Source organism: Labrus mixtus, chromosome 23 (genome assembly GCF_963584025.1).
Source record: "Labrus mixtus chromosome 23, fLabMix1.1, whole genome shotgun sequence".
In the NCBI taxonomy this organism is placed as follows: domain Eukaryota; kingdom Metazoa; phylum Chordata; class Actinopteri; order Labriformes; family Labridae; genus Labrus; species Labrus mixtus.
The window spans coordinates 2,114,073-2,186,161 of record NC_083634.1 but is presented as its reverse complement, the minus strand read 5'-3'; the positions used below and the strand labels follow the sequence as shown (position 1 = coordinate 2,186,161).

Here is a 72,089-nt window from a genome sequence, read left to right as displayed (position 1 = left end):
TTGCATCTTTAGATACTTTAATATAAGTAGAGAAAGTAGACATAAGTAATGGCAATAGAAAGGGTAATACAATGCTCTTAACTTCAATTTGTGCACACAAATCTTATCCTACCTATAAAGTCATAGCTCCAGTGTGACACCCCCATCAAAAAAGATTGTCTCTGCACCGATCTCAACACAGGATGAACGGGCTATGTGTAATCTCAAACCAGCAAGAAAAAAAAAAATGAAGAAAACTTATCCTTGCAGCTTGAGAGATTGAAAAAGCTTATTGAAGATGCTTTTGTCTAAGTGTACTGTGTGTGATTCTGTTTTAATGAAGCCTGGTTTTAAACTCTCTACAATATTCATATTTTTATTCAGGGATGCTAACAGCATGTCCCAACAGCCCGCGATGCGAGCGAGTGTCAGCAACAAAATCAGCTTGAATCTATTGCTATCGGAGTGTCCTAACTGCCCATGAGCAACGTGGCACGATTTTACCGCGACGCCCCGTTTCTATTTTCCTTTCTGTCGCTCGTCTAGACGAACGAATAACGAGGAAGGAGGGGGCTCTGCAAGGTACTGACACTCGCTTTTCTCACTCAACAGAGCTTGTTAGCTCGTTGAACAAAGGGCAGATAAGGGTACATGAATAGTATCCACACCTGTAATTGAAATGTTGTGCTTTGTCTTGTGTCAACAACACCGGAAACAGAAATTCACAGAGCATTTAACGGATGCAGCGTGGACAGAGTGCGATGATGCGCAACGTGACCCTATAGGCTATATATAATGTTGTTAGGACACAGTGTTCGATTGGGAAAAGGTACTGATAATGAAATTAATCTTTAACTAATTTAAATGCAGTCTTTAAAGTTTTAAGTTTTTTTTAAGTGTTTTGAAAAAAGCTGCAATTAGGACTGACTCATACATGAGTTACAGAATCAATTTGTACCAGGGAAAGACTGATTCTAGTGGTATTGTTGGTGCCATTATAGATGAAGCTAATGACAACAACTTGAACAATAACATGTTTAGTTTTGAAACATTCTCTGATGGAACGTTCCCATTATGATGTCACAGTAGTGTCTCAAAGTTCTAGATTCTGTACTCTATAATAAGGGAGAAGCTGAAGCTCTTCATCAGTCGGTCTCTGATTGCTGAGCTATACACACCTTCTTAACAGACACTCTTCACTTCGTTCAACAAACTTGTTAACTGTTTTTTTTCCATTGTTCTAAAGTCGACTTGTTTCTTAAAAATGGACACCCATTTCATTTTTGAGCAAGTCAAAAAAATGAAACCGTCTTCCCTCTCTGAAGAAGAGCGACAACGCTACCAAGAAGAAGTAAGTTACTGTAAAAGAAAAAATGCTTTTAGTCACGCTGTATTGTTTAATATTTAGTTTGAGTGAGCTGCTTCAAACTGTGTTGTGCTGAATCTGTGTTGCAGAAAATGTTGCTGAGACAGTTCATGCTTCTGAAGCAACAGGATCAGGTCCCTGATAGTTTGACTGTCAGACACATGAAGACCTGGTTGCTGACACAAAGACGCTTCCTGGATGAGTGAGTGATACCGATCATTAATGTCAATCTAACACTGACAGTGTTGCCAGACGGAAAATACAGCAATATCGTACTGCAGCTTTAAAATGATCGTATTTTACTTAAAACTATCGTACATATTTAAAAGACGAGACGGGTCCTAAATACCGCACTTAATGGCAAAACTATGCCCTGCACACCACATGAATTTAAATAAACAAACAAAGTACAAACTTTTAAGTGTAGGCTAAATTGTTTGCAAACTGCTCCGTCTCCAGATGCTGTGTAGCTGAGTTAGTGGCATCTTAAGTTGTTGTAACGTGCGATTTTCTTCAGTATGACAAAACGAACCACAGGCGTTAGCAGGGCATCAGGTGATGATCTGATTGGCAGTTACTGCCTGGCAGCAGAGTGGCAGATGTGCTGGTTAGGTGCTGAATGGTGCATATGTGGTGGCTGTCTCAGTCATGCTGATGTGATTGGTTGCTCTCAAATCACAAACAAAGTTTGGTTATGGAGAAATTGAAATTGCCAAATTATCGTACATTTGGCCTTTTCTGCAATTATTGATCGTACAGAGGGCAAAATGATGGTACAAATACGATAGTTATAGTACATCTGGCAACACTGAACACTGATGGAAAACTGACTTGGGATTTCTTTTACAAGTATTTCAACGCTATTGTGATGTATTTTACAGGTTTCAGGAAGTTATTAAGAAGACAGGGATAGATCACTTGTTCATGGCCGAACTGGTAAGTAAAATCTAACACCTATGTTGAAATGATGTCTCTAATGGATAGTTTAATGTCAAACCAGTCATCTATAGGCTTCTTCCTGTTGACTAACTAAAGAGTGTTGTTAACAGGCTTGGACCACAGCGAGGCACTTCTGTCTTAATCAGATGGAAGAAGAGGTCCTGGAAGAGCTGGACAAAGAGGAGCAGCTTTCTGAGCTCTTCAACAGGAAGGTCACACTGGAGGGCCTTCACCTGCTTGTCTCGTCTCTTCGTCCGGGAGCAGAGGAAGATGTGCAATCCTTCCTTCCATCCCTGCACAAGAGGCTGCTCCAAACATTTCTCAGTGTCAGCATGCCGTGTCCCCTCTCTGCAGGGGACGCCAAACTAGTGACGCTGGTGGAGCTTGAACAGATCACTGCGCCCCTGGTTCCGGGGGTGGTAGGCATCGCTCTGGAGTTCTTGCTGGAAGAACCAGAGCAGGGATCCAAGAGAAAAGCTGCCAGTGCCGAGATCGGACAGCTTCTGACAAAGTCGGTGGCTCCTTGGCTGGCATGCTATGAAGATGTTTCTCACACTCTTCTGCTTGGCGTGTGCTCAATAGTTGCAGCTTTAATGGTCAGAGCCATTTTTAGGAGGTTTGAAGAGCAGTCCCAGTCCTTCAAAGGGATGGACTATGATCACAGCTCCGTTTTCATCAGAGCAATCGTCATCTCTGCTTTTAAGACCATGGACCAATCAGAGCAGACTGATCCATCCAGACAGGATCGCCTTCAGCTCTGCCCCTCGGCTCAGGAAGACAGTTCTCTGGAGGCTGTTTCTGAGGAGGTGGAGGAGGAACTTGTGGAGGAGAGGGAGGCTTTTCCACAAGTCTCTCTGCCAGACGTGAGTGAGGACACAGCAAAAGTTGACCTAAACACCATCATGGATTTGTCCTTCTTGGATGATGACCTTGAGGAGCCAAGACAGGAGGACTCTAAAGAAGATGAGCCCCTGGTTCAGGACTCTAGCATTCAGGATAATCACAAAGAGGTACAGATTGCATCCGGCCCGGCTCTTCCTCAGGACCACACTTCAGATGAACTGGAAAACAGTTTTCTGGAGAAGAGGGGCATAGTTTTCTCTGAGGATTTGGATGAGGAGATGGTCCCTATGCCGAACAATGTGACTGTACATACAGATACCATTCAGGCTGTGGCATTTCATGATGAGGTGGTGGAAATGCAGCAGGAGAAAATAAATGACCATGAGAAGGATGAATCCCTGGGTCAGGACTCTGCTGTCCAGGGAATGGACCATGAAGTGCAGCATACTTTATCAACCCAAAATCGACTCCTGGAGAAGAGGGAGGCTTCTCCACAAGTCACTGCCACAGAGGATCTGGATAATTACCATCCTGAGGAGAGGAGGGAGGCTTCGGCACTCCTGTCTGTTGATGAGGCTACAGCAAATATAAAAAGTGACCCGTCGATGGAAACATCGCTGGTCGGACTACAGAGTAATGTTGCCCGGTACATTGATGATGAGCTGAAGGTGCTGCAGCAACAGGAAGTGGACGCAGCTGAAGCACAGGATGCCCTGTTTCAGGACTGTGATGGCCAGAAACAAAAGAAGAAGAAGAAGAAGGAGAAGTTGATAAAGAAGAGAGTGAAATCCTTTTTCTGTGCTTCCTGGAAGAAGATGACATGCTGCCTTCATTCTTCCACTGAAGACTGAATTTTGGCAATGTCACTTGATGACTAATTTTAAATGCATAAAATAAAAAAATGTCCATTTAAAAGCTATGTTTGCTGTATTTACTTTACAATTGTATTCTTTTTTATACAAGTGTCAGTTTAAGTGATAAAAAAATAAATCTCACGAGACCACTAGAACACTTCAGGCAGGTTAAGAGTTAAAAAAATGGTCAAAGGTTTTAAGCTTGTAGGCCTTTCCAGTCTTCTGACTACTCAAAGCACTTTTACATCGCAGTTCACACCTACACATTCACACACTGATGGTAGAGCCTTCTATTTTCAGTATTTGCCAATCACATTCATACACATTCACACACCACCTTCGAAGCAGTGGGAGCAACTTGGAGTGAAGTGTCTTGCCAAGGGACACATCGGACATGTTGCTGCAGGAGCTGGAAATCGAACCCCCAACCTCTCTGATAGGAGACCGAATGGTCACTGGTGTCCACAGAGGTAACCACCTCTCAGTGAATTAAAAAATATCCCATAAAACACAATCCTGTAAATAAAATTCCAAAGGAATCCCTGGTTCAGGATTTTGCCATCCGGGAAGAGCAGGCTGCATCCTCAGCATCCAGGAGTAAAATCCTGCCGAACATCATTTATAGGGACAACTTATTAATTTACATACAATCATGGTATATATATATAAATATATATAGGGTTCACTCAGCTGTGGGTGTGAAGTCAGTCAGAGTTCACGCCGTGCCTGAGTGTGAGTCTGTGTGTCTGCTTTTGAGCAGATAGCAGAGGTTTCTATATAAATGACCATCAGAAGTAACTTATCCCATTAATACACATTCACACACCGCCAACTAAGCAGCGGGAGCAACTTGGGGATAAGTGTCTCACCCAAGGACAAATCAGACATGCAGCTGCAGGAGCTGGGGATCAAACCCTCAATCTTATGGTTGAGAGACGACCGACTCTAAGCTACAGTTTTATACATTGTCTATAGTATAGAGAGCAGATTACATTCTACCTGTTAAAAGTACTACTTCAAGGTAGCAAACAGTTATATATTGATGCTTTAAAGGCTCATAGGTTTCTTTTTGAGAAGCTGTGAGAAGATATGGAGAATCAACAGCAATGTAGAAAGATTCACAAGTAGAAATCATTAATTTTATCTTAAAGAAAAGACACGCTGAATGCCACTGAGAGGTCATGCGTCTCTTAGCGCAGCAGTGTCATGAATAAGTAATACAAGCAACTGAGGAAATAATTAGAGCTTTTATGTATTTTCATGTTTTATGTATACGGTATTGCCTGAAACCCAAAGCTTTCTGCTCGCTGTTCCTGGTAGAACATGAGCGCCAGTTTGTCTAACCAATAGAAGGACAGGGAGGCCCTACCACACAGAGAGATCAACTTTATTAGTTACTGTTTTGTCTCATGTTTAGCAGCTTTACAAAGCTGCATAAGGTCATCTAACCGAGGTTATGTCTCAGGCATGCATGCCAATAGATGTATAAATCTATCTCACACCAAAGTGTTGTTAGTTGTTAGTTAGCTCTGTAAGTTCTTGTAGCCCACAGATATCATGGCAACAGAAAACACCCTAGTTTTTGCGATGTGTCTGGCTTCATCGCTACTCGCCCCTGTCGGCCTTTCTTTGGCCGATTCGACATGTTGAATCAACGTCAGCGGTCAGTGAGAGGGATCTCTCTGATTGGCTGTTGGGAGGTTTCATTTCTCTCCAGCTCTCCTCTCAGGTTCAGTAAAGCCCCTTGAGCATGCAGCTGTAGTATCCATACTTTCTCCCATTAGTGCGGTTTCTCCTTATTTGTCTCCTCCACCTCTTCTTTTCTTTTTCTACTAAAAGACCAAGAGCTGACAACGCCAGCGCCATTTTCTACTTTTTATCAGACATTATTCTCCATTAATAGACTACCTATAATACGAGTGGTGACCGACAGCGGTGTGAAAAATGCACTACCGCCCACTGCTGGCACTAATTTCCTCTCACGCATCCAAAGAACATATGCGGTGGTTGGCCATCGTAAGGCGACACCTCGGTGGCCTTTGTCGCCACTAGTTCTTTGCCGTCTACTTGATGTGTCAGGGCCTTAACAGAGTCATAATAGCGAAAAATGATTGTACCTTGTCAGTCAACATAGTTCTTTTGATTCTCACAAAGTCCTTCTTCTTGTCAACAAATGCACCTCGATGACTGGGGAGGCGTTAACAGCCCTCCATGTTTTTACAACAATGCAGTATCACTCAGTGACCTTCAGGGTGCGCCAAAGAATTCCAACATATCCTTTCTTTAAATAAATGTGACCTTTGCCGTCTTCCTTAGTTGATGTTGCCATCATCTGCCCAGGGACAACAGATGGAAATTAGCCAGTTAGCTAATTCTGGTACAAAGCATCTCTTCTCTTCTGAGACTAATGTTTTTTTTTTTTGTACACTGTCTCTCATTCAAATAAACCATTAAACTGAAAAAGATTAAAAAATAAACCCATTGCTTATTTAAAATAAGATTACACCTTAAGTTAGTGGCAATCCCCCGTTTAAAGGAGTGCATCCTGTTTGTCCTTGAGCGTGTATTATGCTGCTACAGGGCGGGTCGGGTTAGAGAAGAGAGGTTAGTATGACTGATGAGGACATCAAAACCACCTTGATCTCTACATCAAATGGCTTGACATTTTTCTCCGACCAACAGAAGCCCAAACCGGCCCTTTTATTGTGAAACTTCTCTAAAATGAGCATTAAGGCCACAGTCTGCAGCTGGAACATCAATAATATCGAGTTTACCCTTTTTTAAAAAGTGGGAGTGTGTTTCACATGACAAAAAAGAGCGCACCATGTTTACCCATGAAAGAAGTGGCCACAGCTGTCCTTACAGCACATTGCAAACCCTGGAGTGTTAGAGCAGAGGTGTGTGTTCGCGTGTCCAAGGTCTGACGTGATTGATGGTCCTTCAGAGGCCTCTGGGCTTTGGGGACCGGAGATCTGACCTCTGCAGAGGTGAGTGGATCAGCAGATCTGCCATGACTGACTGCCTACCTGGAGGAACACTCTAGACGCCTGCTCTGACCTTCTTCTGCATGGAAAACACATGGGACACTTTATACATGGAGGTGAACAGTGTCTGTGTGTGTGTGTGTGTGTGTGTGTGTGTGTGTGTGTGTGTGTGTGTGTTGTGCTTTTACAGACATACATATTGGTGTACTGTTGGGTACACACACACACACGCCCAAACATCTAGTGGACATTCCTTATCTTCCTAAACAGGTAATGGAATGATAACAAAAATGCACCCATCCTTCCTCCTTACAGAAGCCTCCTAAACTAACCAATCACAGCAGAGTATTCCCCCCCTGTGATGTAATTCCAACCTAATCATTGTGATACATCTCGGGCTCTACCCTTGAGACACACACACACACACACTAACACAGACGCTCATTAGTGCATGAAGAGACGTGCAAAGAATGAGGCAAATAAACTTAAATAAATTTAATCACATATTTAAACAGTCTCCTAGTCTCATTTAATATGCACGTTGACCCCCATCACATACACACACACACACACACACACACACACACACACTGAAAGGCAGCCTGCACACATGACAGCATTCCCAAGGTCAGCTGCTGTGTGTGTGTGATGTTAGATAACTTTATAAGTTGTGAGTGTGACATCTGCCTCAGTAAGAAGGACACACACACACACACACACACACACACACACACACACACACACACACACACACACACACACACACACACACAAACACACACACACACACACACACACACACACACACACACACACACACACACACACACACAAACACACACACACACACACACACACACACACACACACACACACACACACACACACACACACACGGACACACTTTGGGGTTGAGGTCCTAAATCTTCATCAGCAGTGCCACCTCGCCCGCGGATCAGAGCAGAAAAACTCACTGATGAATGGCTTTATATTAGAGAGTGTGCCGAAAAGAGGCAGAGGTGTGTGTGTGTGTGTGTGTGTGTGTGTGTGTGTGTGTGTGTGTGCACCCATCTGTATGAGGATGTATGTTTGTACTAATGTCCCTGCAGGGATTAGCTTCAGACCAATCAGGGAAGCATGGTGTGATTAAGTAAAGCAGGGACATACACACCTCATACAAAAGTAAACACATCCTCCTCAGGTACCACACACACACATAAACCTTTGGTCACACTTTGATTTCTTTCTTTTTTAGCTTATTGATGTCATAGAAATCTTCTCTTTTTATGAGTATCTATTACATGTTGTAAGGGTTGATGTGGTCAATGGAGCAAATGGAGACCAGAAACTGTATGATGTTGCCCAAGGACACGTTTCCCAGCTGGGGATTAAACCCTCGTCCTTCTGGTTGAGAGGCGACTACTCTACCAACTGAGCTACAGCCGCCCGTTTATATACACCTCTCATTGAAGTACATTGCTTGTCACTTGCTCCAAATTAGCTTTAACTGGCTAACAGAATTAGCAACGAATCTATTTGACTTAACATATTTCATAAACAACATCATATGCATGCATACTTTCTGGTATACATGACCAATATTTTGTGAAGACAAAGTTTAAAAAAACAAACAGCTGACTTTAATTACAGTCTATGCTCTAATCCAGTGATACTGCATGACTCACTGTTTATGGACTTGAGCTCGAACAGTGATTTTCTAGTCTTCTGACTACTCAAAGCACGTTTACACCACAGGTCAAACCTACACATTCAACCCCTTCACACACTGATGGTAGAGGCTGCTGTGTAAAGTGACCATCAGAAGTAACTGATCCCATTCATACACATCCACACTTCACCGATGAAGCAGGGAACAAAGCGATGAAGAAGTGCCTTGCCAAAGGACACATCGTACTAGTGGCTGCAGGAGCTGGGGATCGAACCACAGACCTGCCGGTTGAGAGACAACTGACTCACAACAACCTCGCTACCAACTGATCCACAGCCGCCCCGCTGTTGAATGTGTGTGCATGTTAGATTGTGAGAGGGTTTGTATTTGAGCCATGCAAATGAGACAACTGAAATACAGAAAGATCCCATTTCAACTTCCATCTATGGATGTTTTCTGAAGAAACTTTACTGACAATTGTCAATACTCCATCCCCATTCAACAGGTGAGTGCTCAAGTCGCACCAAATAATTGGAGCTTTGGTTGTGTGTCGTAAAAGACCCAGTCATACAACGTGATCAGACATCATGCCATGACTTTTCCAAAACCATACAGTGTACACCGGGCTTACAATACAAGACAATCAGTTTCCTGTTCAGGCTCATTACCCTGAAGTAAGCCAGTGTAACTCTTAGAAATTCCCCTGTTAAAAAACGGTGAACAACTGGCAGTAGTAGTAAAAGACTTTTGGTAGTTACATTTAAAACAGAGAAGTGATTCTCTTATAGATATAGAAATTCTGTTATAGTTTCATAACTGAATAAACAACCTGTCCACTGTCCTTTCAACCACGTGGTCTCAACTTCTTTTTCCCAAAATGCATTGCAAAAACTACGGTAAATTATTGTTTTGTTTCCTTCAAGCAATAATACAGTAAAATATTGTTAGAAACCGTTATAATACAGTAATGTCCTGTATTTAAACATAACAGGATCATACTGTTGAAATGTCCTTGTAAATTTACAGCAATTTCTTAGAGTCTATGTCTAAATTACTATTAAGACTTTTGCACTTTTCCAATGGTTGAAATAACATGGTCACTTCACAAGTTTCTAATTGGACTTTAAACAGAAAAAAGTTGGATTGGAAGTGTATTTGGCTAACCACTGGCTACACTGAAATTACCTCAAAATAGACATAATTTTCACATTTACGCCAAAACACTATTAACTAATAACTAAGGACCTGATTTCTCCTGGGATTGAATCGAAGGTTGAATCAAGTATAAACTGGCCAACACCTCCAGTTTGTCCAACCAACATTTTCAACATGTGGATGTCTGAGTTGGCACGTTAAGTCTGGATAGAAGAAAAACCCTGAGTGGGCAGATTGTAAAAGAACAGTTATCTCCAAATCTTTTGTCCTGTGGGTCTAACTTCAAAGGAGTCCAATCCATAGATCTCAGTCCAGTCTTTGTCCCAACCACTGGCTCAGCAATAGATTCCATCTCAACGTATCGATCCTCTTTTCCATTGTTTGTGGTTTTGACTTTTCCTTCATCTTGAACAGATGCTACGATCGGCATTTTGATATTGACAACTCTGCTTTAATGCTTTTGTGTGTTTGAAAGCACCACACACAAGTATGGCTTTAACTTTCCCTTTTTCTCTCGCTCTCCCTCACTCATGTTGTTCTCCAGCAGAATCCCCCTTGGCACTGTTTGAGAGGTGGTGATCTGTGACCAATGACTTTACAAGTGATTGGTTAAAATAATTGATGGATAGGTTGATTGATCCAGTCATTGGCCCCTAATTAAAACTGCAGCCCAGCCCGGGGCTAAACACCTTTAAGGAGTGATATACGCAAGCAGATTACTAATCAATTGAAGCCCTAAACGTACAAGTCATACAGCCTCATGAATACTGCAGGACAGTCCTTTTCAATTGGACATCTTTGACTACATGGCAGCTTTTAAAAACCTATGTTCTCTCTCATCAGTGTACTTTTGGGACACAATACCAGAAATGATGGAGGTTTTGGAGAATAGTGCTAAGCCATGATGTGCACAAAACCCAAGTAAGGTGTTGTTCCTTTTCTAACCATGAGAGTTATATTAAAATGCATTGGGATAAGATCAGAGTACAAACAATCTTAGGCCAAGAAACAACATCTGGTGTTGAAAAATGAAGCCAAAAAACTGCAGTTCCTCGAGTGTCACTAGACAAAATATATTGAAAAAGATACTTGACTAATAGCTTTTCATCAATGACACCATCAGTAAAACATTTAGGGGATGAAAATGACTTTTCAGTGAAAGGGGCGTGGCTTCATTGACTGACAGGTGGATGTGTTGTAGCTGTTTGAGACATGACTTCAGAAATCAGTGGGCTACATATCTGAGATTAGATCCATATTTTATACAGTCTACTCTAAGCCTTAGGCCAGCACCACAATAATGAGAGGGAGGAATTGTAAGGGTCTTTGCTAGGAGTTAATTTACCAATCATTACAGAAGTAGTCTTTGAGCTTGGTCAACTGCCCTTATAGTTACCAGTATGTATACCAGCAGTGAATTAACCCTTTTTTTTTCTTGGACTCGTTAAGGAAAAGCTTCCAAAAAATACACCAAGCCAAGACTTGTGTAAATCAGTGTACTTCTTGTGATGAAAGATACAACAGAAAAATCAAAGTACTTGGTCCAATCCAAAACAAAAAACGCCAACCAGAATTTAAATTTTTAGACACTTCAAATCTATTATTACCCCTTTACCTTTTCTGAAGATTATTTCCTTTTTAATATAGATGGAAATGGAAGACCAGCACAAGACAAAACCCAAAATTAAAGATGTGATTTTAAAGCATGTATAAGGTATATACATTTAAGAGGGGGTCAAGCAACCTCAGATACTGCTAAAGAGATCTGACCTGATCGGGGCGCTGATGGCCAAGTGGTTAGGGTAAATGAAGGAAAAGGTTTATATTTGGAGTTTCAACCAAGGTAATGATGTTTCATCTTTACTGACATTTTCTGTCACATTCCTTCGAGCTGGATAGTGACGTCACATCAATTCACCCAATTTACTCCATACGCTCTGTTCCCTCCCTCGCCTGTGACTGGCTCTCGTCCCTCCTCCCACTTTCATTGACAGAATCTGAGGTAGACATCGTGTGCTGGTTGATTTTTTTTCCCCCACCTTCTCTCTCTCACACTCAACAGCCAGCCACTCTCTGCAGGTGTCCCTCCCCACTCTGTTTCATTCACAGCGCAGTGCCGAGCGAGATGACTCATCCTACGGTGTGAAAGACGTGAACTGCTCTCTGTGTTCATTCCACCACTTGGTTCCATTCCAGTCTCCTGTCCTCTTTCCCCCCACCATCCCCCCCGACTGCTCCCCACTCTTCCCTCTCTCTCTTCCGTCTATGAAGCACCGATCTACAGCCTGACTCTGTTATATAGCAGACGTTTGATGGACAGGGAGAATAAGTGGCTGTGACAAAGGAGCACATGTTCTATATGCAGATAGAAGTGTCTGACAGTCACCTCATGTCACCTCGTCGCACACATCCCTGAAAGCCTCAGGACCAGAGCATGGACACGCGAGAATAAATCACACTTGTGTCAATATGAGGATGGAGCCATAATATGGATTTCCTAATGATGATGAGGAGTGTATTGTCTGTGTTACACTTTTTAAAGGCTTTATAAGCGATTTTTTGATCCAGCAGATGTCGCCCTTGAGCACCAGCATGAAACCAAAACAACCCGCGCTGCATTGTTGTGTTAGCATGCTAATGCTAGCGATCTTTATTATGCTCGTATCTTCACACTGCATGTAAATTTACCTGAAATGAGCGTGATCTAGAAACACAGTTAAGCAGTGAGTACAGTATGTTATTCTTCTTTTCTCTAGTCCCTCAATTAAACAACTTTTATACACGAGGGGAGGAGTCAGCCGGCCGTCCTGGCGATGTAAACAAAGTGAAGATAGGACTCTGAAAACTCTGAAAACATCACAGACAGTGGGACTCGGGTGTTACACCCATTGTAGACAGTCATGACTCACAGAGTTATTTTCAGAGGATATACTTGATTTATATTACATTAAAGTGTGAAACATCACATATAAAGCCTTCAAGGATTTATAAAATTGCTTCTAAGAAAGTACACATAAATCACTCTGTATTAGTGAAATTTCTCATCTTTTCAACGGTTTTTCAGCCAATAATTTACAGGTTTTTCAAAAGACGCACAACAGTTTGAACTCTCTAGTAAGATTTTAAATCCACAAAGGTTGTATTGTATTTCCAGGCTGCTTTTCAATGATGATTTCACCAGGAAATCAGATCCTCAGTAAATCTCTGAAGATCATTTTCAGTTCACACAGAAAGGAGTGCACGAGTGAGTCACTCGGAGTGAGTCAAGGTTACAACAAAAAAATGTTTAAAATAGGCCTACTTTTGACCTCTTTCCCCTCATCTTGCATAAAGTCTGTTAAATGTCTTCTCAAAGCAAAGTGATATCAGCAAACCTGTAATATAAGATCCATGCAGTAGTACTTTTTTAAACTGTTACATGTACAGTTTGTAAGTAGCCTATATCCAATGCACACTATAAAGGTTTACAACTCAGTGGCACACTGATCTTTGTTTTTTTGATTCTGCCTCAAAATACTTATTTGTGGAAGTCTGGTGGCCTGTTAGTTTGTGCTGAACAGAGGCTGTTGGCCTGGGTTTCAATCCCACCTGTGGCTCCTTTCCTACATATCATTCCCCGCTCGCTCTCTCCCTGATTTTCCGACTCTATCCACTGTCCTGTCTTTGTGGCGGCTGTGGTTCAATTGGTTTAGGCCAGGCATGGGCAAACTACGGCCCGCGGGCCATATACGGCCCGTTGGGCTTTTTAATCCGGCCCGCCGAACTTGTCCAAATTATATTATTATTAAATTAAATTTTATTATAATTAAACCTCGTTCATTTTCCCCTGTAATGCCCGCGTTTCCCCAATAGATGGCGCACTTCAGAGTGTGGTGTATTATTCCCTTTGCCCTATGGACCCGTATGAGCCCTTCTGTAAAAATGAGCAGATCAAAGAAAAGAAAAGTGGACAGTGAATGCCGAGTGTTTAATACGGAGTGGACAACTAAATATTTTTTCACTGAAGTCCGATCAAAGGCCTGATATGCCAAGAAACTGTTGCAGTTTTCAAAGAGTACAGTATCAGCCGTCACTCTGCTACGAAGCATGCTAACTACGCTAGCAAGCAGTCCACGCAAGAACGGGCGGCTGCAGCTCAGAGGTTGAAGGATAATTTACAGACTCAGCAACATTTTTTTCACCAACAAACTGCGATTCAAGAGTCAACTACCAAGGCAAGTTTTTTGCTGGCATTCAAATTAGCAAAGGCTAGCAAGCCTTTCTCCGAAGGCGAGTTTTTAAAAGACTGCATGGTAGAGACAGCAGGTCTCTTGTGTCCGGAGAGCCAAGGCCAGTTTGAAAAAATCAGTTTATCACACAGGACTGTGACTCGCCGTGTGGAACTGATTGACGAAGATATAGCCAGCGAATTAAACAAGGCTGAGTCCTTTAAGTTATATTCACTAGCGCTGGATGAAAGTAATGACGTGAAAGACACTGCTCAGCTCCTCATTTTTATCCGAGGGATTAATGACAGTTTTGAGATAACGGAGGAGTTTTTGACCATGGAGTCCCTGAAAGGAAAAACGCGAGGAGAGGACTTGTATAACCAGGTGTCTGCTGTCATCGAGAGAATGAAGCTACCTTGGAGTAAACTTGCCAATGTCACAACGGATGGATCGCCAAATTTAACTGGAAAACATGTTGGGCTGCTGAAAAGAATCCAGGATAAAGTGAAACCAGGATGTTATTTTCCTTCACTGCATCATCCATCAGGAATCTCTGTGTAAGTCTGTATTGCAGCTTAATCATGTCGTGAATCCAGTTGTAAAACTTGTTAACTTTATACGAGCAAGGGGACTTCAGCATCGTCAGTTTATTATGTTCCTGGAGGAAACTGATGCGGATCATCAGGACTTACTGTACCACTCTCGTGTCCACTGGTTAAGTTTGGGCAAAGTGTTTCAACGAGTGTGGGAGCTGAAAGAGGAGATCAGCGCATTTTTGGAGTTAATGGGGAAATCCGACAAATTTCCTGAGCTAAGCGACAAGAACTGGCTTTGTGACTTTGCATTTGCTGTGGACATATTTTCACACATGAATGAGCTGAATGTGAAACTACAGGGGAAAGATCAGTTTGTGCACGACATGTACAAAAATGTTAGAGCCTTCAAATCCAAGCTAACTTTATTCTCCAGACAAATTGCAAACAAATCTTTCGCTCATTTCCCCACACTTGCCATGCAGAAATAGGCATTGCGAAATGCAAAGAAATACAGCAAATCCCTTGACGACCTGCACGGAGAATTCTGCCGTCGGTTTTCTGATTTTGAAAACATTGAAAAGTCACTTCAGCTGGTGTCCTGTCCCCTGTCAGAAGACCCTGAAACAGCACCACAGGAGCTGCAATTGGAACTGATCGATCTTCAGTCTGACTCCGTCTTAAAGGAGAAGTTCAACTCTCTTAAACTGAATGACTTTTATGCTTCACTTAACGAAGCCACGTTTCCAAACCTCCGGAGGACGGCACAGAAGATGCTGACTTTGTTTGACTTGACCTACGTATGTGAGCAGACATTCAGCGTCATGAACATCAACAAAGCCCCTCACAGATCCAAGTTAACTGACCAACACCTCGGATCTATCCTGAGAATTACCACTACAAAACTAACTCCAGACTTTAATGCACTGGCACAAAAGGGAGATCAACAACACTGTTCCCACTGAAACTGACCGTGAGTTTCTCTACTGTGTTTATTAAAATTTAATGTAATTAAATGAATGCATTTGGAAATCAATTTGTACAATGAGCCTTGCATATTCATGCTTTTCTAGCTGTTAAAGGCCAAATCCTTTCATGTAATGGCTTTTACATGTCATTTATATTAGTTCACACAAACACTCCATCCATCTGTTCCTGGCCCGGCCCCTCTGTCAAATTTTAGAACCCATTGTGGCCCGCGAGTCAAAAAGTTTTCCCACCCCTGGTTTAGGCGGACGTCTCTCAACTTGAAGATCGGGGGTTCGATCCCCAGCTCCTGCAACCACGTGTGACACTTAACCCCAAGTTGCTCCCTCTGCTTTGTCGGCGGCGTATGAATGTGTTTGCATTGAATAAGTTGATGCAGATGGTCACCCCTGCCATCACTGTGTGAATGGGTGTTAATGGGTAAGTGTGACCTGTGGTGTAAAAGTACTCCAGTCCATTTACCATTTACCTGTTTCTACATAGAAGCACCCCAAAAAGATCTAAAAAATATCTATATATATTTCCATGCTGCTTTCTGAGGATTTAGATTCATTCTTTGTTTCTGCACATTCATGTTTGGTTATCTGAGCTACATGAAGCCTCACGTTTGAGACCTTGAGAATAATTTCAAAATTCAAAAAGCACACAACCTCGAGACAAAGTTGAATTATGAAAAAAAACTGCTCTTTTTTCAAAGAGGTTTTTTTTGGGGGTGGGGGGGGCATTTTACTTTTGTTTGCTAGGACAGTGCTAAAGAGACAGGAGATAGAGAAGGGAAGACATGCACCAAATAGCGTCAAGACCAGGAGTCGATCCTGTGACCATAGCGACCATGACTGTAGCCTCTGAACAGTACATGTGGTGCCTGCTCAACATGCAGCGCTAAACCAGCACTCTGCTTCAAAGACTTTATCCTATATCTTTTTTATTTACTTTGTAAAGAAGACATCATTTTTAGTATTCAAATTTTCAGAAGTTTTACATACTGGAAAAAATTAACATTTCAATCACAGATATAGATATTATTGTATCCTGCACCGCCATCCCAACTTTGCAACACAAGCTACCAAACTCTGTTGAGTGAGGAGAGCAGAGGAAAATCCAGGACATTTTCCTGGAGGACACTCACAGCGCCTCAACGAGCTCCCTCATTCCTCGCCCGATCAACAGAGAGGAAAATAGAGACGAGGCATCGGAGTAAAATCGACACGTCTCATCGTGCATTGCTTCATAATGCATCGCTCGCTGTTAGCACACTCCACTAGGAAACATCAGAATCAGGCTGATCACTGATGCTCACACTGTTAGGGTATGCTGTTATTCATTTATTTATTTATGACCCAAGATTTGATAATGTTTATCAGACATCATGAGGTTTCAACCCTCTCCACAATCCCTGATTCTACTGGAAGCAACTCGAGGGTGTCCACCTCTGTCTGTACACTCACATACTGTATAGATGCTAAAGTGCAAGACCGTCACATGTACTTGTCTTCTAAGAACATACAGTACAATGTGCAGAGTGTGAACAGCACTCTGCACTTAGGATGTGCGGGCTCTGTTTAAATAGTGTGTCAGTGTGTGTGTGTGTCAGTGTGTGTGTGTTACAGGGGAGTTCATAATAGCGGTGGTGTTGTGGAAGTGGACTGTCATTTCTGTGTATGTTAGTGATGTGGAATTGTGTAGTGATGATGGATTGCCCACAAACAAATAACACACATGAAATAAAGCATGCACACTCATGCACACACACACACACACACACACACACACACACACACACACACACACACACACACACACACCCTCTGTTGTGCTGTTTCGATGATATAAGTTCACACCAGTGCCCTAACATAAAAAGTAATATTGGATTCAGAGTATTACTCCCATTTCATACCTCTGCATTCTTCTTCTATTCCGCTCCCTTCATCTGTTTCCATTATCTCTCCCTGGAGTCTTCTACTTTTACACCAATATGCCGCGTTCACCTCTTTTCCCGTCTACAAAACACCCCCCCCCCAAACTCCTACCCCTACCCATGCAGCCCCAAAAACTTGTGTGCAAAAATGTATTACCTGGCTTTTTAAATTATTTCCCTGAAACATGTTTTTCTTTTTCAGCCCAAATAAAAGATCTCTGCAGGAGAAGCTTAGAATAGAAGAGTTTTTGTGTGTGTGTGTGTGTGCAAGAGTGTGTGTTTAGTGTCTGCAAATATATGCACACGCACTGAGACATTTTTAGGCATAAATGCAAACACTTTTGCAAGAGCACACACACACACACACAGACTTCCTGTTCTATTCACTTCTGCCTCCTTTTGTCCCTACTTTAGCTCAATGTCAATAAGAGCTGGAACACACACACACACACACTTCTACTCGCACACTCTAACTGAGTTCTGCATCACTCGATCATTCTCTCTTTTGCACACACACACACACACATACACACAAGCATGCACACAGTCCCCGGAAGTGGAGGGGCTGTGCATCACATTAGAAATCCATTTAACTTCCTCACGTGTCTCATTTCATTCACATTCTGTGTGTGTGTGTGTGTGTGTGTGTGTGTGTATGTGTGTGTGTGTGTGTGTGTGTGTGTGTGTGTGTGTGTGTGTGTGTGTGTGTGTGTGTGTGTGTGTGTGTGTGTGTGTGTGTGCACAATAACTCGGTGTGTTCAGCTTGGAGTCCCACATGTCTGAGCAATTGTGTAATTGATTTGTGTGTGTGTGCGTGTGTGTTTGTGTGTGTGTGTGTGTGTGTGTGTGTGTGTGTGTATTTCCATCTACATTCTTTTCACATGTACAAGGATGCTTTTTGTTGTTTTTTTGTGGGTTTTTTAGGAGGGTTGTGTGTGTGTGTGTGTGTGTAGATCTCACAATAATTTCCCAGCACATGCACATGCACACACACACACACACACACACACACACACACACAGGTATGATTCACCGGTTCCTATTAAACTAAGTGCAATAATAAATACAGCCATGTTGCAGAATAATGCATCCGTCCTCTCCTGGCTGAGGAGAGAGGAGGCAGAAGGAGGAGGCAGAAGGAGGAGGGGAGGATGATCACAGGATGAGGAAGGGATGATGGAGCAGGTTAGCCTGGAGGTAAAGATGTTGACTGACAGCTCAAAGGTTATTAGCTCAGTATGAGGATGTGATGCCTCTGTGGCTTCGTCTATGTGATGAAACAAGAAATGTCAACACCTAGATTTGGCTTCAACCTGATTTTCTCATACTCTCAATTTTCAGGCGACGATTCTTTAATGAGACGATGTGTCGACCTCAAAGAGCTTTTAACCGTTATGGGACACAAACTATCTTTTAAACACAACATACATGACACTTAGCACCTAGCACCCGACGTTTGTGGGGACCTGAAACACACAGAAAATGGTAAATATTGTGTTAATATTTTACAATGCCCTCATCCCAGTCAGTCAGAGCAGATGGCTGTTTAATATTATTCTGGTTCTGACTAAGATTTCTGCCTGCAAGGAAGCCTTTACTTTCCACTGTTGCCAAATGTTGACACGTGCTTTCTCATGTTGGAATCCTTTTGGGTCTCTGTTCATTATGTAACAAAGAGTACATGTACAAGTGTCTCTAAGTACCTAACTTTTCTTTGATTTGGTGCTATACAAATAAAAAATAAAAAATTGATTGACATTTGCCTAGCACTCCTTCAGTAATGTTGGAGAATTTAAAGCTGTGCAGTCGGAGCAACTTGGGGTTAAAGTGTCTTGCCCAAGGACACATTGGACATGTGGCTGAAGGAGCTGGGGATCAATTGATGCCTTCTGATATTGATATTGTTGCTCTGATTGCTGCTAGTGTGGTGTCGTCATGGCAACTAAAGTTGTTATTGCTGGAACTGCTCTTAAAAATGTTTTGTGTTTCCTCCATCGTCCCTGCAAAGCACTTTGGATCACCAGTGCTGTGTATGAAGCGCTACACAAATTAAGTTTGAGTTCTAGGGAAGATACAAGAAAAAGTGAACAATGGCCGACTAAATGTTACTTTATGGTCCAAATCACTGTGTGTTGTGTAATGATTTCACTCGACCCCTCACACACACCAATGCACAACAACCCAATGATGGCTTCTCTAACCAAGCCCTGTAGCAGCAAGTAGATAATTACAAGCTGTTTTCATGAATTAACTATAAAAGAAATGTTATGGGGAAACATTCACTCACTCATGATATTGTGCCACTGGTACATTTGCTAACTCAGCATTTATCTCTGAAGGGGGAACACCATCAACTCTTACCCTCTCTGTAGTCTCCATGTCTACCCTGCCATGTCCTAACAGGTGGGTTCAGTTGTCAGATACTGCGGCCAACAGGTGTAGCTCTGTTCAATCTGGTGTTTTTGATAAGACCCCCCCCCCTCCCACCACCTCTCTCTGTTACAGTAGAACATCTTCATATTCTGGCAGTAAACTTTGCTCAAGTAATTTCACTTCAAAGATACCGAGGTCGTGACCAATTTTTCTTACTCGCCTCAGATTCCCTCCTCGACGATAGTAATTACACACAGATTTAATTAATGTGGAAACAGGAAGGGAGGAGCAGGGGGGGGTCTTTGAACTGTATGTTGGGAGTAAAGGGAGAGAGGGGGGGGGAGGGGGAGAGGGAGAGGGAGAGAGGAGAGAGGAGAGAGAGAGGGAGAGAGAGAGAGAGAGAGAGAGGGAGAGGGAGAGAGAGAGAGAGGAGAGAGAGAGAGAGAGAGAGAGAGAGAGAGAGGGAGAGAGAGAGAGAGATTAGTGAGAGAATTGGCAGAATGAGTTATTTTAGATCGTGAATGTGTGCCGGAGCTTAGGCCAAAACTCACTGGTGGATGCGTAATATGTCACTCTTTCTTCTGCTGCTCTTTTATTCATCTGTCCCGTCTGTCTAATCTTTTTCTTGTTGGAAGTTTAATGTGTCCCGATCGCCACTCAGTCACGTGTCAGCCTGGATTTGCTCTTTCTGCGAGGTCCCTCTGGGATGGTAGTTTCTCCGGCTCTCTCCCTCCTGCTGCTCCTTCCTCCCTTGTTTCCTCTCCTCCTGGGCTGCAGCAGGAGGAGGAGGAGGAGGAGGGTGAAGGGAGGGGGGTGGCAGACGGCACAAGACAACTCCAGAGCGCTGCATCAGCACTGGACACCTCTGGAGAATAATAAAACGGCGGGATAATTCAGCGCTGACGGAAAGCTAATGAGGGATGGAGTGGAAGAAGGGGGGGGGGGGGGGTAAGGTGGAGGCTGGGTGCAGGTGGTCTGCCTTTCAGGTGACACCATAAAAATGTATAATTGAGAAGAACAAAGTCCATAGTTTGCATAAAGGCAATGTAGACATTTTAAAGAAAGTTAAATTTTTCCAATTTTTAAACCAATGGGATGCATGAATCAGCTGTACGTGCATATATGGTGTTAACTTCACATGTAGTTTTAATAACAGATGTTACAAACTGGACAGCCAGGGACTCAAATCTTACAGAAGCATATTCAGGGTGTGGCATCGGCCCCCCCCCCCCCCTCAAAATCTGATTGGCTAGCTCTGCTACACGGTTATTCCTGTACTGTGATTGGCTATTTGCCCCGTAAGAGGAAAGACTTTACAGCTGTGAAAAACAAATGATGAGACTCTTGCTGCTTGTAGCTTTCTCTGCATTTTAGAGTAGAACATTTCCTATTGTCAGAACTTTAAAATGATACTTTGGACATCTTCTTTATAAGCCATTAAAGAGTTTAACAACTGTGCTATACTTAAATGTTATATATTTCAGAATCAGCTTTATTGGCCTGCTATTCTAACACATAGCAGGAGTTTGACTTTGATAAACTGCACTCTCTGTGTACAATATTTAACAATACAGAATAGTGCAGTGGTAAAGGGTGCAAAAGATCCTTAAATACAGGGTCTGCAGGGTTATACATGTTTGTGTTTGTTTGTGTTTTTAATGTTAATGTTATCATTGTGTTGTTACTTTGTTGTTTTTTATCTCTGCTCTGTAAGGTGACCTTGAGAGTTTTGAAAGGCGCCTTTAAATAAAATGTATTATTATTATTATTATTTATTGTATTGTTGTATCTGTATCACAGTGCAATGTACAGGCCCATACTTGCAGATGAGTGGGGGGGGGGGGGGGGTGGAATATAAAAACAAAGGAAAACGTTGATCCTTAAATTCAGAGAAATAGACAAAGACAGGAATGATGAATTATTGGTTTGTTTAATTAAAGTACATTTGATTTCTGGAGACATAAGGGCAATTAACAATGCCATGAATACCTGTGTATGCAGAAATACTTTATTGCCACCCTCTGCGTAAGTCAGCGCCCCCTGTTGGGCTAACCCATTCAAAAAATCTGAACAAGCAACTGTTCTCAAAGAGAGCAGCAATTAAACTCGTTTCAAACCACTTTTCTTCATGCTACATTTCAGCACCATGGACAGAGTCTTTAGCTCAATCTTCTATGCTCAAATAAGAAAACAAATAATTTCTGCCAGGTGAGGGAGGGGTGTGGAAGGCACAGTTTGCACTCATAGGTAGAATTAAAAAAAAGGCACATTGTAGTTCTTACAGGCTGATTTTAGCCTTCAAAAATATCCATATATCCATTTATTACCTGTAAAAACATCATGTGTACCATTTGAACAGGTTGAAGGGCACTAAATGTATCCTGCAACCTTGCTAGTGTCCATATTTGATAACAAAAGGGTAAATCTCAATGTTTTGGTCGATGTAATTCAATTTAAAGAGGACATATTATCCCCCTTCTCCACCTTTTCAAACAGTCCCCTGTGGTCTAAATGAAACATCTGTGCTGTGCTTTGGTCAAAATATAACATGAATCAAGCACCAGAGGAGGTTTGTGACCCTGTATAAACCAGCTCTCTCAGAACGCTCCGTTTTGGTGTGTGTGTCTCTTTAAATGCAATGAGCCCCCCCCCCCCCCTGAGTTTTCCCTGTAGACATCACTCCTCTGTAGTGAGAATAAACATGGCAGATCTGTGAAAAAGTTTAGTTCTAGGATGGGGGTGGAGTCCATGGGTGGAGATACCAGGGGAGGGGAGGGGATTTCTTTTTACCAGAATCCCACTGTGACATCACAAGTTCAGCAAATTTAAAACAGAGCATTTTTCTCTGTGTTGTAAGACTTATGCAGACCACAAACAAAGGACTGGATGGGTTTATTTCACATTTTGTGGGTCAGTAGACACTCAGGTTACCCAGATATATGTTCAGAAACACTGTACAAGTGGATTATTATAATATGTCCCCTTTAATGTAGAGGGACTCTAAGCCGACACAGTTTGATTTTGAAGTTTGACAATAATGTAATTTCTTACTGATACTTGTGCTTTTAAAATAACAATTAATCACTTATTCCAACATTTAGTGCCATTTTTTCCCCTTTTTTTCAATACCTAATTAAGGCATAAGAGTCCTACTTAACACTCTTCGGGAATAAGACTTTTCTTTTTATTCACAGCTTTTTCTCCGCTGCACAAATCCTCTCTTAAGAGACTGAGACAACTTCCACTTCTGTTTTTATGTATTTGGCAAATTAGTATGAGCCATCTGTTGGCAGCAAATTTGTTGGTAGTATGAGCATATAAGTAAAGAGAGAGAGAAGTCACACTTTATCTTTATTCATACGCCTCTTTAAACACTGAAGGTTACTTACTACACAAGAAGAAATTAATGCAAACAAAGGAAAAATATGAATGGATTAAAAATGATTCAGGATGCAGCCTGCAGCATTTTTCAACAGGTGACTTTTAGTCCTTATCTCCTCTCTCTGTCTCTCTGTCTCTCTCTCTCTCTCTCTCTCTCTCCCATATGCACACAAATACACCTAAAACAGTCACGCACACACACCACACATCTGATGCCAACAGCATCGTCTGCAAAGTTGAAAGGAGGAGAGGAGGTGGAGATGTTGATCAATAAAAGTAATTGTGTCCAATGACAGACATGACTGCCAGCATAACAATCAACATTGACGTCATCAAGCTTTTTTCTATAGACACACACACACACACAAACACAAACACACACACACACACACACAGAGGGGGAGAGACAACAGAGGAGAGAATGAGGCCTGTGAAATAGAACGAAGGAACAAAGATGGGACAAAGATTCATTTTGCAAACACTAATTGGGAGAATAAATGCACAAACACACATAAACTTGTACACACACACACACACACACAGATGCAGCAGATACAGCAAACTAATGACAACCCCGACAGAAAAAAAGTGCTTGTGTCAAGAGCAGCGGGGGAAACACTCAGCGTGAGGAGGACGTTCTCAGCCAAACACTCTCTCTCTCTCTCTCTCTCTCTCTGTCTCTCTCTCTCTGTCTCTCTCTCTCTGTCTCTCTCTCTCTCTCTCTCTGTCTCTCTCGCTCTCTCTCTCTCTCTCTCTCTCTGTCTCTCTCTGCCTCTCTCTCTCTGTCTCTCTCTCTCTCTCTCTGTCTCTCTCTCTCTGTCTCTCTCTCTCTGTCTCTCTCTCTCTCTCTCTCTCTCTTTCTCTGTTGTTTCTTCTCTCCTGAGTCTCAAGATGAGAAAACTCCAGGCTCCATGCTTTTTTTTTTTTTTTTTCTGGCCAAGCCACAAAGTCAACAGTATCGACTCCAGTGTCAAAAATCAATGAGCGCAAAAAAAATCATTTTGGCATCTCCGCTTCATTATAGAGCCAAACACACAGGGCCTTGTTTGATAACTCATTCATACCTTAAACAATGAAGGTGATACTTTTCAGTTTCTCACACACACACACACACACACACACACACACACACACAGGTGATCATTTGACCCCGCTGATATTTCACAGTGTTAAATCAGAGCTGCTGCTCAGATGTGTCACAACATTGGCTGTGGCTCCGGGCGTTACCGACAATTTAAAGCAGATCTGACCTTTGATAGAAGGTCTACCCGTGGCTTCCTGTCCAAATGTTGTCGATCATCTTTTATCAGCTGCTCCCTTTTGTCCTCTCTGGAAGTGACATGAACAGGCTTTAACAGTCATCGCAGTTACTCCAGGATGAATCATTTCTAAAGATTCTAGTACGTTAATGTCATATTTACTGCTGAACATGTAGGTCTATCTATTAGAAATCTCCAGTAAAAAGTCTCATATATTATCCTGTAAAACTGCACATTTCAGGTACTGTTACATCAAAATAACTGTAATTTATCTTCTTGTAAAGCAGAGTACACACTACAAGATGATCAGGACGATTTTGGGCCTGAACCCCCCTTTCCAACCTAAGTTGACAAAAGCCCGATTATCTGATGTTCCAAAGATGATCTAGCCAGATTCTCCTGTGGTATGAGGTGTGTTATGAGTGATTTTAACCTCCCCGATCTGCTCGGAGCACGATCAAGGCCGCCCCGATTCGAAATAGTAAATATTAAATGTGTTCAATATTTACGATTAGAAATCCTGTGGCAGTGTTTACCCTAGGTTGACAGCTTTTTTTTTTTTTTTTTGGGGGGGGGGGGGGGATGTTCATGCGTTACTTTTAATGATAGCTGTCCTTTTCTATCAGAAAGGTATCCTTAAATGACTTCTTTCCCTGATTTCCGACTCTATCCACTATCCTATCACTACAATAAAGGAACAAAAAGCCCCAAAAATAAATCTATATAAAAAAATAAAAAAAAATTTACTTGACCTTCAAGGGGGGCGTTGGGGGGTGGAAACACTGTGTGTGGGGAGAACACAGAGGACGGCCGAGCTCGGACTCTGTGAATTGTCTTTGGAACAGAACAAGAGCCAATAGGGAAGCAAGCTGACTGAAGCAGGAAACACAACAAACGTTGCCATGGCGACAACAGCAAACATGAAGCATGAAGTTAGATGGATGTCATGAATTCAGGACCAACTTGTTGATTTGTGGCAACAACTTGAGTGTTCATATAACATCTCCTGTAAAACCCAACTGATGAGGACAGGAGTTAAAGGTTTTGGATGTACAAGCTAACAGCTAGCCACATTTAGCTTGACCATCATTTGTTAACTCTTAAGTCGCATTTGACCCATAAGATTACATGTTTTGATAGTAGAGATTCATTTTTTTAAAATATTTTAGTGTACGCCAGGACTAAAATGTTTAAAATTTCTAATGACACCCTTAGGGGGCATTTAATCATTATTGACCAATTAAAAAGCTTCCAATCAAATTCATCCCAACGTTATGGCCCACCTTCTATCTTGTGATTGGCTCTATCCAGTTTCAGTCAGAAATATGTCAAAACATGGCAGTGGACTCTCTCCAAGTTATGTTCATGGGGACTTTAAATGTTGCCATTCTGTTATGTTAAAGCAATAAGGGAAGATAAAAAGGGTGAATAATGCAATAAATCACAAAACACAAACTTAATGCCCACCCTGATTAAGCATGGCATGGGTCACCTACATTTTCTTTTTGTCTTTTTTGTATAATGTGCATACAGCTAAATAGATGTGCATCGCAAGAAAAGTAAACAAAAAGAATATAATGTTTGAAGATTTTTTTTTTTTTAAACCAAAAGTCAAATGTCATATTTGACGTGAGAAAAGTCTTTAACTCTTTGACGTTGAGATGCTCAGATTTTAACAAAAAAGTTATGTGGCCAGACTACTGTTAATTAGAAAAGGAAAGCAATCCAAAGCAGGCGAACAAATCCACAGGGCAAGAAGAAAATCAAAAGTTCATAAAGACGAGCAGAAGTCTAACAAACACCAGAGGAGGATTGAAGGCTTGGCACTTAGAATAAAGAAGGAGGGTGCGTTGGAATTGTCCCTCCTATCTCCTTTCACTATCCACTTTACCTTAACCCCAGAAGCATTTAAGTGGCGGCCATGATAAGAGCCGTTCAAATTCTCTAAAAGTTAAGGAAAGGTGGGTCAATGCTTCCTTTCTAACCTCCTTTAGCATAGGATACACTGGACCATCCTTTACGAAAGGAGATGAGATATGACGCCCCACAATGCCTTGCGGCCGCAACATTTAAAGCGAGTCGCACATCCGACCGTTCACGAACATTAACGATGATCGTAAAGTGACACAGATCATGTAAGAGATAAAAGATACGAGACATTTTTATCAGATGATGTTTTATTCAACATATTTAATTCACTTAAGAATGTTTTGTGCAGTTGTACATTTGTATGTTTAAAATATTATGTGTAGGTTATATCTTATATCTTTCATCATTAATGTAACAATTAATTTCATACTTATTTTGATGTTGATTTCTGAGTGGACAGGAAGGTGATGGTTTCACTTTTCTTACTTGTAGCCTGGTAGCCTATATTGCTTTTATTTCAATCCCAACCTTGTGGTGATTAGGATTATTTCACCGGTAAGAAGGCACAGGGGAAAGTTTTTTAGATGCGTTTTTTGTAGTCCATTTTCGGAACATTGTAGTTTCAACACGGCTGACCCACGTCATTAACCTCCGCCGGCCCGTCGCATTTAATGACGTGGCCTAGTGGAAAATGTGGTCGGATTGTCAGAGCAACGAGATCGCCTTTCCCTAAGTCCTTTATGAATTCTCCTAACATCTTTCCTTGACCTCATGACGTTTTCCCCGGGGTTAAGGTAAAGTGGATAGTGAAAGGAGATAGGAGGGACAATTCCAACGCACCCTAGGTTTAACAAAAAAGGAAACAAGAAATGCAATGAATAAATAAAAGACATGATGGTAGGCTCTGCTGTGGTCTTCACAATATCAATTTATGCCATTTTCATGAGTTGATATTTCTGCAGACTGTCCTGTTGCACTTGCCTGTAGTTTATAATAAAATCAGTGATGAAAAACATTTTGTCACACTTCCTACTTAACGTAAATAAACAGCAGGAACACTGAAAAACTGTTATTTTTACTTAACTAGCCAGGATGTTACAGGGATTAGCCGTGTTTCTAGTCCAATAAGTGATGTGTTTGCTGAGAGATATTCAAACAAGCTTACCCCAAAATGTCAACGATTCGATTATGGCTCCTCAATCTCTTCATTGTTGTCATTTATGGAGATATACTGTATACCATATCGTTCTTGTGTTGCCTGGGTTCTTATGATGGTTCTTATAATGGTTCTTATGATGGTTCTTATGATGGTTCTTATAATGGTTCTTGTGATGGTTCTTATGATGGTTCTTATGATGGTTCTTATAATGGTTCTTGTGATGGTTCTTATGATGGTTCTTATGATGGTTCTTATAATGGTTCTTGTGATGGTTCTTATGATGGTTCTTATGATGGTTCTTGTGATGGTTCTTATGATGGTTCTTATGATGGTTCTTATAATGGTTCTTGTGATGGTTCTTATGATGGTTCTTATGATGGTTCTTATGATGGTTCTTATGATGGTTCTTGTGATGGTTCTTATGATGGTTCTTATGATGGTTCTTATAATGGTTCTTATGATGGTTCTTATAATGGTTCTTGTGATGGTTCTTGTGATGGTTCTTATGATGGTTCTTATAATGGTTCTTGTGATGGTTCTTATGATGGTTCTTATGATGGTTCTTATAATGGTTCTTATGATGGTTCTTATAATGGTTCTTGTGATGGTTCTTATGATGGTTCTTATGATGGTTCTTATGATGGTTCTTATAATGGTTCTTATGATGGTTCTTATGATGGTTCTTATGATGGTTCTTGTGATGGTTCTTATGATGGTTCTTATGATGGTTCTTATGATGGTTCTTGTGATGGTTCTTATGATGGTTCTTATAATGGTTCTTATGATGGTTCTTATGATGGTTCTTATAATGGTTCTTATAATGGTTCTTGTGATGGTTCTTATGATGGTTCTTGTGATGGTCGGGTTATATATGTCTGTTGGGTATCGTGCACTTTGGGTTCTTTTCTTCTGTTGAATTGTATTTCATTATTTTTTGTATTTTACATTTGTTATGTTCTTGCTGTTGTTTATGTTCTTCTGTGTTTGGTTTAGTTTGTTCTTGTTTTTGCTGTTTGTCAAAGCACTTTGTAAACCTGTGTTTTTAAAAGGTGCTATATAAATAAAGTTATTATTATTATTATTATTATTATTATATTGATCCAAGTAATGGGTCAAAAATGAATGTCTCAACTGCTTGGGGTCCCAGGCCAGTAAGGGGCCCCCCCGAGGGCTGACAAACTTTAAACCACAGCAGTATAGTTCAAACTGTACAAATTTTGCAATGACAGTAGGAAACCTCCCTTGGGGGGCCCCATCTGACAGCACTCACTCTTGTCGCCCTGCACTGCTTATCAGGCATTATTACTGTGAAAACCACTAAAGGAAAATGAAGAGAAATTATCTAGCGGGTTTACTCTGAACTTGGAAAATCTGCTTTTAGCTTCTTAGCTCCAAAAATGTGGAACAATTTACAACACTGTCTCAAGATTGACACTCTTGTTTCTCTTGGGCAGATTAAGACAATGATCTCAAACCACTTTACCACAGTGTGTAATTGTTTGTAATGAGAATTATCCTGACCTGTCTTTGTTGTTTTATTTGTGCCCTTTTTGTTTGTTTTTTGATCTGTATCTCGACATCATTGTAAATGAGGGAAACCTCAATGATTTTCGAGGCTTAAATAAAGGTTTGAAATGAAATGAAACGAGGGGCCCCAACAGACTCTAGAATAGACACTGCCTGAACTGACTTTGATTTAAATTGCAAATTCTGCCTATGAAGACTGAGGAACTAAAACAGTACATGCAGAAGCAGTCAAATGCTTAAAGGAGTGTGTTATATGGAACTTTACGATGGTTTATTATCCCTCAGTCCACTAAGACTGTACTGATCGGCTCAACGATGTGAGATATACAGTCAGCCACAATGGGGCCGTTATAAGGACGTGTGGTTTTCCAGCAGAGCCAGTGAAGCACCAGCTGAGGCAGTACAAGGGTAAAAGGTGGGGAGTCACCCGCAGTGTGTGATCTGCATGAAAACCATGCAGAGGAGAGATGCAGAGCTCTCTCTCTCTCTCTCTCTCTCTCTCTCTCTCTCTCTCTCTCTCTCTCTCTCTCTCTCTCTCTCTCTCTCTCTCTCTCTCTCTCTCACTCTCTCTCTCCTCACCTCCCTCCAAACTCTTCATCCACGTGATCCGGTAATGGAGATTAATTCACACTGGCAGAGGAACAATACACACTTACACACCGGGTATAACGGTGAGAGAGAGTGTGAATATGAAACAATCAAGTGTGTGTGAAGGGGGTGTCCTGGGCAAAAGGAAACTGGGGCAGAGATGAAAGATGAATTGAATTCAGAATCAGGATTGCTGCACTGACCAGTCGCCAGAAACATACAGGGGATTACACCGATGTGTGCACACACACCTGCAGGAAGTGTGTGACCTCCATCAGGTAAGTGAGGCGGTATAGGTCAAATTTAAAGACACATACACAAATGCATACTTTTTAATTTATGCAAGAGGTCACTAAAATAAGCTCATACTGCCACTGACTCATGTTACTGTTTTGTGGTTTTTTTTAGGTGAACACATGTCCCCGTTCAGCCCCAGTTTCCCTGTGACAGACAGCACAGTGCTATATAGTTACAGCTTGGCCTGGATCACAGGGTTTTCTACACACACACACACACACACACACACACACACACACACACACACACACACACACACACACACACACACACACACACACACACACACACACACACACACACACACACACACACACACACACACACACACACACACACACACACACACACACACACACACAATGACCAAGAAGCCTGAGGGCTGAGGTTACACTGGCCTATTTACAAAGCAGAACAGGTCACAATTACAAAGGAGAGGCACTGATGTGGATACATGCAGGTAAGATGTGATGTAGCGAGCATTAGAGACTTTTCTCTAGGAGATTATGATCTATAGTCTTTTGCATTTTTTTTTCAAATTCAGATGATGGCACTCGAAGGAAAGCTTAAACTGCAATGGACAGTCAGAAATTATATTTCATCTTCACCAAAGTCCATCAAGGTTAAGTTGCTTCTACATTGAATCCAAAAATCAACTGAACTTGATTGACTTTATGTTGACCTGTCATGCTGATCCCCATCTGTAAAACTCACATACAATTGTACAATGCTGGATTTAAAATACTAAATGTAGGCTCATGAGGTCAATGTGTGTTGGAGTAATCCCATGATGAGCCTGCAGAGGGCGCTAAACCGCTTGTTCTGCAAATCATGCCATAGTTCCCTGATAAGAATCCAAGAATTTCACAAGACAGCTTCAAGTCTCTACAGAATCTCATGAAGCCTCCCGACACTGGAGAGCAGCTCCCACCTGGCAGCCCTACAGCGTTCTGCCCAAGCAGTACACTTCTGGGTTTAAAAAATGAAGCCAATGGGGAAGGGCAATAAAAACTGCAGTTCCTCAGGTATTGAAGCTTGAGGCTGGCTCCAAAAGACCAGGATGTCAGATACACACCCATATTCAAATGTCATTGGTGTAAAAAACAAACACTTTGGTCTAATTAGTTAACGTCTTTATCGGCACAAACTGTACGTAGGGAGAATTTTTTTATAACCTCCAGTTTTGATTTTTTTAAAGATTTGAGTTATGGGTACTTAGGGGGGTGATGGTCTAGACTGAAAGCTGTCACTAGGTGGCGTAAGGCTCGCCTCAGCTCCAGATCTTTGCTTGTCGTAAGGTTGACCTTAAAGTTTGATCAAGTCAGTATTTCCAGTATGGCTACCATGGATCTGCCCCCCACAGAGAGGCTTCCTAAACCAATAGATGACGTCACCCTGGTTTAATTATTTAATGTTTACAGTCCATGATTCTGCCCCTCCTGGAGGCTTCCAGAGAGCTGGCCAATCAGAAGAGAGTGGGCACTTGGGTAAGGGGGATCTTAAAGAGACAGCAGCTGAAATTAACTGTTGAAGGCAGACGCTGAAATTAGTGTTTTATGAGCTGCGGATCATGCAACGCTACTCTATAGGTTTCACAGACATAACAGGTAAAAATGTGTTTAATATGGGATCTTTAAGTAGGTCCAGTTTCACTTTGGATTAACTTGTATTCACCTTTAAAAGATTAATTTAGCCTAGATTTGTTGATAGTACAGTAAGCTTGATAGTTTCCAACCTTAAAAGTTGCAAAGCTTCTCTCCCAAACGCATTAACCTTCATTCCCTCTCAAATAGAGCAGGACGAATCACAAGAGAGCAGTGTGGAGAGCAGGGCATCACTTTAATCTGTATTAAACTATCTCTCTCTGCCATTCTTGTGCAATGGCCTGAAGACTCAGCTTATGCACAGTGAGCAAACTGGTGTGGTTAGAGGTGAGCAGACAGGTTAGCCATTTTATCTGGTTTGAATGAAGTGAGTGGACGAGTTTATTGCAGATCAGCAGGAGCAAGACATCCCAGATTGTTGTTTTTTGTTAGCTGGAAGTTGATACATCAGATGTTATAACCTAATTTCCCTTTAGCGATATTTTTGGTCTCAAACAACTCCGGAGTGAAATTTCTTCTTTTTATTTTTTCTGTTTCTTTTTAAATGCTTCACAATGTTCACTAACAAGTTGATTACTGTCTGTTTCCTCAGCAGGTACTGTAAACTATATTTAAAGAGGTTTTTAAAGCTTGTTACAGCGTGGAAAGAATGATCCAAAACTTTGTAGTTTAACAATAAACTGGCTCTAAGGATTTGGGAGCTTTAAGGAACTGGTTATTTGGGTGTTAAATTCTCTGTTAGGAACATCACAACCAATACATGTTTATTTATCTTGTAATTTTAATTGATCTTATTGGTTAATATTCTTGTATGTATGCCCTGATTGGAGGAACCTTGAGCACTTGTGCAATCCAAATTCAAAACATTAGAGAGAGCTGTCTCCCCCGACACCTCCTCGAGTCGATGTGCATGCAGGTTTCCATGTTGTGGACACGGAAGCTTTACCACATTTCTGTTCATGGAGCTTATTAGAAACATGCAGAGGCTTTTTAGGTCGGGTACAATCAGTTAAATCTGAACCAGTTTGCTTACCTGCTTCCATCGCTGCAACACCTGTTGGTTTGCCTTTTGCCTGTCAAACCGAGGGGTGTCCAAAACGGCCGTGTGGGAGTGTCCCCTAATCTCTGGTCCAAACAAATCCAGAGCACTCAGGACCAGAATCTAAAGTTAGGACAGGTCTAAAGGAGGACATACTGGCTGCTGCATTGTTGTCAGAGAAGCACTTCAACATAGCATGTTTCCTTAACGTCTGATCATAGAGTAAGGTTGTTTTATGATTTAATTCAGTAGATAGTTTACAGATTGGTATTCATGCAAAAATCACCCAATAAATGGACCAATGAGAGACTGTCCAACTGCTCACCCACATGAGTATAAATAAATCAAGTAAAGGAAGTGATAGGCTTTAAGCTAAGCTAACACAGAGTCCCGGTGGACTACTGGTTAGTTTGTGCACCCCAATCAGAGAGGCTGAAGTCCTGGGAGGGGAGTCCAGTTTCAAACTCAACTTGCGGCTCCTTTTCCACATGTCCTTTAACCCCCCCCCCCCCCCCCCCCACCCCCCCCACCCCCCTCTCTCCCTGATTTCCGACTCTAGCCACTGTCCTAATCTCTCTAACAAATAATAAATCAAACTAAGCCAATATGAAGCAGGATTCCAGGGGATTGATAAATATCTAATCTTCTCAATCCTTCCTGAGGTCAGTGTGTGAACACACATCTGTAACTCACACAATCCAGCCAATTCCTCGCTTTCATAATCTTCTTTATAGATATCAACAGATCGCTGTCCGTCCGTCTGTGTGTGCATATGGTGAGGGGATTAGTTTTTTTAAAAATGATACGACGTGTGTTTGTACCAAAAACATCTGTGCCATCATCACATAACTAATGACAAAACAATGAGTCAATATTTCTAAGTGTCAGGGATCGTCTGGGGACAAATCCCAACAGTACATCATGTTCTGGGCGTATTTACAGCAGTTATAACCGCTTTATGATACTTTCTGGAAGAACCTTACTGGGCACTTTAACTGTGACCTTGTGTGATTTATTAAAGGTGAGTTAAAGGACACACTGAATGACAACACAATTTATTCAGATATTTCTCTCATGATTTCTGTAGCTGGGCAGTAAATTATTATATTATATTTAATCATCCAAATAATGAGCATATTGTATTTAAGCTAAAATCATTATGCAAAAGCAGGATCAATGTTAATCTAGCTTTTAGAAGAGAAGGAGTCCAGGTGCTGGAAGCCTAGTGGTTAGGGGAGCGTGCCCTATGTATGGAGACTGTAGTCCTCGAAGCGGACAGCCCGGGTTCAAATCCGACTGTGGCTTCTTTACTGCATGTCATTCCCCACTCTCTCTCAAGAAGAGAAGGACTCCTTTGGTATTTTTAGCAGAATAGTAGTCCCACATATATCTCATTGATTGTACTTGTTTTAGAATATTAATGAGGTTTGTATGAATGGATTATTGTGGAAAAATGTACAGTAGAAAGCCAGAACGATCCCCAACTGAAAAGGACAAAACTGCACCTTAAGATTAGAAAACATTAAAGATTATTTACTGTTTGTGACTTAATCTTAATTCTAACATTGTGCTTTTTCTTCACACACAAAAAAATCACACTTGAGTCCGATGAGATGAGCAGATGGCCTAGTGGTTGAGTCACACCCAAGCAGCAACATCATGTGTAGAAAAATGAAGCCAATGCGAAAGTGCAAAATCGTGCAGGAACACGGGGAGTCACATACACATGACAGGCAAAAAAGCTGTTTTTACAGCAGAAATAAAAATGTTTACATCCTGGTACAAAAAACTAAATAAGTCTGATTGGTTATGTCATCATGGGACACACTGTACGGGGATGAAGGCTTTTAAAACGGCTCCGTTATAATTTTGAAACGATTTGTGTTATCCATTATAAGGCGTGTAGCTGACATGATTGACAGGTGGGTGTGATGTAATGTTTCGTCATGAGTCTTAAAACCCGCCTCCAGCTCCAGCTCTTAACCTGTTGTTAGGTTGACTAAAAATTAGGTTGAGACAGGATTTCCAACATGGCAGCTGCTGCTGCTGAATCTCCAGAGCCCCCTGCTGCAACAGATGGATGGCGTCACTCAGGTGTCGTCCTTTAATATTTACAGTCTATGGTTTCACCCCATGTAGGCTATACATGTCCTTCAACAGGGCAGCCCAGGTTCAAGTCCGACCTGCAGCTCCTTTCCTACATCATTCCTGATTTTCTACTTGATCCACTCATCCTGTTACAAAACAGCAAGATAGCCTACCCCACCCCCCCCCAAAAAAAACAGTCTTATCTAACATTATGCAATTTATCAAGTGAGAAGGTCCATACAAGACGTAAGTAGAGTAAGAATCTGTGCTGCATTAGCCATATCATGTTAATTCTAATCCTGATCTTTATCATGCATGAGAAAGTTGACTTTCTAACAAATACATAAAAAGTTGCTCTACCTTTTTATGACTTTTTTGTTAATGCAGCCTGAGACTGACCTTTGAGTTGGATGAATAATATTAATTTGAGCAGTAACCCTTTCATAAATATGAAGAGTGTCCTACTGTCTTATTCCCAATGTCTAATCCTGCAAGTGTGTTACAGTCTAAACATTAAGGAGTGTCCTGCACTGACATTCCCCCTGTGTGTGTGTGTGTGTGTGTGTGTGTGTGTGTGTGTGTGTGTGTGTGTGCCTGTAGCACACTCTAACTCTCCTAACTCAGTGTGACAGAGCAGAAAAGACTCTCAGTGAAAACAGTCTTAGAGCACCCTCTGTTGGCCAGAACATGTATTGCAGCTTAAATGAAATGTGGCACTGTGCACACATGGTTAGTTTGATCTTCCAGTTCTGGATTTTCCTTTCAACATCTATAAAAATAAAAAAAACATGTGTCATGCAAAAGTGAATTCATCTCCACAACGTGTGATTTTTTTTTTTTTTTAAATGCACTGATTTATTTCATGCTAAAGCTTGAAGATCGATCGATATAAACCCCCTGAAAATAAGAAATAAATACAGCAAATCAGTAGTGATATGATACAGAGAAAATAATTTGCACTTTAAGAAAAAAAAAAAAAAGATCAAGTCATAAAAAGAGATATGAAATCCAATTTGTCAACCCTGCGGAGTGATTTCAGTACAGATATGCATCGCAGCACTTGAGCGGCACAGACCGAGGAGTACATGAGTTCAGATAACGTCTGATGTGTTCTCAAAGTAGGGAGAACAGATCAGAGAGATTATGGTTGATACATTCATTGTGGTGGTCCGTTCTTTATCCGATCTGAAGTTGAAGGAGTCTCAAACAGAATCATCAATAACAGTAGTGATTATATATAGAGAGAGAGGTGATGTTTGGAGTGTCGCCAGTGTTTCATGCAAACCCTGGACAGCAAATAGAGCCTCTTGTCTTTTCACAAATCTACAGTACAAATAGAGTGTTACAGAGTTTTTCCAAAGGGGACTTGTTGCATAATGTAAAAACCGACTATACTGAATGATTCAGGGTTTTGAGATTCTCCACAAACAATTCATGTGCACAATTTAAGAATAAACAGTGATCGTTTCCAGTGATTTGTAATCTCTTAACTCGGCCGATGAAGGTACAAAGTGGGACATTTTACACTCCCAGTTCATCATTCAAGTGAGCGTTGACCTTTACATTAACGTGAGCTGTTCAATAAGTAAATGCTGCAGCTTTCTTTACGACATCTCAAAACCTGTTTGGGTAAATGAACGTTCTGGGAAAAAGTGCTGAAAAAAACCCAACATCCGGCAACTTGATTAGACATTCTGCACCACCTCGACCACACACTTTGGTTTTACGCACGCACGCACGCACGCACGCACGCACGCACGCACGCACGCACGCACGCACGCACGCACGCACGCACGCACGCACGCACGCACGCTGAGAAAAAAAACAATCATTCAGTAGTAAGCACATGGAGCTTTGAGAGCAGATAACACAACACAAGGCTCCATCAGCAGCTTTTTAAAATCTCTTAAACTATCCTCCATGATCATGTAAACATAACCTTGTGCTTGTTGTGTTTTTATACCCTGCCTGTTCACCAACATTGGAAGGAGAAGTTTGGTGCCCAAAAGTCAAAAGGTTAACCATGAGTTTGTTTTGCAGATAACTTTCTTCAAAGTAAACAAGTTAAACCCTCCAAATGAACGCAGGAGCAAGAAGAAGAAGAAACACACTAATGCTCGTCTGTTGGCTGTGCTGTAAAGCTCTTAATCATGTCAGCGGAAAGTGTTTAAACATAAGGTTGGACTAGTACCAAGTTTAGGAGCTTTGTGTTGCTCTGGACCACGAGTTCTAAAAGACAGAAAGTCGAGCCAGAATCTAGTTTAGAGGAGGAGGAGGGGGGGAGGAGGAGGGGGGTTAGAGCCATGATAGAGTTAGAGAGAGAAAATGAAGCAGAGAGAAAAGACAGCGACAGTCCCAGAGAGAGGCAGTCATCCAGGCCCCGCGAGGGCCATCTTCCCCTCTTCAAAGGAGCAGAGAAGGGCCCACCTCCCTCCCTCCATCCCTCCACCCCCCCCCCGGGATGACTCCCGTCTGGTGAGAAACGATAGGAGACCAGCGACTAACACACACCCACTGAGGGTATAATTCACTGGCTGGCATCGGAGTGTCTGTCTGCGTCCTGCTGTGTGAGTTTTTGTCTCTTTGTCGAAAACACACACTCGCGCACGCACACAGCTCATTAAAAAAGACCAGCCGAGCAGAGGAGACGGGGGACAATTATCAGAATCAGTCAAGTCAGAACCAGTCTCCAAAAAAGAAAGAATAAAAAATCGAAAGTGAAACACAAGAAACTGTGACTTTCATGAACCAAAAAGTGACCCGACACACTTCCATGACGTGAAACAAGATGAACTGGGCACACAACAAAGTCTGTCCCTGTCCACTTCTCCTACTGCGACTTCATATTTTCTAACACCCCATTAAGAGGCCTAATGTCACACCGCAAACACACCAAAAACCACTGCCCAGGTAGAAAAACAAGGTCGAGTTCCATGAGTTCTCTTACATCTTATTACAAAACAGGAAAACCACTGAATTATATTATACTTAAAGATTTGAATCAGTTTCACCTCCCTATCAGTCTCCACTGTTTACCAAGGCCTGGTCACTCCCCAAAGCAGCAGGCCAATGCAGCCTGTGTCTGAACATGACACGTTTGGTTATAGAAGCTTAGTGACGCATGATTGGTCATTTAGTCTGCAAATAGCAAGAAAACGATGAAAATTATCACTATTATGTCCTATAGCACAAAAGGGACATCTTTAGATCATTTGTTAATCAAACATAAAAAAAAATAAACCGAAGAAAAAAAGCATCAAGACTTAGTGATGAGGTGAAATCAGTAAATTTCCTCTTGGGATAAAATGTCGATTGGTGCTCGACACAACTCTGGTAGTATTAACCTCTGGTGTTGAAAAATGAAGCCAATGCTAAGTGCAACAAGCTGCAGTTCCTCGAGTGTCCACTTGAGGCTTGCTCCAAAAACCTCCCATTATCATCCCTGTTAAAAATGCTGATTCTGACAGCAGAAATAAACAAATACTCAGGTTTACAGTCTGGTTCAAACACGGGGCCTTGGTCTGAATCGCTCATTTCTTTATTCAGAATGACTTTAGAGGGATGATATATCCGTATTTTTTCGTAATTCGTCGGATTTGTTTTGATTAACGCTAAAAGTTATACTTGTGTTACCTGAACTACACCTCTCGCCCCGTTTCTAGTTTGACCTAAAATTAATTTTACAGCATTTCCAATATGGTGATTTCCATCTGCAGACTTCAAAATTCCCCTTCAGAAACGAATAGATGACGTCACCAAGACGACGTCCATGTTTCATACAGTCTTATTCATGTGAGGTTAGTTAGCTAACCCAACAGGCAGCCCTATATCAGTTTATCGTGCCATCACTTCTTCCACCTCTCTATATGAATATTAAGGCAGCAGTTTGTGCCAAACATGGTCGACATCGTCCTCTGGAACAGAGAGTAGAGCAAACTACTATCCATACCAGAGTAGAAAAGTTTGTTGCACATTGGGCCGTTTATCCACCCATAGCGTTTAGTTCTTAAGATCCGTCCATTGAATTGTAAAAGTTCTAAAAAGGGTAAACAAAACAACCATGTTAACTTCTTGCTAATTGTCAGTAAGCATAAGGAAACTCATTAGCTTGGTTGCTGAGGGGAAGAGTTAATAAGTTCATGCTCCATTTTTAGGAGCGGTAATTGTACTTTGTACTTGCGTTTCATGACTTTCAGTAAAACATCTTTAAGCGTTTAAAACTCGGAGGAGGTGAAACAAAAACTGGATGTTGCAAGGCAGCTAATAAGCTTTAGATGTCTTCATTTATGACGTTAGAGCTCTCCGTTCCTTCAAGCATCAGTACCGTATACGAGCAAATCAGCTTTTTGTGATGATTCCATGGGGATTAATTGACTTTGCGAGCCAAATGTTGGCGCTTTAAATAAGGATGTGACCAGGCCTACTGGAGGAGAAAAGGTTAATTAACATTCTGACCGTTAGTCTGTAGATACATTTGATGTTAAGGAATATATATATATATATATATATATATATATAATGCTTGTTCTGTTCTCTCCTTTTCTAAAAACCTCTTTGGTACATTCCATTGCCCAATGAAATGTGAGTGGCGCTGAAATGTAATTAAAGAAAAAAATAATTATATTAATCTTTTAAAAAAGGATAAGAAATGTAAGTACCTGAGATTTTTTTTTATAAATGAAATCATGCTATAAATCGAGGCGAGGGGTGGGGAAAAAAAAGGGGGGGGGGCTAAAATGTAGTTGGCAGAGAAATAGAGACTTTTTGTTCAGACTCGGCTCCTCTCAACATTACATTCAGTTACATCAGCCACACCTTGTTTTCCCTTTCTTAATTCTGCCATCGCCCACTGATCTGAAATAAAACAGGGGAGAAATGCAGCAATCAACGAGCGTTTCTCCCCCTCACTTTAGAAGTGTAAGTATTGTGGAAACCCTTTAGGCTCACACGCGCACGCACTCACGCACACACACACACACACACACACACAGTTTTGATCTCCACTGGACTTCTTCCACAAGACTAAAGCCGGCCACTCGTCTTTGTAGCACCAGCTGATAAGTCTCGTTAAGGCCAGCTCGTTTAGGAGAGGGCTGTCTCCATGGCAACAGCTGGGTGACATCACTGTCTTTTTGTGCTACGTCCTTTGGAATAAGACGTCTTTTTGTCAGTAGTAGGACGTGAGTGTTTTTGGTTTGAAAAAAGTTGGTCAAGCAGCACGGCGTTGTTGCTCTGTTCAGAGTCTAGAGGATCATCTCTGGTGTTTGATCTCTCAGAGCTAAGCAGACATACTTCCACGTATCTCATTAGCAGCATGTCTTCATTAGTAAAACTTGTCATCGATGCGGAAGTGCGGCCTGGTGACATCATCTGGGTTGAGGAAGACGGATATGGATTTCCCAGGGTTCTCGGTGACCAGCTGCTGCAGCCGCTGTGCCAGCTTGTCCTCTGAAGGCGAGATGATGCCGTTGGCCGGGTGGTGCCCCGGGGATCCGTGGCCGTTGGTGCTAGCCGTCAGCTCCTTCTTAAGATGGCCCGCCTGCTGCGCCTGGTCCAGGGCCGCGCGCAGGTGCTCGCTGGGATCCGAGCGCACGTGGGCGAGTTTCCTGGCGACTAGCAGCGCCTGGCTGTCCGTCAGGTGCTCCAACATGTTGCACTGCGGCAGGAAGTAGTTTGGGCAGTTTTTACCCAGAATGCAGTGAGCCAAGTCGTCCAGGAGACCCAGGAGGAGGCGGCCGGGGGTGTCGGGGTCGGGGCAGGACAAGTAGGCGGCGGGGAGTCGGTCACAGGCCCAGAACAGAAGGGTGCGCAGGTGGTAGAGGCTGAGGCCTGTGCGGGGTCGGGCCAGGATACGAGACAGCACGGCTTTAGCCGCCTGAAAAGCCTGAGCCATGGGGTAGGGGATGCACTTCTTTAACTGGACCTGGTTATAAGGGAAATAAAAGGCCCAAGATATGAAGAGTGACTTAATGTGAATATTCAAGAAGTACAAACAAAAAATGGCTGAGAAACAAAGAAAAAAAAACAGATTGATATTGATTCTCTGTTCAACATGATACAAGCTGACATCAGACATGGCACAACACATACAGTGTACATTTTTCAACCCACTCACCTCGCTGCGTGAGAACGCCAGCCTCCACTCCCTGTCAGGCCGACCACCCAGCGGGGAGCAGCAGGGCAGCAGATAGAAGCCAGATATGGCCTCCTCTTCTGTGATTTTACCGTCCCAGAAGTGGTTGGCGGTCAGCCAGCCTTGGGCTACAGCGGGCCAGCCCCGGAATGACACCACGGGCAGCAGGTCGTACAGCACCCTGCTGGAGCCCGCCTGCAGAGAGGGGGGGGGGGGGGGGATATTAGAACAGCAGCTTCTCGTGTCTTTCATTTCTGATCCTATATAAATCATCTTTGCAGAGGGATTTCTTGAAAGATATTTCAGAATCTGACTTCATCTGCTCTAATTGGTTTCATGCAACATAAGTGCTTTATAATTTAGCAACCTTAAGGCATCCTCATGAGATTCTCACTACTTGTACTATCAAGCGACATTGACGTCGTCTACTTGTCATTTCAGCACAGTAACTGTTGCCATCTGTACCTGGAGGATGATAGTGGTGAGAGGCCCGTTCCTCTCCAGCCGGTCCGGGATGGGGATGCCTCTCTGGGGGCTGCGTCTCAGCTCGTCCACAGCCTCACTCACCACCCCCCAGAACCAGTCTGTCACCAGAGAGGGAGAGAAGTAGCAGCCATCCAGAGACTGAGGAGAGCCCAGGGAGGGGATGGAGCTTTTACCTGAGAAAGGACGAGAATGGAGGGGTAGGAATGGAAGCACACCAGATTTACCAAACTCAAAAATAAAATAAAATAATACGTAAACAAGAGATTACACTCTCATCATCCAGCGGGTGGAACTTGATGGGGCCTCGGAGGGATGTTGTTGCACCTTTCTTCTACACTTGACTCGGTTGACAATGTAGCTTAGTTCAATATTAAGTATCTAGACTGGTGGCTGTGTTCAGATTCAGACTTAAAAGCAGAATATGTGATTTTTTGATCCAGCAGATGTCGCCCTTGAGCACCAGCATGAAACCAAAACAACTTGCGCTGCATTGTTGTGTTAGCATGCTAATGCTAGCGATCTTTATTATGCTCGCATCTTCACACTGCATGTAAATTTACCTGAAATGAGCGTGATCTAGAAACACAGTTAAGCAGTGAGTACAGTATGTTATTCTTCTTTTCTCTAGTCCCTCAATTAAACAACTTTTATACACGAGGGGAGGAGTCAGTCGTCGTCCTGACGATGTAAACAAACTGAAGATAGGACTCTGAAAACATCACAGACAGTGGGACTCGGGTGTTACACCCACTGTAGACAGTCATGACATGAGTTATTTTCAGAGGTGTGAAAAATCACATATAAAGCCTTTAAAGCCAAGCTCACTTAAGTAGTAACACACCACACATCAATTTCTCCTTAACAAAATATAAAATGAATATTTCTCAGTGTTTTGGTTGTAGATTAGCCCTTTTTTCCAAAAACAGTATGACAGGATGACAACAGTCCTTTCGGGAGGCTTTAGGTTTTTTTGCTCACATGCTTCTTGAGAACTTTAATCTCAAGAATGCCAACGCTGTCACCTCGTTTCTGTCCTATTATTGTGACCTAGATATCTCAGGAGCATATGGATGAAAATTCTTCAATTCTCCGTTGGAATCAAAGAGGAAATGGTAAATAGACTTGAGCTTGTATAGCACTTTTCTAGTCTTCTGACTACTTAAAGCACTTTTACACCACAGGTCACACCTACACATTCACACACTGATGGTAGATATGAAGTGACCATCAGTATGAACTTTTCCCATTCATACACATTCACACACCGCTGACAAAGCAGAGGGAGCAAATTGGGATTAAGTGTCTTGCCCGAGGAAACATCAGACATGTAGCTGAAGTAGCTGGGGATTGAACCCCCAAACCTTCCTTTTGAAAAACAGACTCTACCACTGAGCCACCCCAGGAACACTTTGTCATTAGATCTATCACTCATTGAAGTGTTTGTTTTCATGTTTCCGGGCCAAACTGTTACTGATTCTGACTCATCTAATAAGAGGACGTTCTCTACAGTTATCTCTAAGATTCTGATTTGTAAATCTAACATGTTCTGTCAGGTGTTTTTGTCATGTCTGTGTTTCTTAGTTTTTATGATTTCCCATCATACAGCTCTTTAAAGGCCCTGACACACCAAGCAGACGACAAAGAACTAGTGGCGACGAAGGCCGTCTGTGTTTGTCTTGGCCAAAAAGTTGCACTTGAACACACCGCAAAGACTACAGCCGACGGCCAACCACCACGTACGATCTGCGCATGCGTGAGAGGAAATTACTCTACATGCCAGCAGGGGGCGGTAGTCTGTAATCGCCATTCAGAAAAAGGGGAAACCGGAAAAGGACGAGGAGGAATGCAGATAAAAAAAAAACATTGTTATGATACAACAACAGCCAATCAGAGATATTCCTCTCACCAATCGCGACGACTGATGCCAATTCAACACGCTGACAGGTAGCGACTGAGCCGGACACACTGCAAAAACTAGGGCGATGTTCAGCCACCGACAGCCGACAATCTCCTTGGTGTGTCAGGGCCTTCAGTCTTTGTACCTTATTTATTGTAATGTTTTCTCCTCAAGTTAAACAAACTAGAATTTGTTCTGCTTTAAATGTTTGGATTTAGGCCTTGATACTATTTGATCAGAGTTGGATTTTGTAGCAGAAATCTTGAACTTATTCCAGTGGTCTGCCATTGCAACATAAAAAAAATCTGAACTTAATCTCTCAGCTCTGTTATATAATAAATAATGGTGTGACGCAGGGTAGTGTACCTGTAGAAGGTAAGAACTAGTAGACTCTATCTAACCATTAAGCTGCAGTGTATGTGGCCACGTACATTCTCTCAACTAATCCTGACTCTATCAGCCCCTCCTGCCACAACAAACACAGAAGCAAAAGATACCATGAGCAATGTTGTAATACCACCAGAGAAAGTGGCAAATCTATGACCCAAAGTGTTGAAAATTAAAGCGATTCATATCCATAAATGTCACTAACTTCCCTCATCTCTGGAGTTCTACACTCACAATGTTTGTCAGATTGATATCTCAGTGTAAACTTTTCCATTATGAAGTGAAACTCATAAATGCTTGAGTGTGCTTTTTTTTCCTGGGGTGGCACTTTGCAGTCTACCTTTCTATGGAGAGTTATATAGAACTGGGCCTGGGCTGCAGCTTTGCCAGGGCAGAAATTGCATCACAACATCATGCATCAAATTATCTCAGCCAAACATGAAGAAAATTCAATCAGCTTGCATTCCTTCTAGTTTGCACTGCTTCAAGGCTTTTTATTGTTTTCTATTCCACTCCTCTCAACCTCTCCACTAATCTTTTAGGTTTTCTTTTCCACAATATTGCTGCTGCTTTTCTGTCTTCTCCTGCTTCATGCATTCACCTTTTTGTGCCCCCTTTACAACACATTTCTATTTCCCTGTTCTCCTTTGATCTTGCAATGACGATACTACTTTATCTGCTCACCCATTCCGCCCTCCTCCTCCTCATCTTCCTCATGGATAAGTCCATTCTCCTCCTGGCAGCAGATGCTCCAGCGGGAGAGGACGTTGGAGTCGCAGAGGCGGAGGCTGAGCCAGGAGTGGCACGGCGGGGAGTGCCTCATGTCCAGGGTGACAGGCTGGTTGCGGTCGTGGAGCTTGAGGGCGGGAACCAGCAGGGTGAAGTCCAAGTCGAAGTCGGCCCCTCTGGCGTAGTCCCCCAGGTCCTCTGGGTTCAGGTCCAGGACTCCCTCCCTGGCTCCACCTGACAGCAGCAGGTACTCGTTAGCCACCGGAAGGCGCTGGTCTACCTTCTGGACTAAGCCTGGAGAGGATGAGGGTGGGGGGGGGAGACAAAAGTCCATCATGCTCGGCAACATTTTAACTCACAGGAGTTTGTAATGTGTGGAAAATGAATTTCCCCGTTCAGACCTGACGCGAGGACTTAAAAAAGGTTTTGAGAAGTGTTCTCACACAAATACACAAACACATTAAAATTTATTTTATATTCAGACGCACGGACAAGCTGGTGGTCTGGTGCACATGCAGGGACAGGAAGCAGCAGGTCCACAAGCGAGCAAGTCGGGGAAAACGTCCGGCTTATTTTGTTTTGAGAGGTTCTGCATATATTTATGAGTCAGCGCTGCGGTAATATTGACACAAGGAGAAGTGTGAAATTAACAAGCCACCTCTGTGACCACTGGGCAACAAATTTATGATAATCTGAGAGGCTCGCCCCCACATGTGTACTCAGCAAAGCCTTCATTTAAGCCTCCATATACAAGGCCATCTACATAACAAACACAAAGCATCCTCAAAATGACTGACAGAGGGATTTCCACAGAGTGCCTGTGGCTGGTCAGGAGGAAGGGGGGTACATCTGTCTTGAAAATGGAATACATAAACCTATTTCTTGTAAGATGTGTCTGTTTCATAGACTATATAAAACATGGACGTCAGTCACCCATTCTTTTCTGAAGAGGTGTTATCAAGCCCAACCATGGCAACCACCCCATTGAAAATATCTCCACCTGCATTCAATCAATCTAGAAACAGGAAGAGAGGTTGATCTACAACACGCCCACCTGTCAGTCAACCCAGACACACCCAAAATGATGTAAATGATGGTATAACTCTTAGCCTTCACATAAAAATAAATAAATCAGCCCTCTGATGATTTTAACAACTAAAGAAATGAGCCATATAGATCAAAAAAATGTTCTTGAACCAGGTTGTAAACATGTTTTTTTATTTTGGCTTTTCAGAAATCGGCATTGCAATATTGGCCCTAATCGTGATTGGAGTCAGACTCAAATTGACACAAGTGCAGTTTTTTGCTATTTCCGCATTGGTCTGCTATGATGTCTCCCTTCATCATCAATTCTTCTTTTTTTGTAATCACTTTTGTAAAGTGTGTGGTGGAAGCTTGTTGCAACTGAGCTAATCAATCAAAGCTAATGTGGCACAGAGTGACATCAACAACACTTTAAAGCTAAGGAAGGTTGTGCAACAATCAGTGCTTTTAAAAGAGGGAGGTCTGTCTGTTTCTCATCGGAGGTAAGTAAAAGGTAGATAGCCAGGGAAGACTGTCAAGTAATTATAATGAATGTCCATTGTTCTCTCGGTAATAAAAAAAACCTTAACAATTAAATCATAAGATTAGTTGCAAAACATACTCTTGCAGCTAAACATAAAACATACTCTTGCAGCTAAACATAAAACATACTCTTGCAGCTATATTTTTAAAGGTTTATTTTTGGGCTTATTATTTCTTTATTTTGGAGACAGGACATTGGATAGAGCCAGAAATCTGGTAAAGAGAGAGAGTGAGGAACGACATGCAGGAAAGGAGCCACAGGTCGGACCTGAACCACTTTGCACTGACTCACAGAGCACCCACCATAGACCAGGACCCCTCTCACCCACTCAATCCACTCTTTCTTTTCTCTTCTGCCATCAGGTCGGAGATACAGGACTCTGACCTGGAAGACGCTTTACAAAGAGCTTTGTTCCCTCAGCTATTGAAGCTCTATGCTGCTTCCATGCTGACTGGCCTCTTTCATTGTCTATGTGTTTCTTCATGTTGTTTCTTCCCGTGCTACGTTATCATACATATATACGTGTACCAAACTGTGCAAAGCTGGGGCAACAAATTTCATCCTGAGGGACAATAAAGTATTGTATTGAACCCGGACCGTTCGCCCGTAGAACCACAGTCTCCTGACATGGGACAAGTACTAACAACAAGGCTCCAGTCAATTGCAATTTCAACAGTTTTCCAAATTTGACCAAAAAAACACATTGCAGTCCAAATATATTGCAGTGAATAACAAAAAGTACTTTTTGTACACAAGCAATGCTTTCTCACTCAGCATGTGTACATTTCATCTATTGGATGGGATTTCTAATTGTCATGCTTTTGCACCATTTTTATTTAGATGAACCAATGATAACTATCAGCTACGCTCAGATTAATTTGTCTAACTATAGTGGTGAAAAAATAGCTCTTTGCTGGATGAGAAATAAATGAAAACACAGGTATTGTGTGGAATATTTAGAAGAGCAGATAGTCATAGAATCTGTGAGTTATTCCTTATACACACCTCTAACGTTGTATTTATAGTGCTTCATATTGTAATCTTAATATTGAACAACGTTATTGTACAGCCATTTTCTCATTTCATGCAGGCTTACTGCCCGCAGTTCTATACCTTGGGATCACCCCTGTAAAGTATTTATGTGGAAAACACTGGATTTCTCCTTTTAGACTGTAGCTGGAAAAAGACAAAGATTCATTATTTAAGGAATACTTATAGTTAATATCAACTTCGCTCACATTTTAGCAGTTAAGTTAGTTAATTGCCGAGGTCTTTGAATGTAGCAATATCACTAAAAGGAAGTCTTTAGACGGTCATCTTATTATATTTTAAGCTCATGCTTCTTCATCATTTCTCAGAGTGCTAAAAGGCATTCCCCACTCTCCTCTCTGAACAGTTTATATGAGAGAGAAACTGGAGCCTCCAAATCCCTTTACAGCCAGTTAGCTGTGTTGTAAACTTCCCAGGCTCCTGGCCCATGGGAGTCACAGAGCTGGTGTCGAGTAAATTATGTTTTTCCAGCTTTAAAGAGCAACGGAGAAAAGCTTGATCCAACGGTCAAACCTGCACTGGTTTTAGCGGGGGCTGAGTGTGAGCCACAGTCACTATAGGTCAAAAGGTAAAGCACTGACACTTAAAAACCCCTTTTGCAGTAGACAGATTGTGAGAGCTTGAGCTCAAGTGTTTATCCCCTGCAGGGCAGTGAAGTGGCTGCAGAAAGCTGAAACCCGGGCATCGGAGCGAGCCGGCAGGCCATGGCCGGGGGCGCAAAGCTGCTAACATGATTCCACTCATCCAATTACATGGGCACACAACCTTGATGGCATGTTTTCATGTGGGGGCATGGAGTGTGTACTCTAAGATGTGTTAGGAGATTGAGTCAAAAGCACCAATGTGGGATTGAAAGAAAAAGCCAATGATGGTCTCAGAGTGGCATCAGTGGAACATTTTATGAAATGGAGTGAAAATATTGAAGATGCTTATGGATAGTTTGGCTGTTTAACTTGTGAGGAGTACTTAAAGCATCCATGGGTTTTTTGTACTATTAAAACATCCAACTGGTACTGGAAAGCCAAAACCTTTGCCAGAAAAGCATCCATGTTTTTATTGACATAGAAAAAAAGGTTGGAAATAAAACGGGGAAAGTTAGAGTAGAAGTCAAAAGGTTCCAGAGAAGTCTGTTTTTGGAGGCCACTTCTTAAAAGAAGAAAAATAAAGTGTATGAAAGCGCACCGTTAGATTAAGAGATTAGCCGCCACATTGACACCACATCCATCTCCTGCTCACACTACAGCAGCTCAGCCTTTTATCCTGAGTGCTAAATCCTCTCAGAATCTTCGTTCCTCTAAAGTCTCCGATGACGTCTGTTGGAGTGTCTGGTGGCATTCAACATCAAAAACACAGCGACTGATTCACTTTTGTCCAACAGCGCACTTCAGGTAGCATTAAATTATTACATGTGCTCACAGCAATACTGAGTTTACAGAGCAGTGAGTGGTTTCATCTCTCGGGCGGCCCAGAGGCTACGCTTACCTTCTGCTTGGTGCAGAATTGGCTGGTTGACTCCAAAAAAATGAATATTTACTCTGCTGTGATTGTTTTTAAAACGCTTAAAACCAACACATTTCAATCTGAATTCATGGCTGCCAACGTTTAACTGTACTGTTCTCACAATTTTCCATCAAACGAGCCAGTAACAGACAACATGGGAATGGCAGAGCTGTTCACAACACAATACTTGTGGTCCAGTTGAGTTAACTAATATATATTGCAAGTTGATCTTATAATGATACGTCATGATATCAAATTACATTTAGAATGCCTCTAAAAAGTAACGTTCATGATTGATGTATTTATTGACTGAAGTTTGGTGTCAGTTTCCCCTCTTGTCACACTTCATCCTTTCACTTCAATTCACCGCTTCAAGTCAGACATTATCCCACCGTTCTTTTTCTTTTATGATTCAATGGTTTCTTCTTCAACCAGCGCAGCACAAACTAGTATCTCCATTTCAATGGGTCTTCCTGCTAAAGGTGATTTTAAGATGATGTGTCGATTCTCCTATGTCCAAAATGGTTAAAATAAGCCGGCTGTGGCGATGACTCATGGTCAAAGGGGCGGCTGAAAGTGCTGTATCATTGAAAATCACCAACTGTAGTGGGCTAAAGTGGAGTAAATTTGATGATAAGCATGTTTTATTTTCCTTAAAGTTCTTCACAATTGGGGCACTGGTGGCACATTGGTTAGTGCACGCGCGACCTCCAAGCGGGCGGCCCGGGTTCAAATCCAACCTGTGGCTCCATTCCTGCATGTCGTTCCCCACTCTCTCTCTCCACTGTCCTATCTCTACAATAAAGGCACAAAACGCCCAAAAATAAATCTTGGAAAAAAAAAAGTTCTTCACAATTAAAGTCCCCAGTTTTGTCTTTGGAATGCTTTTATTGTGAAAATGTAGGTGTTTTCAGCAGTAGCAACCTAACACATCTGACTCAGGGAAGAAATTAAACTTCAAACCACATAAATTCACTTCAAAGCTTGGACTGTAAATAAACATGGACAAAGAGTGACGTCACCCGTCTTACTGCGGGGGGTTTGGAAGCCCATCAATGAACAAGTTTCTGCTCCATCAGTATCCAAGATGCTCAACATGACGCAAATAAAATTACAACAGAAAGGAAACTCATCACCAAAGTAATGGCCACATGACTTTCAAAAGGTAAATTCTAATAGGCTGGAAGGAGGGAGAAATATGTGGTGAAACAGTGAACATGTAGATCAAAGTAAAGAGGGAGAAAAAGACGGTTTCAGAAGAGGGAACGTCATCTGACTCCCGCTAAAGGGCGACGTAAGATGTGACTCCTCTGATTTGTTTGGCTTTATCTGCTGCTGATAAATTGGGTCAAATAGCTAAAGGAGGAAAGGAGTGATGAAAAAAGAGAATAAAGAGCATCTTATCTGCTTCAGTTAGAGAGAGAGAGGAGCGCAGAGGGGGAAAAAAACTGTATCAATTAGCAAAACTCCTTCAATCTCCACGCTGGCTGGGGAGAAGTTTGGGGATGGTCCAATCGACTTCTTAATCCAAACTCTCAAATCAACAGTCGCACACTGCTTTACTGGGCATCTGCCAGCCAGCACGCACACGTGCATGGACACACACATTGACACAATCCCACATACATGCCTGTAGACACTCACATTCTGAGAATAGAGCTGGAATGGAGACGGCCTAGGCTTGTTTCACAGCCACGGATTAAAACTAATCCTGTAAGAAATGTCTTTGAATTTAGATTTCCATTATAGGAGGAAGTTTTTCAACAGGGCTATTTTCAGACTAGACCCAGTTCCAAGTCCTTGAATCTACTATTTGATTTGCTATTGGTTACTCCCTCGGTCTCAGCGTGTGGTAATAGTGGTGGCCTGCCTACCTACTTACCTACAAAGCATGTTGTGACACACTTCTCAAAGCCCTGGTGGAGAGTCTTTACTCTGCACATGTATGCAAACAAACAACAAACGCTGAGTCGTACAGCTCTGTTATATCCCAATGATAGTATTCCACTTTGAAATAAGTTTGTCTAAGGTCTGTATATGTCATATAAGAAGTACAGGTATATTTAAGGGAAGGGTCATGATAGTTTAATATTCTAATAGTTGTTAATGTTTATATTAAAAACAAGTATAAGAAGTTTGAATGTGACTTTGATCTCATCTTAAAAACATATTTTAGCTCCTGGTTGTAATGCTGTACTCCTACCAGATGGTGGCTGTAGCGCGTGTGAAAGCTGTTTGCTAAAAGTAATCACAAAAGAAGAAAGCATTCATTTCAGGCAGTTTTACAAACTGTTAAGAAACTAACTCAGCATCTCTTACCAAAAGATAGATTCTTAAATTAAAATGAACAAATGACTATGCTATACTATAAAAGAAATTTCTATTCTGTGTTAGCATCACGCTAAAAAACTAAGATATACCATCCATAAGAAATAATGCTCCCACTAGAGAATAATGCAACTCCTACCACTGGTCTATAATTATGCAGCGCAGTAAGAAGATCGATGTTTCATAATGTGGATTCTTTATTTTTGTATCACTTCAGTCTGTTATCAGCTTTGTGTGTTAGTGTGTATGTGCTTCTTGGAATAATTACCGGTTTCCTTGAAAAGCACATCCTTAGAATATTTTTCAGGATTATTTCCACCCAAAAAAAATAGAGGAAATAAAATAAAATACATAGATCTATCTTCTCTGTGAATTCCATAGTATACTGTACTGTATATACATCTATATAAATGTCCTTCAATTGGACCACTAATAAAGAAATTTGCTACAAACTGAGCCGATAACTGAGTTTTTTTTAATTAAGATTTGTAACTAGGAGTAACTAGGAGAGTAACGTCTTCTGTTATTTGAACTTAATATTTGTAGTTTAAGTAATTCTTCGCTGAGTTTTTTGGTTTTTATTTCCTGTTTTTGAGAGCAGACTTCAAGCTGATGGGTTGCTGCTTTTCAACATATTTAGCAGTTAAATATTCATAAAATAAAATCTAAAATAACCTCCACACATCAGAAAAAAATCAGATTTCTTGTTTTCCCTTCCAGCATCCAGCCTCAGTCAAATGAGAAACCAAACTTTGAAGGTTAAAAATTGTGTGGCTGTTGCAATCAAGAAGCAATCACGCTGTTGCTGGAGTCTTTGAAATGACCTGCTCTGGGAGATGAGGCTGGCGGGGGGGGGGGGGGGATCTGATATCTGATTTTGACGTCAATAAATCATCACAACTTTAATCCAGGGAGATAACTTTGATTGCCATAAACAAACAGGAGGAGGATCTGCCGCTGTTGCCGACCTTTACACTGAAGTCCACTTTGAGAAATGTTCAAGAAACTCCACTGGCTTCAAAAAATCTCTTTTCCTGTGAAAATACTACAAGTGTCAATACTCTAACTCTTAAAGTGCATATACTGAATAGTAGGGATGTGCATTACGAGGAAAATTCATATTGGAAAGTCACGGGCAATAATTCCACTAAAATTCTGCTGTCTGCAATGAAACAGTCTTTTTCTTTTGTTATTTAATGGAGGTTAGCAAACAGCTTTCAGACGTGCTACAGACACTGTCTGGCGGTAGTATCAAATTACAACACGCGCTAGAAAGAACGGGGGAAAAAAAGAGGGGGGTGCAATTAATAACTATTCAAATATTCACAACCTATCCCAAGTGAGAGACACAGATGCTACAAGCTTAAACCAAAAAGTAAGTTGAGGACAAGCAACAACACTTCTACTGTGACAAAGATAAAAGTGGGAAATGTGGACCAAACTTTGAGAAAAAAGTCAATATACGAGGGAAGCCCTGGCCCCGCCTCCAAATATGAAAATAATAAATCATGAAAATGGCATGGCGCTGCAGTGGTTAGCGCTGTTGCCTCACAGTGAGGAGGTTCCTGGTTCAAATCCCAGTAGGACAGGAACATGGGTGGTTTCTCTCCTGGTACTCTGGCTTCCTCCAACAGTCCAAAGACATGCTCGTTGAGTTAATTGGTGACTCTAAATTTCCTGTAGGTGTGCATGTGAGTGTGGCTGGTTGTCTGTCTCTGTATGTCAGCCCTGTGTTTGACTTGCTAATAGTCCAGGGTGTAACCCCGCCTCTTGCCCAATGACAGCTGGGATCTTCTCCAGCCCCCTACAACCCCAAACGGGAAAAGCGGTATGGACGCTCAATACATCATTTATTCTAATGTTTTTTTGCCATCTGTCTTGAGAGTTTATGTAATATCACAGTGAGCTACCACATCAACACCGCCTCTCATATTAAACAGGCGATCAGCTCAGGCTGTGCATTGCTTTGATACTCCATATGGTTTCTCAGCATTTTATTTTACATTCATAAGAAAGAAAAGTTGTACTTTCCTGAAAAGAAAGCGATTGACATTCTACCACAGACCTTTACTGAATACACATACTTTACCCTCTTGGGATCATTCAGACATGCCTGCTTTTCAAAATGAAGCTGCAGAGTGACACTGCTGAGAAACCCCCCTGCAGCAATGGCGGCGGCATCATGAAACACGTCCTTTCTCATCACAGATAGATAGAGGTGTGTGGCAGAATATTTTCACTGCGCTCTAAGTTTGATGGATTTCAAAAATAGCTGTGTAAAGCTGTCTGGAAAATGGGATTCCTCTAAATAAGCCGAAGAATTCTAGATGCTGCTGCTGTAGCTGGAGAGAGACGGGCAGGTCTCACATAGGGATCTCGTCTTAAAATGTGTCCAAGAAGAAAGATGTATTTAATGCACAACTAGAGATCATTTACTTAAATTTATTATTAACTATGTTTATCTCAAGGTGAAAAAACCCTGCTAACCAGTCAACAAACTCATTTCTACAATATGTTAAAGCACCAGAACAGTAACTCTTCAGAAAGAGTCCAGATAAACACGTTTAAGGGTAGAGGTTAAATGGTTTATGGGCATAACATAATTGACACGTCGTCTGTTGACTTTGACTAGGAGTGAGTAAGCTTGAAATTTTTGAAGTCCATATATCTTCAAAAATGTATTTTTCTCCCCAAATTATTCTCACAACAAGAGACGAACAAACTGTGCAGGGGTTAATTTGCCTTTAAAAACACATTTTGCTTCACAAAGTTGAAAGTTAACGTAACTTTGACTACATTTTTTGCTTCTTCATTTTCAAGTCAGACTGTAAACAAAAGCATCACATAGAAAAGTAGGTTTTTTTTACTTGAAGTTCTTTAATGCAAATTGTTTCTTATGCAACATAAATCAGTTATATCTAACACCTCATTAATCTCTCAGCATTAAAGAAAAAGAGTTTACCTTAAGTTTAATAAAATATATTCATATTGACTGCATCAGAAATGATTAAATGGTTCAGATATACAAAACACCAGGGCGCCATTAGCCTAGCTCAGACCTATTCAACCTGGGGCTGAGGGGCCAACTCCGGCCTGTAGATGAAATCAGACTGTCCCAAGGATCAGTTCTATTTACAATTAAAAAATAAATAACTGACAAACAGGGGGGAAACGTGTGAATGATTGTCAATGTTGCCACAGTAAAATTTTAATAAACAGCACAGTGCTCCTATTTAATAGAACATCTTTGGTCCTGTGCTCGCAGGAGCACAAGCTTGTGTTGTTGATGGGAAAAACAGCTTTCACGCAGTGTACTGCTGTGGTGGGCTCGCTTGTCTGGCCCCCAGGTCATTAGCTTTCTGAAAATGTGGCCCCCCTGAACAAAAGAGTTGAATAGCTCTTGCCTAGCTGTTATTTTGCATGAATATACTCCTAAGCACAGCAGCAGTGTGTTCAAATCCGACCATGGCCGTTATCTGCATGTCATCTCCAACTCTCCCTCCAAACATTTCCTGTCCCTCTTCGGCTGTCCTATCTATGAAAGACAAATATATATACAAACACAAACACCTGAGAAACAGGGTTTGTCTGGTAATCAGAGGAAGACAGAATCATTATTTCGTCTGTAAATACCTCTGAGAGATAAACACCTGAGACAGTCTGGGACGTGGTGTTGTCTGTGTCAAGATGATTTTCACAGAGGATGTTGAACTTCCCCTACCTCCATGTGACCTTTCTGTTATGTTCAACAATAAAACTCTAATCCAGCAGAGCACACCATAATAATATTCTTAAAGCAGCCTCATCCCAAAAGCAGACATTCAGTCTCTTTGATACAAATGACTCCTGACTGCTTTAGTCCTCACCAGATGTTATCTGTGCTGTTCAAGCAGCACTTCTCGCAGCCTCGTCTTGCACATTAATAGCAGGATTAATCCCAGACAACCCGGAACGCTGAAAAAGGTTCTGCCTGCTCGCTGTTTATGAATTCATATCAAGGAAGGAGATTAGCTGAAAAATTGGCTTTTTTTTCAGAGGAGAGGAATGTGGAGGAGCCTGGAGTTTCATCTGATAGGAGAGGGTTGTCTCAGGCCGCGGAACCAGAGGTGTGCATGATGAGGTAAAAAACACAACAAACACGGCTCAGGGTGTTGACAGAGAGTCTGTCTAAACCACCTGCAGAGGCAGAGGATGCAGGAAGCTGTCAGCGTCTTTACTGCTGCTTTGATGCCTTGCACACTGTGATAGCATATCCCACTAAGTGACAGGCAATTATCACTGAAAGGTGAGCGCATCAGTGCAGGTTTTCTTTCTGATTTCAGCCTAGTCTTTTAAGAAAACACTGCTGAACTGATCCTGACCTCTAAAGAACCGGAATGTGAAAAATACTACACAGAGATCAATCAAGGATAAATGAATAAATAAATGGTAAGTAATTACCTCACTAGCTTACATTTGGGCCCAGTCCCAATTAAAGGAGAGCCACAATTTCAATTTTAAATCATAAATTTGACAATTTGAAATGCAAAGACAGATTGGCTGCTCTCCCAATGCTTTTTTTTCAACACCCATGGGTATTCAATGTAGTGAGTCTACAGGACCCACGGGTGGTGATTTGAGTGGGTCCCTAAGATATTCAAATGGGTCCCCAGTGTTGTTTTTGTTTCTAAATTGTAAACTTGTGTTTGACGATGGTTTGCTACGATTAGAGATGCAACGATTCACCTTTTTACAAACAGGAAGCAGCAATAACTGAAAGGTCAAATATTTTAAAGGTCACATAATTATCCTTTTAAACAAGTGTCTATAAGTCTCAGATATCCCCAAACCATGTCTGTGAAGTTTCTTTTTAAAATCCATTCTGATCCTGAATTTGATCATGCCTATAAACAGGCTGTTTCTGTGTCTGTAGCTTTAAATGCAAATGAGCTGTGCTCAATAGCTACAGCTCCTCCTGCAAATATCAGGAGTTTTTTAGGAGTTTTCTGCAGGTGTGAAAGCCCTTTAAGGATTTCCCAAATGTTCACACTCCTAGAAAATGTGCACTATTTTAAGCAACCGAGGAACAAGAGGAGCAAGTGAACCTGAAAATCTGAAAGACGCAACATTTTTTAAGGGTACACCGATCTTCACAAATGTGCTTTTAAAAACATGTTGTGCTTCAAAAAATTGAAATCCAGTTGAAGCTCAACTTCTTTTTTTCTTTCAGCAACATTATTTGAAACATTTTCTCTAATGCTCTAAAGTATAAACTTACAACCTCACTTTGATCACACTAGGTGAGCAGGTACAGAGTGAATGTGCTCGCTGCATCTCTCTCTCTCTAACACACACACACTCATGCAGGAATGCATGAGGCAGTAAAATCTCACACACACACACACACACACACACACACACACACACACACACACACACACACACACACACACACACACACACACACACACACACACACACACACACACACACACACACACACACACACACACACACACACACACACACACACACACACACACACACACACACACACACACACACACACACACACACACACACACACACACACACACACACACACACACACACACACACACACACACACACACACACACACACACACACACACACACACACACACACACACACACACACACACACACACACCTGAATTATACATCCAGTCTTAGTCACTGTTTTCATTAGCGCATCGAGCACTTGAGAAAATTTCTATTTTAGTTGAGCAAGTTCTCAGAAATTTCACCTACGGTAAATTATAAGAAATGTGAAGGGAGATATCTTGTCGGTTCCGGGGCCATTTATTAGATAACAGAAAGGCGTCAGGCATTGCATGACAAGCTGCTGAGGCAAACATTCGGTTTAATTTTTTTTTTTTTGTGCAAATCAAACAGCTACAGCCTGCACATAAGATTCTGTTATCGTTCGACTGCTCCAACCTCTCCGCCTCTGGATATTTGAAGTGTGACTCTGCAAGAGCAGAAATCAAGATGTCGGCCTCGGTTATTAAAAGTCATGTAATGCCAAACACTTCTAGTGAACATGCCACATATTTTAAGTCATAATTACTCAAATACATTGAGAGAGAATAACAGAATGATGTGATGTCTGGGTTAGTGACCAAATCGAGCCATCGTATTGGTTTTGAATAACTTTTCAGCACAGAGGATTGATGAACCGATTGTGAACTGTGGAAGAATATCAACGACTCGTTAATTTTCAGTGATGTGCCATGATTCTTACAGTTAAGAAAAAAAAGGTGTCAGTGAACAACAATGACCCATATTAGTGGCAGCCAAAACGCATCTCATCTGTGCCGCTTGGCAGGGGTGCAACTGAACAGAAAACGAAGCCCAAACAAGTCCAACCCAGATATGTCATGTAGTGCCGCAGGCATCAAATCCTGTCAAATCCAAAATGCTATTAACAAAGAATTATTCAGCCAGAGTGGCCTTGTGGGAAAGTCATCCCAAGCATGCATTAAAAACTACAACAGAAGTGTTGAAGCATCAGAGCGGGGACATGCAATGATCCAACAAGTCGCAGCGGTGATATCGGCATCCAGCTGTGAGTCAGTCATCTGTATGTCAGATCAGTGTTAATATGTCGGGGTGAGAGACTGCTTAAGCACCACATGGATCCAGCGGCTACAATTACTAACAGCTTTCCCAGAGGGGACGTAGTTGAAACTGTCATGGTTCAGAATTTAACTAGATTAGATTCATTTTTGGGACCTCCAATTTAAACAATCCAATTGAATCAAAGTTGATGCAGCCTTTGAAAGTAACAAAATGTAAAAGTAGAAAGATAAGAGTGAGATACATATATCATAAGTGTCCATCACACAGAGGATGTCCACTGCTTCATTCTGACTAAAGCTGGGTACACACTACAAGGTAATCGGGCCGATTTTGGGCCCCGATCCCCGTTACAAAGCAATGCACTAGTGTTCCAACTCTTTGTTTATTTATTGTAAAAAGTTCCATATTGCATTGGTTTTGTAAAGCGATGTAAGTCATGTGTTATTATTTAGAAGTGGGTGTACCCTATGGGGACTGAAAAATAAGTGGGTATACTGGATACCTGCGTACATATACCCTGCACTACATCACTGGTATTAAAAGATCAAATGCTAAATTATCATAACACCACCTGGCAGGTTCTGTAATTGCACTACAGCCAATGTGTTCCACTTTTTTTCTCTTAAGATATCGACTGAATTCTTACACAGAACCAAGCTGCAACCTCTGGTCTTAAAAAAATGAAGCCAATGCGGAAGTGCAAAATCCTGCAGAATGTCAAGTTCCAGTTTTTACAGCAGAAATAAACATGTTCACAGCCTAGTACAAAAAACAAAATAGGTCTGATTAGTAATTGCTTACAAAACAGCGACAAAAACGTACCTAAACTCTATAATCCACGTCTACACTCCCTCCTGCCCACTACGCTCTGCCAATGAAAGCCGTCTGATCCAACCTTCACAACAGGGTCCTAAGTCTCTGACTAGACTCTTCTCCTCTGTCGCCCCCCCGTTGGTGGAATGAACTTCCAAACTCTATTCGGGTATGGTTCATTCATGATGGTCTCCATATTATTGATGATGATGATGGTAGTGACGATGGTTTTTGTTTGATAAAGACGACTTATAAGATGGTTTCTATACTGATTAGAGCTCTCAAGAACTGCTGTCAATGTTGTGCTTTGCCTCTGGTCACTTCCTGTCAGCACCTGTGTGTCCAATCAGACTCAAAGCTGATCGTTTGCTCTTACTGACATTGTTCCCTTTTTTTCTAGATCCTTGCTTGTGTTGTACTTACTCTCTGATGTACGTCGCTTTGGATAAAAGCGTCTGCTAAATTAATTGTAGAATTGAATTGTAGAAGGGCACTTAGCTGACCTGATTGACAGGTGGGCACAATGTAACGGATTGTCATAAGGCTTAAAACCCGCCTCAGCTCCAGCTGTCAGCCTCTCGTTACGTTGACTGAGAGTAGGCTGAGACAGCATTTCCAGCATGGCGGCTGCTGCTATCGATGAGCATCCGGAGTCCCTTATCGTAACAGATGGCCGACGTCAATGCAAACAACCAAAGCCTATCCAAACACAATTGGCAAAAATACTACATTCTCTTAAGATCAGTGCAACAATTTTGTCATTTTATGGAAGTTTCAGTTTTAATGACTTCTGGTGGGTCGACGTCACTACAGCTTCAAAAAGAAGAAAGTTTGGAAACATTCAAATTGGCTACTGCTAATGCATTCTTTTTAAACTGCAAACAATCACAGAGAAATCTGGAGACTCCAGTGGGACTGATAAATATGCAGAGACTCTTGCAACATCACTCAGGAAAACAGACAGGCTTTGCTTTGTTTGGTTGTGTTTTTTCATTTTTTATAAAAGCTCAAGGTGAACCTCTGACATCTGCCTCTCCTGACTCAGAAATAAAATAACAATTCAGGTGCTGAACAGCCTTCTCTGTCTAACAGCCTCCACTTATCACGGTTTGAGCGCAAATGTGCATCAAACTAAGTGGCTTAAGTGTGAAGGATGGAGGAAAACAAAAAGGGCTGATGTAAGAAGCCCACCAAGGAAGGCAAGAAGGGGAGTTCATTGTGGGACAAAAAAAAAAGAAGATCTGAGGCAGCACATGAAGTGTAAAAGACCCACTTATGAGCAGTTCTTTTCAAAACAATAACTAAATTCTTCAAAAACGTTGCATGCAACAGGTTGTTTTTCTCATCTCGCAGATAAAAATGTTAGAATTCTGGGCTGAGGCAGAACAGCGCTCATGCCTTTTTAAACTTGGATCAAGAGTTTCTTTTTTTTTCTTTTTTTTCCACAGACATCAGGGGGATTCTGAACTGTGAACCAAACTCTCTCAAGCTTGCTAACAAACTTTAAGATCTGAAAAGTTGGGTTTGGGGGTATGTCTGGGCCTAGCATCAGATCCTCTGCTTCACCGGCAGAGCGGATTTATTCCTGCCTTCATCAGACTTTTGTTTTTCAACAGTAACATGCAGTGGCCCCAGCCACGCTTGCCTGAAGGCAAACCACAGTGTTTACTCAAACACAGCGTAAATAAGAGCCTCTTCTTGGATCTGTTAGCCTGTGAAGAAACTCACTGGGTGCACTTGTGAGTGTGTGTGTGTGTGTGTGTGTGTGTGTGTGTGTGCACGCAAGTTAAATCTCTTTTCTTTTTCCCCTCTTCCTGACAGTGTGCAAAGCCCAGTGGGGATCCCTCTACAGCTCAAACTTTATAAAAACCTGGCAAACAGCCACAGCTACTTGTGTTCAGTATCATTGCACAGATCCCTACACACACACACACACACACACCTACACAGCTGTGACGAGTCCCAAATCCAGCAGGCCGGCATGCTGCAACAAGGCCCCTCTATAAAGAGGATGATATTTGCTTTTCATTCCTCCACGGGGCCTTGAGAGGCATAGAGCTCCTCATGCAGCTACCACCGCGTACTTTACTTTATATTCTTGGAATCCGACACAAACCGTCTCTCTGCGTTCAGAGTGCAAAACTTTTTCTATCTTTTTTTATTATTCCACGAATCAGAGATGTCACAGCAGGCGGTGAAGAACAGGGTACGAAAATACCAACAAACCATAATGGCAGGGGAAGAAGCCCCCGAAACTTAAAGAAAAGGCTGAGATACTCTCAACCAAGAGAGAGAGGAGAGCAAACACAAAGGAGAGCACTAGAACCACAAAAAACATCTTTGAGACTGATACTTATTTTTACAGGGGAAAGTACACCGTTTGAGCTGGAGTGAAAATAGGACTCGTCTAACTGGAACCACGCCTCACTTTTGTACCATTTTTACCATAAATTACGCCTTAAAAGTTAGACTCCCACACACTGTCTAACTTGCAAACAAATATTTATTAGCAACCTTTCGGCGACGAAGTAGATGTGTGAATCTACCCAAAAGGATTCTATCCAATCAAACAACTACATTTAAGAAAACATCAGTTTAGGGATTACTTTATTATTCAGGGGTTGGAAGGATTACTCACAATAAGATACAATACAGTACAATGCAACAAGGTACAGGATACATAGATGTGTTAATGAAAATATCACAAAACCACAATTCTGATAGAATTCAGAGAAGACATTCATAAATGGTAAATGGACTTCAGTTTATTTAGCTTTTCGAGTCTTCTGATCGATCAAAGCACTTTTCAGTCCACAGGTCCATTCATACACTGATGACAGAGGCTGCAAAGTCCATCAGTATTAACTATCGTAGGGCTGTCAGCATCAACTAGTTAGTCGTGATGAATTAAGGTCTGAAATTAATGCATTTATTTTTATTTCAATTCAGGATTAATGGCATGCTATTTTTTCCCTTCACAGTGTCTCCCTGTAGTCACAGAGATGAAAAAGAACGACACCCCTGCACCTTTAAGTGGCTCTATTGACAAATCAAAAGTAAATTCAAAGCTTGATCCAAAGGCATGGATGTCTGGATGACTGAGAACCTACACAGAATGTAATGTAACACCAAGTACATGGATGGTAAATGCACTTGAGCTTGTAGAGCGCTTTTTTAGTCTTCTGACTACTCAAAGTGCTTTCACACCGCATGTCACACCTACACATTCACACACTGATGGGAGAGGTTTCTAAAACCCTTTTCACACATACGGAAATCTCCTGAAAAACTCCGGAGATTTCCAGGAGGAGCTGTATGTGTGAATGCAACAGCCAAATTTTTTACTCCGATATTACCCAGAGTACCCCCCTAGTATTTTTCCCGCAGATAATCCGGAGGAGCTGATGTCTGAACGCGGCAGCATATACTCCGGAGATTTTCAATTTGAGCCAATAGAAAGAGAATGACGTTTATATACAGTGACTGGCTAAAGTGTCTGCCCGTGACCACTACGATCTCCGTGCACATAATTAAACGGCGTCAGTAGCTCAGTCTGTAGGGACTTGGGTTGGGAATCGGAGGGTCGCCGGTTCAAGTCCCAGCACGGACCAAGTCCAGAAATTGGTCTGGTAGCTGGAGAGGTGCCAGTCCACCTCCTGAGCACCGCTGAGGTGCCCTTGAGCAAGGCACCCAACCCCCCCACCAGCTCAGGAGCGCCCACTGTGGGCAGCCCCCTCACTCTGAGACCTCTCCATTAGTGCATGTCCATAGGATCCTGTTTGTGCATGTTTGTGTAGCATGTTTACTAGACAGAGTGTAAAAAACAAATTTCCCCTCGCGGGATCAATAAAGTATAAATTATTATTAAACAGCTGCATTCTGTTTTCTGTTCATCAGTATGTTGTTCTCCTCTCTTTTGTGGATGTTGTCATTCCATTAGATTACACATAGCATTGATATAAAGGCAAATATTGTCATTATAACGTCGTGTAGCGGACTCTGTTGCTACGGCCGCTACTTCCACGTTTATTTACGTCATCTCTTACCTCGGGAAATCCTCCGCCCCCCCTCCCCTCTGACAGGGAGAGTCCCCCGCTGTGAGGAGCATATGTGAACTAGTTCGGGAGAATCTCCAGAAAAGTCCTCCTGTAAATATCTAGATATTATCCGGAGTGCATATGTGAAAACGGCTTATGTAAAGTGACCATCAGAAGTAACTAATCCCATTCATACACATTCGTAATTCTGGGTTAAGTGTCTTGCCCAAGGACACATCGGACGTGTTGCCGCAGGAGTTGGGGATTGAACCCCCAAACATCTGTTTGAGAGACGACCGACTCTACCAACTGAGCCACAGCCGCCCCAAGTGACGTCAGTCATTTTATCTTTCCTTTTAGCTATTTTTATTTACTTTCTATCCATAACGAGTCATTTAGTGATTGAAAAGAGCCCTTCAATGGTGTCATTCTTTTCTATCACTGAGACTACAGGGAGACCCTTCGGTTTCTAATCTACGGTATACCTAGCGATTAATGCTATTACAAAATGTTAATGCAGTGATTTCTGACTTAATCACATCACTTTTAACACTGAAAGCCCTTGTTTTTTTCCATTATATACTTCTTAAAAAATTAGTCATGTCATTTGTTGAAAAAATGTAAACAACCCTCTTTCAGCAAACAAATGCATCAGCCATGCTCACATCATAAAAAGGTAATGGGAGCTGCACAGCTAATAACTTCTCTGTGATTATCAGGTGCTGAAATCAAGTTTTTTTTCCCCAGCCTGCAACTGTGGCATGCCATTGAACATTTCTACTAGCCTTTTAATTCTATTTTCTGTCACTACTACACTTAAATCTATGCTGAGAATGATATCAGAATTGTATAGACTGAACACTGGTTCCTTGCATGTAGATATTCTACTTCATGTCTTCATGAAACAATTCCAACATGATGACTTTTTCCCTGCCACAGCCAACATTTACTCTGCACTTGGTGGCAGCTGCTAATTTCATTCCCTGGTGATGCAGTCAAATGACAAAAAAAAACAGGCCTTTGTGCCATTTTGATTTATGAAAGTTCTCCCTGTGTGAGGCGGCCTGTTTGATGAAGCTATTTTAAAATCAACAGGAGCCATCTGTCAACCAATGTAATAACACTAATCTAATAGTAATGGGAAAAGTGTGTGTTGTGAGAGTCCGGGACACAGAAATGGCCGAGAGGAGTGCTTGCAAGTATTAAAGATAAGTACATTAAAAATCACAGTTACAAGTCAAGCATGTAACTAGAGAGGAAACTGACAGAACTTTAAAAGGCTGCAGGACAAAACAGTTTGTTTAAGAGCTAAGAAAGTATTGGTTACAGTAGAGAACTTAGAGGAGAGGGGACAGCAGGGAGGGGGGAGGGTGCCACCTATTGGACAAACAAACACACTTCACTTTCATCTCCCAACTGACAAGCTCAAACCAGCAGACAGCGTCACTTCTGACTCAGCACCCTCATCTCTCAGGAGTTCAGGTTCTGCTTGAAAGTCAGTGAAAGCAAGGAAGCCAATGAGAGCGACGCATCACACAATGAACCTGTGAATAATCCTGGATTCACTTCAATTCAAACATCTTTAGTTTACATTTTAATTTGCATTTGAAAAGACGTCAGAATTGCAAGTTTTTACCCCCACTGCCAAGCCTCTGGTTGTGCATAATACAACTTCAGACAAAGTGATAATGAGTCTGTCAAAGGATTCAATAGGGAGATATTGTACCTGTTGCTTGATTTCAATGCAGCCTTGATCCTGTTTGTCACACATGCTGCCTCAAACCCTGACTCACACAATGTGTCAGACAAAGAGAACCATGTCTCATGTCATTCACAAGAGAGAGGCAGATGTCTGTGTGTTGTCTGGATTTAGATGGGAGTCAAATATCTGCAGACGGAAAGTGTGAAATCAAGAAACAAACGATGGCAAGTGTGGCTGTACAATAGAGGGTGCATCCCAAATCTCTTAAAATTGCATCCATGTTTCCCTCATTTGCATCATAGTCCCATCTGGGTGAAAGGAATCAAGGGGAATAGGTTACAAGAGGAATGAGAGGTCCTTTCCTCTGAAGCATCATGGGAAGCACTAGTGTATGTGTCTCTGATGACGGCGGCAGCCAATCACAGTTTGAGTAGCTTCCAGTCAGCTTTAACACAAATACTCCGACTATTAAAAATAAAGCTGGATCACAAAAATAAGAGCATATACCTGCACAGACTGTGTCCTACTTAGAGGAACACAATCCACTACTGCTGAGCTGAATTCATTTATTTAGTGAATTTTAAACCTCCCTTGGCTGATTAGAAATGATGATAAATTATGTGAAAATTGTGTCTTTCTCACAGGCAGAGTCTGCATCTTTTCCTGTATCTAAATAATAAAAGTTAATGGGGTAAATTAAAGATTGTGAAACGATCTTCGGATAAAAAAAAAAAGGTTGTTGACGGTGCTTCTGATTTTTAGACCTACAGTTAAAGGAGGTGTTTAACTAGACAGTCAAACAGTACACCAACCAAACGAAAAACTTGAGAGTGCTACACTTGACATTACATTCTTCTTATATGTCTTCACTCAGGTATGAAACCACATCAGATAAGTCTGACCAGCGGTAGTGTCCAATCAGTGCTGATATGAAATAAGGGGGGCTTGTATAGGCCAGTGAAAAACCTCCCTAAAGGCTGCACTTGTACAGTAAATCATGCGTCTGGCTTCCAGAGATCACTCTTTACTACTCCATGTTTGAAGCAGAAATAAAGAACTTTTGCACAGCCTGCAAAATGGCAGATCTGTAAAAACTTCCTGTTCAAGTGAGGAGCAAGGAAACATCAAATAACAGACTGGAAATTGACCTCTATTCCAATAAATGCACATTAAAAAATAAGCCAATACACCTTGTGCTTTAATCCTAGATATTATAGAGCAGCAGAATGTTTTCATGAGTTTCAATAGTGTACAGAAAGAACACAAAGAGAAGTATAACCAATTAAAACAGCGAGATGCGTTCTACATCGTTTGGATTTCCCTTCATGTGTAAGCATAGCACACTCCATGTTGAGGCATGTTCAGTATCAGATTGTTGAGGCTACTGTTCCAGGTGAAATGTCTCACAGTGCGTGAGGAGTGTGGAACAGGGCGTTCCTGGGAAAAAGATGTCTCATTGTTCTGAGTGACATACTCTGAGTAAATAAAGGGTAAGCATCTGTACTGTTCTTTTCCCCATACATTCAAAACATGCACTTCTGCATACGGAGGCAGAATAGAGAGAGAGGCCGAGGTACAAACCTTTAAATAAGCAAAGATGAACACTTGCAAATGCACTAAAAATACACACAGAGACACAGTGCGTGCAGTATGATATTCTCGTAACCTCCACATAGAAGTTAAGTACAGAATATTAATAGTTAATTAAACTCTAAGCAATGAATAATTACTGTCTCTGAGGCTTGTACTCTATTAGAATCTGTTAAATGATGACAGAGGTTTATATACCAAGACATATTGAGAGCACTGATTATCCAAACTTCACCATGACAACATCTTTCTCAGTAACTATAGTGGTTTTAATTCTAACGAGGGCCAGACCGATATACAGTTTTTGTGGGCCAATACCGATATCGGGGAGAGAAAAAAATCAGATACTGATATATCTGCCGATATCTTTCTTCGATCTATGGTGGATTTGGAGAGATGGATAGATTTAGATAAAGATATTTATGCAGTTATCAAACAGATGTAGAAAAGATATATAATCAAGACAAGATGGTCACTCAATTGAAAAGTAACTACGCAGGTACGTACATCACCTCTTGACACTCTGGAGGATGGTGCTTGTTATAATCCGTAAAGCGAACTCTGCTGGTGACAGCCAGAAAGAGAACTGCTATTGTAATACAAGCATACTCAACGATGCTATTTGACTGGTGAATGAATCGAATAATATCGGTGCATATCTGAGATAAAATTTGCCAATATCGATTGATATGCTTATATCGGCCGATATTATCAGCTGGCCGATTAATCGGTTGCACTCTACTTCGAACACCAACATTGTAAAGTAAAAAGCAAAAGGAGAAATGAGGCTTCACAATGATTTAGCTATGATTGGATAATGCAGGGAAGAATATCTCATCTGTTTTAGCACTCTTCCATCACAAACATGAACACATCACCCCGTACACTACATCAAACCTCACCATAGTAGCCTACACAGTGTGAGTTTGTGTTTCCTCTTGTTAAAGTAAATGTTTTGGATAAACTGAGGTAGACGTACCTAGCATGTTGAAGATAAAATCCTTGGCAGTGTGGACCTCTAAGGCGGTCTGGTCTCCGAACTCTCCCTGTTCCAGTATGACTAGCTCAGACACCTGTGACGAAAGCTGATCCAGGGTGGCCCCCGACCGGAAGTCCACCTCTGACGACTTCTTGGCGGGGGCTGGGGAGCGCGGTGCCACCGCACTCATCAGGGACTCCATCTCTACAAACCAAGCAGGGTGAGGGGCAAAGAAAGAGAAGCTGTTTCAGATACCTTATAACCTCAGTGTTTTTTTATTAGTCACAAAAGCTCTAATCTCGTCGTTAAGACAGGGAGTATGGCTCCCCTGAGGGATGAATGATGTCGTCAAAGTACAAAACTCCAAGAATTATTAAATCATAGAACTGTAGAACAAAACACAGGGCTAAATAAAGACGTGTTTTAAAACTAAATGTATTTTTAGACTAAGTGTTGTTGAGCCTCCACGGTGTCAATGCAGCACAATGCAGGCCTTGTTTTCAGCAGCCTTGTGTGAATCATGAGACTTTATTGGCCAATCCTTGAGGAACAAATAACATCATATAACAGAAATGGGACTCTAATCCTGTAGTAATTACAGCCTTGATTACCATCCAATAACAAGCATTGTGCAATATAAATGATGCTAGCACTTCAGTCATCTAACCTGGTACTGCTAACTAGTTTGTGCAAGCCCCAAAAAGCATAAAAAACTAAATCATTGAGCATAAGTAAAATGCTGTTACTTGTCCGGAGTGATTTAGAAACAGCATTACACATCAACTCTGACGGGACAAAGAAATTAATCTTTACACTTAATGGATAACTAAACCCCAGAGGATTTCAAACACTATTCTATCAACATGAACAGGGTTGGGGGGGGGGGGGGGGGGACATGCACACTCACTCCTTCGTTAGCAACATTATACAGTCTATGAGACCAGGACACACACACATAAACTGATTAGCAAGTTTAGCTAGTTTTATTTAGCCTTGACGATGACTCGAGACACTTTGGAGAGGACTTCTCTCCAAAGTGTCTTGTAGGCCACGACCACACTGTATAAGTTTGAACTGTTAGCACAAGCAGCGAGTGTTATAAGACAGTCGATGGTGATGATAGGGAGGACCAGGAGAGGTCTGGGGATGTATCTGAATGGTAGACGATGCCCTTTGGGAGGGTTTGAATGCTATAGCTTTAACATTTTTAAACAAATAACCCCGTTTTTTGCATTTAGCCGTCGCCATCCACTTCAATTTCAGTTATTAAGAATTTGCACAATTCTCTCAATCCACTTGATGCGCCACAGTTTGCTGAGTCGGTTGGCACAGTTTTTTTTAAGATGAAAGCTGGCATCACCTGCCTCCACATCAGCCAATAGAAGAATTATATTGCAGTAGCTGGGTTTTGTGTCTTCAATATGTTGAATTTAAATACTCAAAAAAGTAGATATTTGGACCTGAATTGATCAACAACACTATTTAATAGCCATGTCCATGAAAAAGTGGTTTGGGGGTCTAGTCACACTTTAAGGACCTGCATGTTTAGCTATTTACATGTCATTTAATGTATCAATAAAAGCATATTATTAAGCAGCCTTAGTTAAGTTGATTAAAGGAAGGCTGTTTGTTTCTCTCATATAATCAGAGTATTTAAAGTTGAGACTGGTTGTATTTAACTTAAAACTTAACTAAGTTTGTCAAGAATTAACCATAAAATAATTGAATGTTCTCCAACACAACATATGACCCTTAACTTGCATATCCTAGCATGTCTCCAATGAGTTAGGAAATGTCATTAAAATAGGTTGAAATGTACTTTACTGTGAACAGGATGTAAATATTTTGCATACCAGGAGAAAAGATTAAGTAGGGCTAAGCTGAAGTGGCTTTATGTTAGTAGTGACCATGTTTGATAGGTAATAGTTTAAGAACAATGTTTACTTCAACCAACGAGTCCAAAACTTGACACGTAAACAAAGTTCAGTCGTGGGGAATGACAACATGACCTCTGCCCCTCAAAACGAGGTCAATTAGTGAGAAAGCTGCTCCTGGATCTACGTAGCTGCTAAAGCTAATAGCCGAGCTAATTAGCCAGCTCGCCTGTCCTGACAGTTAACATAAGCTAATTAGATAAAACACGAATGATAACACAATTAGCTCGGGGAGCTTTAACTTGATACATTCACGTCAGAGCTGTGCAGTTGTAATAGAAAGGAGCATTAAGGTCAGCGTGGCACACCGCCAACAATCAGCTAATTTCATTTTATTAGCCAGTATTAGCCAACTTAGCTTTAACAAATTAGCATGCTAGCTAACTTGACAGGTGGGGACAGTGAAGAGCAGTGAGACACAAACACATTACACACTTAAAATCTATAGATACACACACTTACTCACTCTCTCTCTCTCTCTCCCCCACACACACACACACACACATACACACATAAGCATACACCCACATGCACTCTCAGCTCGGGTTACGTTAGCACAGTGAAATCATTAGCTACCAGGCTAAAGCTGTGAAATATCACAAACAGACACACACCCTTTACACAGTGCTGCGAGGCAGTTTCTTCGCTATCTTGTACGTTTACTGTTATTGTGATCCCTGTGCTTCAATCCTCCTTCTTTAGCTGTCATTTCCAACAGGTCCCAGGCGCCACCTTCCCCCTGGCAACACCGTCCCAGATACCATGGTCCTTCTGTGAGGATCCAGGGATTAGTGGTGTGTGTGGCACGGATTTGTGAGGTCAGGTATGTGATTCAAATTGTGCCTCGCCGAGAAGACAAGAGGCAGTGTGCTACGGTGAAGTTGTAGCAGGGAAGGGCGGATTCACGAGTTCACAGCCGGTGTTTTCATGAGCATGTGAGCAGCTCTCTTTGTAAGTCCAACACATGCAGCAGCAGCAGCATCAGAGGAGCAGGGTGCTGCATGTGGAAGTGGGTGCTGTTTCAATGCCCTCCCCCTTGTCTGTTAATAATGCCTTTGGATATAGGGTTACAAGGGCTTGCTACACTTCTATGAGGGACAAAAAATGACTAAAGTATAAATAAATAAATAAATGTTGAGAGAAATGCATACAATAATGTATAAATAAATAAATGTTGGGAGAAATGCATACAATAATGTATAAATAAATAAATAATTAAATAAATGCATCAATAAATATATAAATAAATATATAAATGCTGAAAACAATACATCAATGAATAAATAATTAATACACTTTGTTAATGAAAAAGGATATTTATATATTTTTACATGTATTTATTCATTTATTAGCGTATTTCTACAGTTATATATGTATCAATACATACATTTCCACATTAATTGAGTTATTAATTTATTTCCGTATTTTTACATTTACACATCTATTTATTTCTGTGTCCAGGTTGTAAGAGGAAAAGTACAACATGGACACAGAAATACATAAATAAATATATGAATATATTTATTGATGCATTTATTTAATTATTTATTTATTTATACATTATTATATGCATTTCTCCCAACATTTATTTATTTATTTATTCATTTATTTATTTATTTATACTTAAGTCATTTTTTGTCCCTCATACACTTCTCCTCGTGTGGCAATAATTTAAATTAATCATGGAATTAAATAGCTATGTAGTAAAATGTGTTTAGATTTACGACCACTATATGTAAATGCACACAGAGGGAAATGCACACCACTGTGAGGTTCAATACAGGTCGTATTATAAGCATAACTATAAATAGCCATCACAGAGAGTTTTTTATTATGTCTGGGAATGGTTATTAGCCATCTGGGAGAGGGCAGATGGTGGTAGTGGTTGGGGTTATTGCATAATCTAAGTTATACTACACAGTTTCTGTAATGATACTGTGAAGATTTACAGCTAAAGATTCAAGTTTAAGGTAATGAATAGCCTTTTGTCCTGTGGCCGCAGTTAACTTTTATCCCTTCCTATTTTCTGTACTTTATTTATTCCAGTTTCAAACAGCATATTCAATTTTTTTTCCAACCAGATTTTTCTACCATCTTAACTGGAAACACGTGTATTTACATACAATGAATGGTTTCATTTAAATGCTCAGAATCACTTCTGGAGTGAATTTCTCACTACTCACACTCTTGCATGGCTATCTTTTTTTTCCCCCGTTATTTTTTATTAGCATTTTCAAAGTTGAACAAACAAAAATAGGGCAGTAACCCATACATCAAAATGATCAATACAACAACAAAACAGATAAAAGATCAAACAAGATATACAAGACAGTAAGTAAACCAAAATAAAACACGTATGCAAACACATAAAATCACACACACAAATACGTCACACACATACACACATCTTAATGCTTTTGCATGGCTTTCTTATGAAAGATGGCATCGAAGAGCTTTCTGATTATAATTAAGGACATAAATGAGTTAGACGTTCTGCCAGGTGGATTCTGAGACACAATGTGCCTTTTCTTTCAGACTTTAGAGAGAATATATTCCTTCTAAGTTCATACATTAAAAGTGATATTCATGTTACTGTCCGAGCAGCTCTTTACACTAAATCTTCCCTGTTTTGATAACCATATATTTTAATATATTGTATGCTGGAATTGGTTCAATTCTTTATTTAAGTGAGGAAGTTTAAACTTTGTCTTTTATGTAAAACTTTTCCTACGTCTACTGGGACTTCATGTCTCGCAGTCTATTTGAACCACTTGCTGTTTAATACACAGTTTGTGCATAAGACTCCCTGATTATATACTGCAAGTTATTCATTTCCTGCATCGCTGCTAAACCTCTTTGGATTGATAGTGTCGGGAATAACCTGTCAGACCTCTCTCTTAGCCTGTCGATGGATCATTACAGGCTCATACACTGCGGCATCACCGGCTGTGTGAAGAACTGTCTGTGAAGTGCCGTACAGTGTTTGATTCATCAGCCTATTCTGTGGTGTAAGTGGAACATTTATCAAGATAATGCTGCACCAAACAGCACTTAATGAGTAAGTTGAGGGAGTGACACTGCTGTTCTGCCAAATGAGAGGCAAAGAGAGAGAAACCCCCGGCCTTCAGCAGACACAGTGAGACACTTCACAATGCCATATCAAACTCAATGCTTGACACCCTTCTTGCTTCTTGGTTTTTATTTGCCCCCATTTAACCCTGAAAGAGCAGGAGAACATCACCAGCTGTCTTACCATTTCCTAATAGATTAGCTCTGTCTGGAACAAAATCTTCCAGAGTGCACATCAGGATGAAAATTAAAGTAAAGAATTTAAATAAAGGTAAGGTGTGAAGGCTATAGGGTGATGGTACGTCTAGATTTGCCGTGTTCCGAGTCCAAATAATAGACTAAATATCTATAAAACACATATAAGTCCCATTTTTGAACAGTCCTTGTCCCAGTTTTAACCAATTGAAATACCAAAATGTTACACCATGCTAACAAAACCAATTTGTCTGTATACGTCAATCAATGTCGTTGCCAAGGCCCTTGCTGTTTAAACCACTATAAAAACATCACTAATGCACCACGAGTCAAAGTTCAGTGCTGATTTGTCTGTACATGTGTCAATCAATCTCATCTCTGGTTTCTTTGGTTGTTGCTAAGCTAGCCTATAGCTTATCATACTAACAGGACCTGCTACGTAAAGACAGGAAGGCTAGCTGCCGTGCATAAA

General features: G+C 41.4%; 1 protein-coding gene across 2 annotated transcripts; it reads right to left on the bottom strand.

Annotated features, from left to right (window-relative positions):
• Positions 1-35,280: 35,280 nt before the first annotated feature.
• On the bottom strand, positions 35,281-69,357 carry tmem102 (transmembrane protein 102). 2 transcript variants are annotated; one of them, XM_061030876.1, is made up of 6 exons: positions 68,968-69,357; positions 66,420-66,623; positions 44,207-44,545; positions 41,218-41,411; positions 40,735-40,947; positions 35,281-40,542 (listed from the first exon to the last, which is right to left on the bottom strand). In XM_061030876.1, exons 2-6 carry the CDS (start codon positions 66,619-66,621, stop codon positions 39,943-39,945), a joined length of 1,548 nt encoding a protein of 515 aa, XP_060886859.1. In that variant the 5' UTR covers positions 66,622-66,623; positions 68,968-69,357; the 3' UTR covers positions 35,281-39,942. The 2 variants fall into 2 exon arrangements, with proteins under 2 accessions (XP_060886859.1, XP_060886858.1); XM_061030875.1 differs by having other exon boundaries at positions 69,011-69,357.
• Positions 69,358-72,089: the final 2,732 nt, after the last annotated feature.

Excerpts from the sequence above, each read along its gene's own strand:
- tmem102 (XM_061030875.1), bottom strand. The coding sequence starts at position 69,062 with ATGACAGCTAAAGAAGGAGGATTGAAGCACAGGGATCACAATAACAGT. Across the intron at positions 40,948-41,217 it reads TCACCACTATCATCCTCCAG|GCGGGCTCCAGCAGGGTGCT; the intron begins GTACAGATGGCA and ends CCCTCTCTGCAG. Across the intron at positions 40,543-40,734 it reads TGGCGTTCTCACGCAGCGAG|GTCCAGTTAAAGAAGTGCAT; the intron begins GTGAGTGGGTTG and ends CCTTATAACCAG.